Below are 66,296 nucleotides of genomic sequence, written 5' to 3' on the forward strand. Positions count from 1 at the left end.
ACTTAGCCATTGGGAAGGGATAAGAGAATACTAACGAAGATGAGGATACTCACTCTGTCCCAGTGGGTGGAAGGGAGCAGTCTCCAGAGCAGCATCGGCCAACATGGAATCCTAGGGGGTAAGGGAGAAAAAAGGGGGGGGAGGGAACAAGAGGGAAAACACATAGACACATAGACACAACAAAAAACAGAAACGAGAAACCAAGAAAAGGAAGGGCGCATGGCCCAAAAAACAAGCCTAAGCGGCCTGCAACGAGGCAGGAAAAAATGCCAAAACAGCACCATGGCTGTCAACTGGCAGCCCCACGGGGGAAGAGGGCGCCACCTGAGGGGAACAAAGAACGCGAGAATACTCCGAAGAGGAGGGCCAAATGTGACCACACAGCTACATATAACACATGAGTAACGGAAAAAAGGGACCCAGAATATCAGCAATAATGTAAATCACTATAACAGATCATGGAGGGGAGGGAGGGAGGGGGGGGGGGGTCTCCCTCAACCAGTAGGACCAGGTGGGGAGCGGGAGCTCTCAGATCTGGGACGTCGCCTCTTCTGGCTAGCCGAGTGCCAGATGGATGGTGGGGGAGGGGGTGGGGGAGCCACCGTCCAGTCAGAGATTTTGGGGACTGGAAGGTCCAAGGTGTCGCAAAACACAGGCAAATCAGCCAGACTTCGGAGAACAGCAGAGCGTCCATCCCGTCTTGCCGTAAGGCCAAACGGAAAGTTCCATCTGTAGGAAGCGTCATGGTCCTTGAGGGTAGTCAGCAGAGGCCGCAGAAGTCGTCGCTTTTGGAGGGTAATCCAGGAGAGATCCGGAAAGAGCTGTATTTGGGCACCATAGAAATCCAGCTCACGGAGGGAACGGGCCTTGGCCATGATGCTTTCCTTCAAGGTATAATCATGCAAGCAGCAGATGACATCTCTAGGTGGACCGGAAGAGTTCCTGGGTCGTAGGGCCCGGTGAGCTCTATCGAACTTAATTTTGTGGGTAGATGGCTCGCCCAGAAGCATATTGAAGAGGCCTTCCAGGGTAGATTCGAGGTCATTGTCCTGTGTCGCCTCTGGGAGACCCCTGACCCTGATGTTATTGCGTCTGCCTCTGTTGTCGAGATCCTCAATGTGGCGCTGCATATCATCCAAAGCAGAGGCTTGTGAGGAGGCAGTGGAGTGTAGGCTAGAAATGTATGCCCGAGTAGAGTCGTGGTCATCCTCCAAGGTTTCAACCCTTAGTGCAATGTGTTGAATGTCCTTCCGGACAGCAGCGATCTCAACCCTGAACGCATCTTTCACTTCAGTGATTAGGGTGAGCAGGTCACTCTTCGTAGGCAATTGTGAAAGCATATCCCGAACATCCTGGGGGGACGCAGGCCCCAGTAGGGAAGCTTCAGAGTCCGAGTCAGAGTGCCGTCCCCCCGGGTTACAAGGGACCCCAGATCGGGCAACAGATTGAGAGGTTCTGGGCAGGGTGGCCTCTTGGTCATTATTGCTAGCCTTAGTTTTGTCTTTTTTTGGCGGTTTTGAGGTCGCCATCATGTAAGCAGAAATGCGCTGCTGGCCCTTTAAGAGCCCGTGAGATTTGGCTGTAAGGTTACTGGGAGGAGATGGAGGATGATGGGGGTCTAAGGCACTGGGATGGAGAGTGCCAGGGATGGGATGAGGCAGGGATAACCTCTGGCTGCTGGCAGGCTCCAGGGAAGGGGTTAACTCACCCACGAGGCCGGAGGCGCGCTCCGGAAAACAAGATGGCGCTGCGGCCTCTTCAGGCTGCACAGAGGACTCTGCAGGGCAGCTCGGCTCCAGGATCCGGGCAGACAACGCCTGCGGCTGCAGCTCAGCGGAGAGGCCGGCGGATGGGAGCGGATCTCCAGGCCCCCGGTTCCCAGGTGATTCTCGGGCCTCCGGAGCGGCGGGAAAAGATGGCCGCGGTCGCGGCGTGTTAGCAGCGGCGCCCCGTGTAAGGTACGGGGACGCCGACGGAGCCCCGGAATCCGGTCCCGCTGGAGGCGGACGATGTCTGGGGGTCCCCCTCTTGCCCCTCCACATATGCTGGGGGTGCTGGGTCGGGTATAGCGGGTCTGGGTCCCTGTATTGCAGCTGTGTGGCTGAGGAGCTCCCTCACTGCACGTCCATTCTCCTCAGCGGCTCGCCACGCCCCCCCAGACCCTGGAGTATTTTTCATACAGCCTAATAGTATTCTCGGTGCCTCGTATTAATCCCGTCTAGTGGCGTCCCTGAGTGTTACTATATCATAGACAGGAGGGCTACCACCATCCGATCAGGCTGCTGTACGTCAGAACATGAAACCTATATATATAAAGTAGGGAATAACTATAAAGAACAGGAGCGTAGGCCCAAACAGCTGGAACGTGTTTCAGGTTTAATAGACGACACTGGATTACATGTTCTGGTTTGGACAGAAGCAGCAAAGCCGGAATATCAATCTATAGAATCTATATAGCAAAACGGTGTCATATATCAGAGCGCTGGGCATGTGACCTAAAGTACAGATCATGAATGATATTGATCAGATGACAGTCGGCCAAACCCATTGAGTTAATAATAATTCCTTCCCTTATATAGTTATTATAGATTTATATTATTATATTATTCTATAGCCTCATGCAAATCTCTTCCCATTGGGACTCACAATGTAAATTCACTGATCCGTAGGTTTTTTTGAGTATGAAAGGACATTGGAACCAGGGAACAGATGTGCTGTGGGCGTCGGGACTTTCCCCGATTGTTGGGGGGACTGTTACCCTATAGATCTCAGGGTAATCGCGTCACCATTCCACTGTCTCCATTGATAATCCATCCACCGACCTTTGACAACTGGCAAAACAGGAGATTTAGAGACACACATTTTGGGCCCTGGAATGATATAGAAATAAAACTTTTTTTTTTTTGCCCCTTTTTACTGTTTTCCTATTGGACTTTGCTGACAGCTCCACTGCAACCATGCGCCCCGTTGCTGGAATCCAGCTTTGCGCAGCGCACCCTGACTTGCTTTATTGTCAGGAGCGGTATGGATGTACAGGGGGAACCCCTTCTTGGCAATGATGGCGGAGAACCTGAGTAGACTTGTTGAGCTAAGTCCCATATTCCTGTAATCCGGTGAGGTGTAGCCCATGCGTATGTCCCTGCCCTGGTCGCTGAGTGTCCAGGATATCGGCCGCTCCACCCCTTCTTTTCGGACACTGATGGAAGGAAAGGCCTGGATGCAGCGCGCGACAAAACGCAGACTGTGCTGATTCCTGCCGTAGTCCCACTGGTCATTAACGTAAGGAGCTTCATGGACCTGGAGAGGGGTGTACTGGAACTCATCTGAACTGGGTAAAAAAGGAGAGTCATCGACCCTCGTCCTCCACAGAAGGCTTCACCATTCACACTGCATTCAGGATACTGGTAATATTTTCCGCCTATTGTTCTTTGTTGGCCTAATGTTAGGCCTTGTTGTTACGCCTATGTTAGGCTACTTATGTGTGTACTTATACAAAAATATTAATAAAACTCTTTGAAAACCACACTGCATTCATTCCTTTCACTCTCTCTGATCAACACCTAAAGCGTCACCCTGCAGGGATATATTGACTGGCACATGGGCCACCTGCTGTAGCCATCAGACCAGAGCCATCAGAGGACGCGGACCTTCCATCACTGAGTGTGTACCGGACAGTAACCATCAGAGGACGCGGACCTTCCATTACGGAGTGTGTACTGGACAGTAACCATCAGAGGACGCGGACCTTCCATCACTGAGTGTGTACAGGACAGTAACCATCAGAGGACGCGGACCTTCCATCACTGAGTGTGTACAGGGTTGCAGCCATCAGAGGACGCGGACCTTCCATCACTGAGTGTGTACAGGACGGTAACCATCAGAGGACACGGACCTTCCATCACTGAGTGTATACAGGGCTGCAGCCATCAGAGGACGCGGACCTTCCATTACTCAGTGTGTACCGGACAGTAACCATCAGAGGACGTGGACCTTCCATTACTCAGTGTGTACCGGACAGTAACCATCAGAGGACGCGGACCTTCCATTACTGAGTGTGTACAGGACAGTAACCATCAGAGGATGCGGACCTTCCATCACTGAGTGTGTACAGGGCTGCAGCCATCAGAGGACGCGGACCTTCCATCACTGAGTGTGTACAGGGTTGCAGCCATCAGAGGACGCGGACCTTCCATCACTGAGTGTATACAGGACAGTAACAATCAGAGGACACGGACCTTCCATCACTGAGTGTGTACAGGACAGTAACCATCAGAGGATGCGGACCTTCCATTACTGAGTGTGTACAGGACAGTAACCATCAGAGGACGCGGACCTTTCATCGCCGAGTGTGTACAGGGCTGCAGCCATCAGAGGACACGGACCTTCCATCACTGAGTGTGTACAGGACAGTAACCATCAGAGGACGCGGACCTTCCATCACTGAGTGTGTACAGGACAGTAACCATCAGAGGACGCGGACCTTTCATCGCCGACTGTGTACAGGGCTGCAGCCATCAGAGGACGCGGACCTTCCATCACTGAGTGTGTACAGGACAGTAACCATCAGAGGACGCGGACCTTCCATCGCTGAGTGTATACAGGGCTGCAGCCATCAGAGGACGCGGACCTTCCATCACTGAGTGTGTACAGGATAGTAACCATCAGAGGACACGGACCTTCCATCACCGAGTGTGTACAGGACAGTAACCATCAGAGGACGCGGACCTTCCATCACTGAGTGTGTACAGGACAGTAACCATCAGAGGACACGGACCTTCCATCACCGAGTGTGTAGAGGACAGTAACCATCAGAAGACGCGGACCTTCCATCCAGGGGCGTAACTAGAAATGGCTGGGCCCCATAGCAAACTTTTGATTGCCCCCCCCCCCCCTGACTGACCACTAAACGGTCAAGTGAAGTCATAACTACATAACTGCTAGCTCTGGTCAGGAGTGCTTGCAGTTAAAGGGACATCTGCAAAACCCAGGAGACCAGCAGGGCCACCCGTTGCTGCAAATGATGACGGCTCAGGGGGCCCAGTGTATTGCAGGGGCAGGCCATGGGGCCCCCTGATGCGGCGGGCCCCATAGCAGCCGCTATGGCTGCTATAGTGGTAGTTACGCCCCTGCTTCCATCACTGAGTGTGTACAGGGCTGCAGCCATCAGAAGACTCAGACCTTCCATCACTGAGTGTGTACAGGACACTAACCATCAGAGGACGCGGACCTTCCATCACTGAGTGTGTACAGGACAGTAACCATCAGAGGACGCGGACCTTCCATCACTGAGTGTGTAGAGAACAGTAACCATCAGAGGACGCGGACCTTCCATCACTGAGTGTGTACAGGACAGTAACCATCAGAGGACGCGGACCTTCCATCACTGAGTGTGTACAGGACAGTAACCATCAGAGGACACGGACCTTCCATCACTGAGTGTGTACAGGACAGTAACCATCAGAGGATGCGGACCTTCCATTACTGAGTGTGTACAGGACAGTAACCATCAGAGGACGCGGACCTTTCATCGCCGAGTGTGTACAGGGCTGCAGCCATCAGAGGACACGGACCTTCCATCACTGAGTGTGTACAGGACAGTAACCATCAGAGGACGCGGACCTTCCATCACTGAGTGTGTACAGGACAGTAACCATCAGAGGACGCGGACCTTTCATCGCCGAATGTGTACAGGGCTGCAGCCATCAGAGGACGCGGACCTTCCATCACTGAGTGTGTACAGGACAGTAACCATCAGAGGACGCGGACCTTCCATCGCTGAGTGTATACAGGGCTGCAGCCATCAGAGGACGCGGACCTTCCATCACTGAGTGTGTACAGGATAGTAACCATCAGAGGACACGGACCTTCCATCACCGAGTGTGTACAGGACAGTAACCATCAGAGGACGCGGACCTTCCATCACTGAGTGTGTACAGGACAGTAACCATCAGAGGACACGGACCTTCCATCACCGAGTGTGTAGAGGACAGTAACCATCAGAAGACGCGGACCTTCCATCCAGGGGCGTAACTAGAAATGGCTGGGCCCCATAGCAAACTTTTGATTGCCCCCCCCCCCCCCTGACTGACCACTAAACGGTCAAGTGAAGTCATAACTACATAACTGCTAGCTCTGGTCAGGAGTGCTTGCAGTTAAAGGGACATCTGCAAAACCCAGGAGACCAGCAGGGCCACCCGTTGCTGCAAATGATGACGGCTCAGGGGGCCCAGTGTATTGCAGGGGCAGGCCATGGGGCCCCCTGATGCGGCGGGCCCCATAGCAGCCGCTATGGCTGCTATAGTGGTAGTTACGCCCCTGCTTCCATCACTGAGTGTGTACAGGGCTGCAGCCATCAGAAGACTCAGACCTTCCATCACTGAGTGTGTACAGGACACTAACCATCAGAGGACGCGGACCTTCCATCACTGAGTGTGTACAGGACAGTAACCATCAGAGGACGCGGACCTTCCATCACTGAGTGTGTAGAGAACAGTAACCATCAGAGGACGCGGACCTTCCATCACTGAGTGTGTACAGGACAGTAACCATCAGAGGACGCGGACCTTCCATCACTGAGTGTGTACAGGACAGTAACCATCAGAGGACACGGACCTTCCATCACTGAGTGTGTACAGGACAGTAACCATCAGAGGATGCGGACCTTCCATTACTGAGTGTGTACAGGACAGTAACCATCAGAGGACGCGGACCTTTCATCGCCGAGTGTGTACAGGGCTGCAGCCATCAGAGGACACGGACCTTCCATCACTGAGTGTGTACAGGACAGTAACCATCAGAGGACGCGGACCTTCCATCACTGAGTGTGTACAGGACAGTAACCATCAGAGGACGCGGACCTTTCATCGCCGAATGTGTACAGGGCTGCAGCCATCAGAGGACGCGGACCTTCCATCACTGAGTGTGTACAGGACAGTAACCATCAGAGGACGCGGACCTTCCATCGCTGAGTGTATACAGGGCTGCAGCCATCAGAGGACGCGGACCTTCCATCACTGAGTGTGTACAGGATAGTAACCATCAGAGGACACGGACCTTCCATCACCGAGTGTGTACAGGACAGTAACCATCAGAGGACGCGGACCTTCCATCACTGAGTGTGTACAGGACAGTAACCATCAGAGGACACGGACCTTCCATCACCGAGTGTGTAGAGGACAGTAACCATCAGAAGACGCGGACCTTCCATCCAGGGGCGTAACTAGAAATGGCTGGGCCCCATAGCAAACTTTTGATTGCCCCCCCCCCCCTGACTGACCACTAAACGGTCAAGTGAAGTCATAACTACATAACTGCTAGCTCTGGTCAGGAGTGCTTGCAGTTAAAGGGACATCTGCAAAACCCAGGAGACCAGCAGGGCCACCCGTTGCTGCAAATGATGACGGCTCAGGGGGCCCAGTGTATTGCAGGGGCAGGCCATGGGGCCCCCTGATGCGGCGGGCCCCATAGCAGCCGCTATGGCTGCTATAGTGGTAGTTACGCCCCTGCTTCCATCACTGAGTGTGTACAGGGCTGCAGCCATCAGAAGACTCAGACCTTCCATCACTGAGTGTGTACAGGACACTAACCATCAGAGGACGCGGACCTTCCATCACTGAGTGTGTACAGGGCTGCAGCCATCAGACGACGCGGACCTTCCATCACTGAGTGTGTACAGGACACTAACCATCAGAGGACACGGACCTTCCATCACTGAGTGTGTACAGGACAGTAACCATCAGAGGACGCGGACCTTCCATCACTGAGTGTGTAGAGAACAGTAACCATCAGAGGACGCGGACCTTCCATCACTGAGTGTGTACAGGACAGTAACCATCAGAGGACGCGGACCTTCCATCACTGAGTGTGTACAGGACAGTAACCATCAGAGGACACGGACCTTCCATCACTGAGTGTGTACAGGGCTGCAGCCATCAGAGGACACGGACCTTCCATCACTGAGTGTATACAGGACAGTAACCATCAGAGGACTCGGACCTTCCATCACTGAGTGTGTACAGGGCTGCAGCCATCAGAGGACGCGGACCTTCCATCACTGAGTGTGTATTAGATCCTAACATCCATGCTTGACCAGGTATTAGAATATGACAGCCCATGTACCCAACCACCCCACAGGTCTCCCCACAGCTCTTGCCCGGTCATTATTTCCTACCATCTTAGACACATCCATTGTTCCAACTCTCTACTGGCCTGATCCAGAGCGGTGGATCAGGTAATGTTTACAGCTCAGGCCTGGATCGTTTTGGACAGGGCTCCAGTTTGTAATAGTTCCTTGGTTTGTGCACTTCTGTGCGGATTATAGCTCCATCTGTCTGAGTGTTTCTTGTATCTTTCTAGTTATGTGTTCTTGTCCTGGCTCCTTGAGTATTTCTTCATCCCTCTTTGTTATCCTGACTTTTGGTTTGGAACGTGGCTGCTGTTTTGCTCAGTTCATCATCTTTCAGTGTTTGTTTTTTCCTCTGGTTTGTGTCTCTGGGTCCTAGAGCCTACATCTTGATTCTGTTGGGGATAGTTTATAGTCCAGGGCTATCGCAGGGATATAGCAGGGGCAGTGAGGTCTTGATATCTATTATTTTATCGTTTAGGAAAGGTTTAAGGAAAGATTAGGGAGAGTTAGTTTCAGTCCCTGTAATTTTTCCATCTCTGTTATCCCGCTGCCATCCTTACCATTTGTTTGCATCAGCATCCTAGAGCTGACAACTGGTTCTTGTTACCTAATAATGGAATAATCTATATAGAAATGTTTTGCCATTAGTCGCCATTGCTAGCGGTGTTCTTATGTTTCCTCCCTCTCAGAGCGCGATCCTTTAGATGTCTCGGTCGGGTTGGAGGGTAACAAACCATTATGTTTAATGCATTTCCATCAGCCAAGATGTCACCTTGAAGTCTCCTTACTCAGTCATGGATGGCAGAAGTACAGAGAAGGCGTAAACCTCCGATAAGATACCCCCCCCCCCACCATCAGTAACTCGCTGAGGCCCAGGACACATGCGGTATATTGTATGGTTATATAGGGGCTTTACCTTATTTTGCGCGTCTTCTCGAGGTAGTCGCTCTTTATTCCATCTCTCATATACAGCAGATTACTTGTGGTGTGGATTTGGCTGCCATGTTTGGCGCTGACCTCCTGAAGCACGCCTGTCAATGCTGGTTGGCACCCTGCAAAAAGTATTGATAAGCCATATAGTAACAACTATTAAGATTAAACTACAAAGGCTAATAAAGAACATATCATTGGCACAGCGGCTGCAGTGCCCCGGTAACCGAATCTCAGTCTGAAGTTGTGTCTAAGGAATAAAGTCTGAACGTTTGTTTGGGTACCATTGTTAAGTATTGGTCACGTGAGGAAGTAAAGATTTGGTCACATGACTCTCCTACAGGCAGCTTCTCTGTGAAGTGACCTCTGAGGGAGAAGTCCTCCAGGTCCATCTCCCTTTCTCCAGAGGGATGGAACATGCCAGGTTAGTCCTGACTAGACCAGGGATGTGATAACGCCTCAGCTTTTTCTTCTCTAGTTGTAGTGCTAGGCCTCGCACCCAGCCTTAGGCCTAGACAGTTCACAGTTTTCACTAACTTGCTACCAAGTCTACAGTTCCTGTGTGAGAGCAGGAAAAGCCACTGAAAGAGACATCTTTTCATCTTTTTATTACTCTAACCCCAATCTACTCAAGCCATGAGGTCAATCCCACAATACAGAGGAGAATTTGCCTCTTGGGGCCCCTGAACCTGATTCAGTACAAGCCACCCTGCTGCTTGCAAATTTCCCTACAACCAATCACAGTTACTGATTTGCAAAAGGACAGATCTGAGCCAAGTGTATATGGTAGGATCACAGCATTGTGTGAATCAGGAGGTCTTGCCCAAGACTGTCAACAGTCCATGCTGAGAGGAAAGTTTTACTCAAGTGTCTGTTCCTATTCTAGACAGGGAACATTTGCAAGTCAAGAGAGGTGACATATCCTCAAGGTCTCTCTTGCTTTACATAACTTTTTGTTGGCATACATTGGACCCATTGCTAAACCTCATGGCTAGTGCCTACACGTTACATCCATCTGTGTAGGCCCCTCAGGTGGGATCGTGCCCCAATCTCAATCATGAGAAAAGAGGATTTTGGAGGTGATAGAGGGTCGGGAGGATGCTGCCCCATCTCCTGCTCTGTGCCGGGGCTCCTCCTCCTCCGGCTCCCTGTCAGCTCAATGGCCGCGTCCCTGTCTCCTAGGGAGCGTGCGCGCCAGCTCTGCTTTAATTAAAAGGGTCAGTGTGCCTTTAATTGGCTGCTGCTCTGCAGCTCTCCTATAAATTGCAGCCCTTCCCTACCACGTGTTGGAGCCTCTACATGTTTCCCATTAGTGTGCGGCTCAGCTCTCGTGTATCCTGTCCGTATATTCCTGCTTGTGTATCCTGCCCTGTGGGTCCAGCCATTCCTGGTTCCTGCCATCTGACTGCTGTCTCAGTTCCAGCTGAGCCTCCTGTGGAGTTCCAGTCTATCTGCCTGCTTGTCTCCAGCTGCACCTCGTCACCACCAGTAGCAAGCCAAGCCAGGGGTAGCGACCTGGGGGTCGCCTGCCGCAGCAAGCCCATCCCGCATTACAGCGGGCACTGGTGCGGCCCCTTAGACTCCGCTCCCTGGTGCGGCTTATGTAATCGCTAGTGGTGGCACAACTCCAGCATTACAGTAGGCTCCAACCATGGATCCCGGCAAGGTGCCTGATGTTCGAGAGATCGTGAGAGTACTCACTCAGCAGTCACAGCAGATTCAACAGCAGTCACAGCAGATTCAACAGCAGATTCAGCAGTTGTCAGCCGCCTTACAGCAGCATCAACAGGCACAACAGCCTCCACCAGTGTCTCCACCTCCAGTGCAAGTGACTTCTTCTCTTGGTCCGATCTTACGCCTTGCGCTGCCATCCAAGTATGCTGGAGATCCAAAGATGTGAAGGGGTTTCGTCATCCAGTGCGCTATGCACATTGAGTTTTTGGCTAACCGATTTACCACTGAGTGCTCTAAGGTGGCTTTTGTCATCAGCTTTTTGAAGCCTTGGCCTGGGCAACACCTGTCAGGTAGGGGGGTCTGGGATGACAACAGGCAGGTGCAGCCCTAGAACTGACACCCACCCCAGCTGTCCCTGCCTACTTGCCTCGACAGCCCTAAATGGCAGCGGACAACTTGGCAGCGTTCCCTAACCTGATCCAAGTGGAAACACAACAAGAGACAAGATTTACACACAAAAAGGGAATAGTCAGAGGTCCTAGTTGGTAACAGCTGGTCAAAATAAGTACAAAGTCAAGATCCAAAGAATAGTCAAGGTACAAGCCAAAAGTCAGGTAATCAAAAGTGCAAGTCAGAATAAATCACTAGGTCCAGAAACACTAGATAACTAGGCTCTTTCACAGGCAAGGATCATTTGATGGTACTTATGGAACCTGTAGTCCCAGCCACAGGAGTGATTGGGGCTGAGGTTCCAGGTCCATCCCAGACACCAACAGTTGACTGGTGTGCCAGCTGTCAATCAACAATCAGCAAACACCTATGCTGATCGGCCAGGGAGTGAAACCCTTACCACTGCTACATGAAGTAGCAGAGCAGAGTTAGAAAAAAACATAAGAAGTTGTCTGGCTGCTATGGACGCCTAACAACACTATTGAGTATGGAGTCCTAACAACACCATTGTGCGACCGAGATCACCCTGTTACTGCTAACCTTCAGGCCCTCCTGTCAGAGTTCCGGTGTGTCTTCAAGGAGCCAGATCGAGCCTCATCTGCCAGGGGAACTCCTCTGTCGGGGACGATGTGGTACAATTCTGCACATTTGTAGCTGAAGTTGGACTGGAACAATGCCTCCCTGGTTTCCACTTTAAAAAAGGGTCTATCTTCCCGGGTGAAGGATGTGCTATCCTGCCGTGACCTCCCAACCTCTCTGAATGACCTCATTCATCTGGCCACCCGGATAGATGTCCGGTTCTCCAAGCAAGAGGAGGAGGTTCAACAAGAACACGAGTCACATCGTCCTCACCACACGTATCGTCTGGCACCAACTTTCCAGAGGCCATCCACTTCTGAATCCCTGCCACAGCCTGAGGAACCTATGCAGGTGGAAAAAGTCCATTTGCCTTCAGAGGAAAAAACTCGCTGTCAGGAGCAAAATCTGTGCCTTTACTGTGCCAGCCCTGACCACTTCCGTCTAAACTGCCCTAAGTGTCCTCAACAGCCGGGAAACTCCTGCTCCTAGGTCCGGTAGGAGAGGCCTCCCTTGATGTGTGTACTTTCTCTCCACGAATATGCTTCCCAGTAATGGTCTTCTCTACAGCTGGTCAGCCATTTCGGTCCACTGCTTTTCTGGACAGTTTCATTGCTGCGTCGCTGGTAAAAGAGTGACAGCTGTCTGTGGTTCTTTTGGACACACCACTGACTATATCCTCCGTCACTGGTGAGACCCTCAGCGATGTCGTCCGATACTAGACCTATCCCGAGACCTTGCAGGTGGGGGCGCTACAGTCAGAGAAGATGGCATTCTATGTCTTGCCCCATTCTTCCTCCTCCATCTTGGGTCTACCCTTGCTTCAGCTTCACGCCCCCAACCTTGACTGGAAGACTGGGAAAATCTTGTCTTGGGGCCCGGATTGCCACAACCGCTGCCTAAAGACCATTCAGATCCAGCCTCCGTCTTCTTCGCCACATCCATCCATGCTTCTGCCTGGCCTGCCGGACAAATACCAAGACCTGGCAGATGTATTTTCCGAGAAGGAGGCTGGCACTCTACCGCCTCATCAGCCATATGACTGTCCTGTTGACCTTCTTCCGGGCACCACACCTTCTCGTGGTAGAGTGTATCCCCTTTCAGTTCCAAAGAGGCCATGGCTGCTTATATCAAGGAGAACCTGCAGAAGGGCTTCATTTGTAAGTCCATCTCTCCTGCCGGTGCCAGGTTCTTCTTTGTTCAGAGGGAGGATGGATCACTCTGTCTTCGTATTGATTACAGGGGACTCAACAAAGTGACAGTGAAGAATCGCTATCCCTTGCCTCTGATTTCGGAGTCATTCGATCATCTCCGGGGAGCTTGAGTCTTTACTAAGCTGGACATCAGGGGGTCCTACAATGTGATCAGGATTCAAAAGGGCAATGAATGGAAGACAGCCTTCAACACTACGAGTATCTGGTCATGCCTTTTGGTCTCTGCAATGCCCCAGCGGTCTTTCCGGATTTTGTCAATGACATGTTCTGGGATCTCCTCTACGTTTGTATCATTGTGTACTTGGATGACATCCTGATCTACTCCCCTGATCTGCAGACCCATGTGACTCAAGTACGCCAAGTACTGCGACGGCTAAGGGCCAACCGTCTGTATGCGAAATTGGAGAAGTGCATGTTCCATCAGTCCAGCCTTCCCCTTCTTGGGTACATAATCTCAGACCATGGTCTACAGATGGATCCAGCGAAACTCTTGGCAGTCCTTCAGTGGCCATGCCCCATTGGGCTCAGAGCCATACAACTCTTCCTGGGGTTCGCAAATTATTATAGACAGTTCATTCCACATTTCTCCACCTTGGTTGTGCCAATTGTGGCTCTTTCCAAGAAGAAAGCTGACCCCAAGCGGTAGCCACCCGAGGCTGAACAAGCATTTGCCAAATTGAAGTCAGCCTTCGCTTCTGCTCCAGTCCTCTCTCGTCCAGATCCCACCAGGCCATTTTCGTTGGAGGTGGATGCCTCTTCTGTGGGTGCCAAAGCTGTTCTCACTCAAAAGGACTCTTCAGGCAAGACTAGGACCTGCAGCTTCTTCTCTAAGACCTTTTCCCCAGCTGAAAGGAACTATACCATAGGAGGCTGTGAGTTACTAGCGATTAAGTTGGCCCTGGAAGAGTGGCGTCATCTCCTAGAGGGGGCAAGACACCCAATAAACATCTTCACGGACCACAAGAACCTCCTTTACCTCCAGTCGGAACAACGACTTAACCCCAGGCAAGCCAGGTGGTCCCTTTTCTCCTCCCATTTTAACTTTCTTATACATTTTCGTCCAGCGGAGAAGAACGTGAAAGCTGATGCTTTCTCACGGTCTTCCAATGTCCTTGGACAAGAGGACACTCCCTGCCACATCATACCACCAGGACGTCTGATGTTGGTCGCCACCTGCGTTTTTCAGAATGTTCCTGCCTGGAAAACCTATGTTCGCCCAGCGCTTCGAAGGAGAATTCTGAAATGGGGCACTCTTCGTTGATCGATGGGCATCCTGGAGCAACTGATCTCCCACTACTGGTGGCCAAGTCTGTCCAAGGATGTCAAGGACTTTGTGGCTTCCTGCACCACCTGTGCCCAAAACAAGTCCCCTCATCAGAGACCAGCCGGTCTGCTTCAGCCTTTGCCCATTCCAGACTGTCCGTGGGCGCATATTGCTATGGACTTCATTACCGATCTCCCTCCTTCTGAAGGAAGCTCAATGATCTGGGTGGTTACTGATCGCTTCTCCAAAATGTCGCATTTTGTGCCTCTTCCTGGTCTGCCTTCTTCCCCTTGCCTGGCCAACCTGTTTTTCGGTTGCATGGTCTACCACAACATATAGTTTCCGACAGAGGACCGCAATTTGTCTCCCCGTTTTGGCGTGCTCTTTGTTCCCAGCTCCAGGTCAAGTTGGACTTCTCTTTGGCCTATCACCCAGAGTCAGTAGTGGATTATAATAGGGGCGTTTCGGGCGGCAGCCCGGGGCCCTGAGCTCCTGGGGGGCCCATGACCACCCAAAAAGACTTATACTTTCAGTGGTGTACTGTCTCCTGGTTACACTTCCGCCATGATTTGCAAAAAAATCACTGTTTTTTTTTATGACAATTTTGCACAAATCAGGATATCATGACATTATCTGTCCTGTACTATGAACGCCAGGCTAGTGCTGCCATAGTTACAGTGGGGGGGGGGTCCAGGCTTGGTGAACAGCCCGGGGCCTATGGTAAAGTTAATCCGCTCCTGCCCAGAGTGCAACGGGCAAGTTGGGAGGATCAATCAATTTCTAGGGAACTATCTCCAGCATTTTGTTTCTGCTCGCCAGGACAACTGGGCTAACCTACTTCCCTGGGCAGAGGTCTCCTATAACCACCTAGACCCAAGTTCCACCGGTAAGTCACTGTTCTTTATTGCCTACGGTCGTCACCCTCTTTCCCCGCTACCTCTGTCTACATCTACCAGCCGTGGAGGAACAAGTAGGGTACCAGCCGTGGAGGAACTAGTAAGAGACTTTAAGTCCATTTGGGAACAGACACGCCAATGACTGATACATGCAACCGGTCGAATGAAGGTGCAGGCAGACAAGAAGAGGAAACCTGCCATAACTTTCAATCCCGGTGATAAAGTCTGGTTTTCGGCCAAGCACGTTCGATTGAAGATCCCAAGTTAAAAGTTGGGTCCACGGTTCCTTGGTCCATTCACGGTCCTAAGGCGCATCGATCCAGTCGCCTATAAACTACACCTGCCTCCTACCATGCGAATCCCAAACTCCTTCCATGTCTCGCTCTTAAAACCAGTGGTCCTCAACTATTTTTCCAATAAACTCTCCTCTTCTCCTCCACAAGCAGTCTCTGATGACATTTATGCTGTTAAGGATATCCTGGCGATGAAGACTGTCAGAGGAAGACGCTTCTTGTTGGAGAGGTTTTGGCCCAGAGGAGAGATCCTGGGAACCTGAAGCCAACATCTTATATCGGGATCTCATGAAGAACTTCTTGCAGGCAACAAAGCGTGGGGTACTGTTGCAGTGTCCCAGAACAAAGTATTTATTTGTCACTTTATCTCTGCACCTTTATTATGGCCAGTTCTGTTCTGGAAAGCTATGGTCCACTGCAAACTGTGTGTATTGTGTCACCTCTCTCAGTGTTCAGGTCTGCTATTCCATTCATTTATTGTATGCATATTCAGTTATCAGTGCCTAAGGGTATTATGTCGCCTCCCAGTGTTCAAGTATGGTACTTCTCATGTATATTTGGTCCTATATGTCCTAATGGTGTGATGATGCAATGGCTGGATGTCACGTGACTGCCCCTGCTTCCATGGTAACCCCAATGGCCATCGAGCTTTGGCGAGGATACCATGTGACTTCCTGTCTGCCTCAGTCCTGTCTTCCACCTTCAGGGGGACAGGTTGTGTGTGTTTCCTCTCTCTCCTGTCAGGAGAGAGATATGTGTGCCCTGCTGCTCCAGCATCACCCGAAGTGTTCATGTCTGTGTTCTATTCTCAAGTTCTCAAGATTCTCAGTGCCGTTCTGTGTGCCGTTCTTTAGTCTGGGTGCCGTTCTTTAGATCTGGGTGCCGTTCTTTAGTCATTCCTCTCATCATCTTCTCTAATCATCAACAGCAAGTATTCATCTCAGTTTCATTCTGCCCAGCATCTTATCCTCAGTATCACTACTACTCCCATCATTCAGTACACTATCATCACAGCCTATTGCAGCATCACCCATTACTCTGCCTTATACAAGTCTGCCTTATACCCGGTTGCATCCGGAGAGACTGTTGCTACTAGTTACCACCGTTATAATAAATACACAACTACCGTTGTTTCTGAACCTTGGCATTGGTGTGATCATTGGTGCCCTGACTAAGGACAACGAAGAATTGCTCGGCCTCCGCTTGGTCAGGTTCCCGGTCTACAGCTGCTAACCCTCGCGCCCATACCGTGATATATGATCCAACAAGTGGCTACCCATACCCTACCCAGTACTACCACCTACTACTACCCTCAGCGGAGTGGCCCAGCGCACTGTCACATACGCGGCCGCGGCACATACCATGGTCGCGCTGTCACTCCTGGTAGCGGCCACAGTCTCGTCCCCAGCCGCACAGGTTCTGCCGCTGCTGCCCCATTTCCTGCTCTGTGCCGGGGCTCTTCCGGCTCCCTGTCAGCTCGATGGATGCATCCCTGTCTCCTAGGGAGCACGCGCGCTGGCTCTGCTTTGATTTAAAGGGTCAGTGTGCCTTTAATTGGCTGCTGCTCTGCAGCTCTCCTATAAATTGCAGCCCTTCCCTACCACGTGTTGGAGCGTCTACATGCTTCCCATTAGTGTGCGGCCCAGCTCTCGTGTATCCTGTCCGTATATTCCTGCTTGTGTATCCTGCCCTGTGGGTCCAGCCATTCCTGGTTCCGGCCATCTGACTGCTGTCTCAGTTCCAGCCGAGCCTCCTGCTGAGTTCCAGTCTATCTGCCTGCTTGTCTCCAGCTGCACCTCGTCACCGCCACTAGCAAGCCAAGCCGGGGGTAGCGACCTGGGGGTCGCCTGCCGCAGCAAGCCCATCCCACATTACAGCGGGCACTGGTGCGGCCCCTTAGACTCCGCTCCACGGTGCGGCTTATGTCATCACTAGTGGTGGCCCAGCGGATCCACAACTCCCAGCGTTACAGCAATACTCGCCAGAGAGTTAGACTTTGGCGCAAAAGAGGCCACCCTGGTATTTCCCTATTTATGGTCCAATACTCACAACCGAGTGGGACCTGAGGGGCTACGTATCAGGGTGGTTTGGTGATCTCCCCCTTGGAGGGATATCTGGCTATTCCCAGGTTTTGAGACATGTAGTGCCTTTTTTTGCATATTTATTTTATAGGGGACAACGTATCAATGGAGACTCGTGTGAGTAGTGCATTGAGTGAGTACTGCATTGGATTTTTTTCCCCGGTCTCCCTGAGCTCAGTGATTGCTGTGTTTTATAGGATTCTGGAGGGAGATAGAAGAGTCTGAGAAGGATGGAGGAGTCTGGAGAGGGAAAGAGGAGTCTGGAATAGGCAGGGTCCGGAGAGGGGAAAGTCTGGAGCAGACACAGATGTCTGAAGGAGACATATTATTCTGGAGAGGAATAGAGACAACTGGAGGGGACAAAGGAGTCAGGGGAGGTCAGAGGTCAGAGGAGAGGTGTTTGGAGGTGACTTATTACTTGCTCAGCTGCCTCTCCTTGTAATGGACTGACAGAGGTATACGGCCATCCGTGCAGCATACGGCCATCCGTGCAGCACACGGCCATCCGTGCAGCACACGGCCATCCGTGCAGCACACCGCCATCCGTGGAGCACACCGCCATCCGTGCAGCACACCGCCATCCGTGCAGCACACCGCCATCCGTGCAGCACACCGCCATCCGTGCAGCACACAACCATCCGTGCAGCACACAACCATCCGTGCAGCACACGGCCATCCGTGCAGCACACAACCATCCGTGCAGCATACGGCCATCCGTGCAGCATACGGCCATCCGTGCAGCATACGGTTATCCGTGCAGCATACGGCCATCAGTGCAGCATACGGCCATAGTCACCTTGTATCTGTAGATTCTGCTTCCAGTTCACAGTTTGGGGATCCTGCAGGAAGTGACGCAACCCGTGAGGGTCTTTACTGTATAGAAAATAGGTGTTGGTGTAGGGATCAGAGGGATCAGTCATCTCCTAGGGAAGAGAAACCGTGTATGAGCCTTCAGGTGGTGGAGACAACGGATGAAACTAATAGAAGAGCCTAGATGGGAAAAGAAGTGACGTGTCCGCCGGAGCGACTGAGCGATAATTGCGGAGTCACTTATTACTCATATGGCCGCTACTCTCATTATTGAGCAATGCCTGATACCCCCTGATGTCTATGGGGCCCCCAATGTCTACAGTGCCCCCTGATGTGTACAGCGCCCAGTGATGTGTACAGCGCCCCCTGATGTGTACAGCGCCCCCTGATGTGTACAGCGCCCAGTGATGTGTACAGCGCCCAGTGATGTGTACAGCGCCCAGTGATGTGTACAGCGCCCCCTGATGTGTACAGCGCCCAGTGATGTGTACAGCGCCCAGTGATGTGTACAGTGCCCCCTGATGTGTACAGCGCCCCCTGATGTGTACAGTGCCCCCTGATGTGTACAGTGCCCCCTGATGTGTACAGCGCCCAGTGATGTGTACAGCGCCCCCTGATGTGTACAGTGCCCCCAATGTCTACAGTGCCCCCTGATGTGTACAGTGCCCCCAATGTCTACAGTGCCCCCTGATGTGTACAGCGCCCCCTGATGTGTACAGCGCCCAGTGATGTGTACAGTGCCCAGTGATGTGTACAGCGCCCAGTGATGTGTACAGCGCCCAGTGATGTGTACAGCGCCCCCTGATGTGTACAGCGCCCAGTGATGTGTACAGCGCCCCCTGATGTGTACAGCGCCCCCTGATGTGTACAGTGCTCCCTGATGTGTACAGCGCCTAGTGATGTGTATAGTGCCCCCTGATGTGTACAGTGCCCCCTGATGTGTACAGCGCCCCCTGATGTGTACAGTGCTCCCTGATGTGTACAGCGCCCAGTGATGTGTACAGCGCCCAGTGATGTGTACAGTGCCCCCTGATGTGTACAGCGCCCAGTGATGTGTACAGTGCCCCCTGATGTGTACAGTGCTCCCTGATGTGTACAGAGCCCAGTGATGTGTATAGTGCCCCCTGATGTGTACAGCGCCCCCAATGGCTACAGTGCCCCCTGATGTGTACAGTGCCCCCAATGTCTACAGTGCCCCCTGATGTATACAGCGCCCAGTGATGTGTACAGCGCCCAGTGATGTGTACAGCGCCCAGTGATGTGTACAGCGCCCCCTGATGTGTACAGTGCCCCCTGATGTGTACAGCGCCCCCTGATGTGTACAGTGCCCAGTGATGTGTACAGCGCCCCCTGATGTGTACAGCGCCCCCTGATGTGTACAGCGCCCAGTGATGTGTACAGTGCCCCCTGATGTGTACAGTGCCGCCTGATGTGTACAGCGCCCAGTGATGTGTACAGCGCCCAGTGATGTGTACAGTGCCCAGTGATGTGTACAGCGCCCCCTGATGTGTACAGCGCCCCCTGATGTGTACAGTGCCCAGTGATGTGTACAGCGCCCCCTGATGTGTACAGCGCCCCCTGATGTGTACAGCGCCCAGTGATGTGTACAGTGCCCCCTGATGTGTTCAGTGCCGCCTGATGTGTACAGCGCCCAGTGATGTGTACAGCGCCCCCTGATGTGTACAGTGCCCCCTGATGTGTACAGCGCCCAGTGATGTGTACAGTGCTCAGTGATGTGTACAGCGCCCAGTGATGTGTACAGCGCCCCCTGATGTGTACAGCGCCCCCTGATGTGTACAGCGCCCAGTGATGTGTATAGTGCCCCCTGATGTGTACAGCGCCCCCTGATGTGTACAGCGCCCAGTGATGTGTATAGTGCCCCCTGATGTGTACAGCGCCCCCTGATGTGTACAGTGCCCCCTGATGTGTACAGCGCCCAGTGATGTGTACAGCGCCCCCTGATGTGTACAGTGCCCCCTGATGTGTACAGTGCCCCCTGATGTGTACAGCGCCCCCTGATGTGTACAGCGCCCAGTGATGTGTACAGTGCCCAGTGATGTGTACAGCGCCCCCTGATGTGTACAGCGCCCAGTGATGTGTACAGTGCCCCCTGATGTGTACAGTGCTCCCTGATGTGTACAGCGCCCCCTGATGTGTACAGTGCCCAGTGATGTGTACAGTGCCCCCTGATGTGTACAGCGCCCAGTGATGTGTACAGCGCCCCCTGATGTGTACAGCGCCCCCTGATGTGTACAGTGCCCCCTGATGTGTACAGCGCCCAGTGATGTGTACAGCGCCCCCTGATGTGTACAGCGCCCAGTGATGTGTACAGCGCCCAGTGATGTGTACAGTGCCCAGTGATGTGTACAGCGCCCCCTGATGTGTACAGCGCCCAGTGATGTGTACAGCGCCCAGTGATGTGTACAGCGCCCAGTGATGTGTACAGTGCCCCCTGATGTGTACAGTGCCCCCTGATGTGTACAGTGCCCCCTGATGTGTACAGCGCCCCCTGATGTGTACAGTGCCCAGTGATGTGTACAGCGCCCCCTGATGTGTACAGCGCCCCCTGATGTGTACAGCGCCCCCTGATGTGTACAGCGCCCAGTGATGTGTACAGTGCCCCCTGATGTGTACAGCGCCCCCTGAGGTGTACAGTGCCCCCTGATGTGTACAGTGCCCCCTGATGTGTACAGCGCCCCCTGATGTGTACAGCGCCCAGTGATGTGTACAGCGCCCAGTGATGTGTACAGTGCCCCCTGATGTGTACAGCGCCCCCTGATGTGTACAGCGCCCAGTGATGTGTACAGCGCCCCCTGATGTGTACAGCGCCCAGTGATGTGTACAGCGCCCACTGATGTGTACAGCGCCCCCTGATGTGTACAGCGCTCAGTGATGTGTACAGCGCCCAGTGATGTGTACAGCGCTCCCTGATGTGTACAGTGCCCCCTGATGTGTACAGTGCCCAGTGATGTGTACAGTGCCCAGTGATGTGTACAGTGCCCAGTGATGTGTACAGCGCCCCCTGATGTGTACAGTGCCCCCTGATGTGTACAGCGCCCCCTGATGTGTACAGTGCCCCCTGATGTGTACAGTGCCCCCTGATGTGTACAGCGCCCCCTGATGTGTACAGTGCCCCCTGATGTGTACAGTGCCCCCTGATGTGTACAGTGCCCCCTGATGTGTACAGTGCCCCCTGATGTGTACAGTGCCCCCTGATGTGTACAGCGCCCCCTGATGTGTACAGCGCCCAGTGATGTGTACAGCGCCCCCTGATGTGTACAGTGCCCCCTGATGTGTACAGTGCCCCCTGATGTGTACAGCGCCCCCTGCTGTGTACAGCGCCCCCTGATGTGTACAGCGCCCCCTGATGTGTACAGCGCCCAGTGATGTGTACAGCGCCCAGTGATGTGTACAGCGCCCCCTGATGTGTACAGTGCCCCCTGATGTGTACAGCGCCCAGTGATGTGTACAGTGCCCAGTGATGTGTACAGCGCCCAGTGATGTGTACAGTGCCCCCTGATGTGTACAGCGCCCCCTGATGTGTACAGCGCCCAGTGATGTGTACAGCGCCCCCTGATGTGTACAGTGCTCCCTGATGTGTACAGCGCCCAGTGATGTGTACAGCGCCCCCTGATGTGTACAGCGCCCCCTGATGTGTACAGCGCCCCCTGATGTGTACAGCGCCCCCTGATGTGTACAGCGCCCAGTGATGTGTACAGCGCCCAGTGATGTGTACAGCGCCCCCTGATGTGTACAGTGCTCCCTGATGTGTACAGCGCCCAGTGATGTGTACAGCGCCCCCTGATGTGTACAGTGCTCCCTGATGTGTACAGCGCCCAGTGATGTGTACAGCGCCCCCTGATGTGTACAGTGCTCCCTGATGTGTACAGCGCCCAGTGATGTGTACAGGGCCCCCGTGATGTGTACAGCGCCCCCTGATGTGTACAGTTCCCTGATGTGTACAGCGCCACCCTGATGTGTTACAGCGCCCCCTGATGTGTACAGCGCCCCTGATGTGTACAGCGCCCAGTGATGTGTACAGTGCCCACGTGATTGTGTACAGCGCCCCCTGATGTGTACAGGCCCAGTGATGTGTACAGTGCCCAGTGATGTGTACAGCGCCCCCTGATGTGTACAGCGCCCAGTGATGTGTACAGCGCCCCGTGATGTGTACAGTGCCCCCTGATGTGTACAGCGCCCAGTGATGTGTACAGTGCCCAGTGATGTGTACAGCGCCCCCTGATGTGTACAGCGCCCCGTGATGTGTACAGCGCCCAGTGATGTGTACGGCGCCCCCTGATGTGTACAGCGCGCCCTGATGTGTACAGTGCCCCCTGATGTGTACAGTGCCCCCTGATGTGTACAGTGCCCAGTGATGTGTACAGCACCCAGTGATGTGTACAGTGCCCAGTGATGTGTACAGTGCCCCCTGATGTGTACAGTGCCCAGTGATGTGTACATCGCCCAGTGATGTGTACAGCGCCCAGTGATGTGTACAGCGGCCCCAGTAAATTTGTCCAGTGCACCCTTGATGTGTACAGTGCCCCCCTGATGTGTACAGTGTCCCCCTCGTATGTGTACAGCGCCCAGTGATGTCCTACAGCGCCCCCATGATGTGTACAGCGCCCCTTGATGGTGGACAGCGCCCAGTGATGTGTTACAGCGCCCCCTGATGTGTACAGCGCCCAGTGATATGTAGCAGTGCCCCCTGATGCTGTACAGCGCGCCCTGAGTGTACAGTCGCCCCCTGATGTGTACAGCACCCCCTGATGTGTACAGCGCCCAGTGATGTGTACAGTGCCCAGTGATGTGTACAGCGCCCCCTGATGTGTACAGTGCCCAGTGATGTGTACAGTGCCCCCTGATGTGTACAGCGCCCCCTGATGTGTACAGTGCCCCCTGATGTGTACAGCGCCCCCTGATGTGTACAGCGCCCAGTGATGTGTACAGTGCCCAGTGATGTGTACAGCGCCCCCTGATGTGTACAGCGCCCAGTGATGTGTACAGCGCCCAGTGATGTGTACAGCGCCCAGTGATGTGTACAGTGCCCAGTGATGTGTACAGTGCCCCCTGATGTGTACAGCGCCCCCTGATGTGTACAGTGCCCCCTGATGTGTACAGCGCCCAGTGATGTGTACAGTGCCCCCTGATGTGTACAGCGCCCCCTGATGTGTACAGTGCCCAGTGATTTGTACAGCGCCCCCTGATGTGTACAGTGCCCCCTGATGTGTACAGCGCCCAGTGATGTGTACAGCGCCCAGTGATGTGTACAGCGCCCCCTGATGTGTACAGTGCCCCCTAATGTGTACAGCGCCCAGTGATGTGTACAGCGCCCCCTGATGTGTACAGTGCCCAGTGATGTGTACAGTGCCCCCTGATGTGTACAGCGCCCCCTGATGTGTACAGCGCCCCCTGATGTGTACAGTGCCCAGTGATGTGTACAGCGCCCCCTGATGTGTACAGCGCCCAGTGATGTGTACAGTGCCACCTGATGTGTACAGCGCCCCCTGATGTGTACAGTGCCCCGTGATGTGTACAGCGCCCCCTGATGTGTACTGTGCCCCCTGATGTGTACAGCGCCCCCTGATGTGTACAGCGCCCAGTGATGTGTACAGCGCCCAGTGATGTGTACAGCGCCCCCTGATGTGTACTGTGCCCCCTGATGTGTACAGCGCCCCCTGATATGTACAGCGCCCAGTAATGTGTACAGCGCCCCCTGATGTGTACAGCGCCCCCTGATGTGTACAGCGCCCCCTGATGTGTACAGTGCCCCCTGATGTGTACAGCGCCCCCTGATGTGTACAGCGCCCCCTGATGTGTACAGCGCCCCCTGATGTGTACAGCGCCCCCTGATGTGTACAGTGCCCAGTGATGTGTACAGCGCCCCCTGATGTGTACAGGGCCCAGTGATGTGTACAGTGCCCAGTGATGTGTACAGCGCCCCCTGATGTGTACAGTGCCCAGTGATGTGTACAGCTGCCCCCTGATGTGTACAGCGCCCCCGTGATGTGTACAGCGCCCCATGATGTGTACAGTCGCCCCAGTGATGTGTACAGCGCCCAGTGATGTGTACAGCGCCCCCTGATGTGTACAGCTGCCCCCTGATGTGTACAGTGCCCCCTGATGTGTACAGCGCCCAGTGATGTGTACAGCGCCCCCTGATGTGTACAGCGCCCCAGTGATGTGTACAGCGCCCCCTGATGTGTACAGCGCCCCCTGATGTGTACAGCGCCCCCGTGATGTGTACAGTGCCCCAGTGATGTGTACAGCTGCCCCTGATGTGTACAGCGCCCCAGTGATGTGTACAGCGCCCCTGATGTGTACAGCGCCCCCTGATGTGTACAGCGCCCCCTGATGTGTACAGCGCCCCCTGATGTGTACAGTGCCCCCTGATGTGTACAGCGCCCCCTGATGTGTACAGCGCCCCCTGATGTGTACAGTGCCCCTTGATGTGTACAGTGCCCCCTGATGTGTACAGCGCCCCCTGATGTGTACAGCGCCCAGTGATGTGTACAGCGCCCAGTGATGTGTACAGCGCCCCCTGATGTGTACAGCGCCCCCTGATGTGTACAGTGCCCCCTGATGTGTACAGCGCCCCCTGATGTGTACAGTGCCCCCTGATGTGTACAGTGCCCCCTGATGTGTACAGTGCCCAGTGATGTGTACAGCGCCCCCTGATGTGTACAGCGCCCAGTGATGTGTACAGCGCCCCCTGATGTGTACAGTGCCCAGTGATGTGTACGGTGCCCCCTGATGTGTACAGCGCCCCCTGATGTGTACAGCGCCCCCTGATGTGTACAGCGCCCAGTGATGTGTACAGCGCCCCCTGATGTGTACAGTGCCCCCTGATGTGTACAGCGCCCCCTGATGTGTACAGCGCCCAGTGATGTGTATAGTGCCCCCTGATGTGTACAGCGCCCCCTGATGTGTACAGTGCCCCCTGATGTGTACAGTGCCCCCTGATGTGTACAGCGCCCAGTGATGTGTACAGTGCCCAGTGATGTGTACAGTGCCCCCTGATGTGTACAGCGCCCCCTGATGTGTACAGCGCCCAGTGATGTGTACAGTGCCCAGTGATGTGTACAGCGCCCCCTGATGTGTACAGCGCCCCCTGATGTGTACAGCGCCCCCTGATGTGTACAGCGCCCCCTGATGTGTACAGTGCCCCCTGATGTGTACAGCGCCCCCTGATGTGTACAGCGCCCAGTGATGTGTACAGCGCCCCCTGATGTGTACAGCGCCCAGTGATGTGTACAGCGCCCAGTGATGTGTACAGTGCCCCCTGATGTGTACAGCGCCCCCTGATGTGTACAGCGCCCCCTGATGTGTACAGCGCCCCCTGATGTGTACAGTGCCCCCTGATGTGTACAGCGCCCAGTGATGTGTACAGTGCCCAGTGATGTGTACAGCGCCCAGTGATGTGTACAGCGCCCAGTGATGTGTACAGTGCCCAGTGATGTGTACAGCGCCCAGTGATGTGTACAGCGCCCAGTGATGTGTACAGCGCCCCCTGATGTGTACAGCGCCCCCTGATGTGTACAGCGCCCAGTGATGTGTACAGTGCCCCCTGATGTGTACAGCGCCCCCTGATGTGTACAGCGCCCAGTGATGTGTACAGCGCCCAGTGATGTGTACAGTGCCCCCTGATGTGTACAGTGCCCCCTGATGTGTACAGCGCCCCCTGATGTGTACAGCGCCCCCTGATGTGTACAGCGCCCAGTGATGTGTACAGTGCCCCCTGATGTGTACAGCGCCCCCTGATGTGTACAGCGCCCCCTGATGTGTACAGCGCCCAGTGATGTGTACAGTGCCCAGTGATGTGTACAGCGCCCCCTGATGTGTACAGCGCCCAGTGATGTGTACAGTGCCCCCTGATGTGTACAGCGCCCCCTGATGTGTACAGCGCCCAGTGATGTGTACAGCGCCCAGTGATGTGTACAGTGCCCCCTGATGTGTACAGCGCCCAGTGATGTGTACAGCGCCCCCTGATGTGTACAGCGCCCAGTGATGTGTACAGCGCCCCCTGATGTGTACAGCGCCCCCTGATGTGTACAGCGCCCCCTGATGTGTACAGCGCCCAGTGATGTGTACAGTGCCCCCTGATGTGTACAGCGCCCCCTGATGTGTACAGCGCCCAGTGATGTGTACAGTGCCCCCTGATGTGTACAGCGCCCCCTGATGTGTACAGCGCCCCCTGATGTGTACAGCGCCCAGTGATGTGTACAGTGCCCAGTGATGTGTACAGCGCCCCCTGATGTGTACAGCGCCCCCTGATGTGTACAGTGCCCCCTGATGTATACAGTGCCCCCTGATGTGTACAGTGCCCCCTGATGTGTACAGTGCCCAGTGATGTGTACAGTGCCCAGTGATGTGTACAGTGCCCCCTGATGTGTACAGCGCCCCCTGATGTGTACAGTGCCCAGTGATGTGTACAGTGCCCCCTGATGTGTACAGTGCCCCCTGATGTGTACAGCGCCCCCTGATGTGTACAGCGCCCAGTGATGTGTACAGCGCCCCCTGATGTGTACAGCGCCCCCTGATGTGTACAGCGCCCAGTGATGTGTACAGTGCCCCCTGATGTGTACAGCGCCCCCTGATGTGTACAGCGCCCCCTGATGTGTACAGCGCCCAGTGATGTGTACAGTGCCCAGTGATGTGTACAGCGCCCCCTGATGTGTACAGCGCCCCCTGATGTGTACAGTGCCCCCTGATGTATACAGTGCCCCCTGATGTGTACAGTGCCCCCTGATGTGTACAGCGCCCAGTGATGTGTACAGTGCCCAGTGATGTGTACAGCGCCCCCTTATGTGTACAGTGCCCCCTGATGGGTAACATGTTGGTAGTATATAGGGCGGTATGCATGATGGGTAACATGTTGGTAGTATATAGGGCGGTATGCATGATGGGTAACATGTTGGTAGTATATGGGGCGGTATGTATGATGGGTAACATGTTGGTAGTATATGGGGCGGTATGTATGATGGGTAACATGTTGGTAGTATATGGGGCGGTATGTATGATGGGTAACATGTTGGTAGTATATGGGGCGGTATGCATGATGGGTAACATGTTGGTAGTATATGGGGCGGTATGTATGATGGGTAACATGTTGGTAGTATATGGGGCGGTATGTATGATGGGTAACATGTTTGTAGTATATAGGGCGGTATGTATGATGGGTAACATGTTGGTAATATATGGGCGGTATGTATGATGGGTAACATGTTGGTAGTATATGGGGCGGTATGTATGATGGGTAACATGTTGGTAGTATATGGGCGGTATGAGCCGCTCCTGTCCCTGCCGGGTAACTGTGGGGCGAGGACTGAAGAACATGGCTACTTCTAGAAACCGCACCGAACACGGAGAACCACATCCTCATCATCACAGGGGGGGCACCGGGGGCATCATCAACCTGAACTCACTGCCAGTGGGGGGCGACAGATGACAGAAGTGAAGTCCGGCCATTGGTCCACCAGCACCTGGAGTCCAAAGGGATTCTTATCAGTAATATAATGCAGAGCCCCGCAAACCTGCAAGAAGAGAGACCTAATAAATACATAGAACTACATACACATACATACATACATACACATTCATACTACATACACATACATACAGCTACATACACATCCATACTACATACACATACTACATACACATACATACATACATACACACAGCTACATACAAATCCATACTACATACACATACATACAGCTACATACACATCCATACTACATACACATACTACATACACATACATACATACATACACATTCATACTACATACACATACATACAGCTACATACACATCCATACTATATACACATACTACATACACATACATACACATACTACATACACATACATACATACATATACATACAGCTACATACACACCCATACTACATACACATACATACATACACATACATACATACATACATACACATACTACATACACATACATACAGCTACATACACATACATACATACACATTCATACTACATACACATACATACAGCTACATACACATCCATACTACATACACATACTACATACACACACATACATACATACATACATACATACACATTCATACTACATACACATACATACAGCTACATACACATCCATACTACATACACATACTACATACACATACATACATACACATACATACATACATACTACATACACATACATACAGCTACATACACATCCATACTACATACACATACATACATACATACTACATACACATACATACAGCTACATACACATTCATACTACATACACATACATACAGCTACATACACATCCATACTACATACACATACATACAGCTACATACACATCCATACTACATACACATACATACAGCTACATACACATCCATACTACATACACATACTACATACACATACGTTCATACTACATACACATACATACAGCTACATACACATACATACACATCCATACTACATACACATACATACAGCTACATACACATACATACTACCAGTAGCGGTCTTGGGCACCATGCATCCCACGCAATTGCGTGGGGCCCCCGACATCCAGGGGGGCCCCGCTCTGGTGCCCAAGATCGCTGCGGCTAACTATGTGCGCTCGTAACGAGCGCACATAGTTACAGGCAGCAGCGGCACTCAGTGGCGGATTATAATGTGGGCGGTATGGGCGGCCGCCCGGGGCCCGAGGCTCTGGGGGGGCCCATGCCACCCACATTATTACTGTGCATGAGGTTACACAGCAGCACATCACTTTTGGGGCCCAGTGGGTCCCTGAGTGATGTGCTGCTGTGGTGCGCTGTCCCTGGAGTCCGCGCTCCCCGCCCCCCACCGCCGCCAGCGCCGGATTGGCAGCAGCCGCAACCTCTGACCCCTGGCCTGGCCCACAACATACATTGGCCGCCTTTAGTGAGTGGTACCTGAGGGCGCAGCGCCAGTGACGTCAACCGTGCGCCAAGCTCCTGCCCAGCCCAGCCTCGCTCCTGGAAGCAGAGGCGGGCTGGGCAGGGTGGCATATGCCCCCCGGGCCGGTCCCCCCAGTACACTTAATGGCCGCAGCGGCCGGATGTTACTGAGGCTGCACTCACTCTCTAGCAGTCAGCAGCGGTGACAGAAAGCCGCGCTGACTCTGCCTACTGCAGTCACACTATCAGCACTTCACTGAAATGGAGTCACACTATCAGCACTAGGAATTACAGTGCTCCTATATACCATGTGTTACGGTAATAGCCAGGACTAGTTAGTTCCAGGCTCCAGAATGTGCCAGGAAGATCATAGGGTGACACCTACATGGGAGACTAACTAAGGAATGTCAACTCTTAACCCCTTCAGGTCCATTCACCCACTGTTAACCCCTTCACATCCACTACAATCTAATTCATCCACTGTTAACCCCTTTAGATCCACAACACTTCAATTCATCCACTTTTAACCCCTACACATCCACCACAGTTTAATTCATATACTGTTAACCCCTTTAGCTCCAGGAATATTTTATTTTTTTCTAACTATATGTAATTTTTAACACCTGAAAACCCGGCTCATTTTAATTTATTTCTCTTATTTGTCTTAGACATAGAGGAACCATTTTTACTGTACGGATTCGGAGTAATGTGATGGTAAAGTGTCTATTTGGGGCTATATGTCGCACATTTTGAAGTCCAATAAAATCACGAAATCAAATTGTTATCCAATCACGTTACCATATTCTAGAAGAGCGCTTACTTTCGTACAGTTTTTGTGATTTTCTGAAATACTTACTGTACGGATTCGGAGTAATGTGATGGTAAAGTGTCTATTTGGGGCTATATGTCCCACTATTTGAAGTCTAATAAAATCACGAAATCAAATTGTTATCCAATCACGTTACCATATTCTAGAAGAGCGCTTACTCTTGTACAGATTCTGTGATTTTCAGACATTTTTACTGTACGGATTCGGAGTAATGTGATGGTAAAGTGTCTATTTGGGGCTATATGTCCCACTATTTGAAGTCCAATAAAATCACGAAATAAAAATTGTTATCCAATCACTTTGCCATATCCTAGAAGAGCGCTTACTCTCATAATGATTCTGTGATTTTCAGACATTTTTACTTTACGGATTCGGAGTAATGTGATGGTAAAATGTCTATTTGGGGCTATATGTCTCACTATTTGAAGTCCAATAAAATCACGAAATCAAATTGTTATCCAATCTCACTACCATATCCTAGAAGAGCGCTTACTCTCATACAGGTTCTGTGATTTTCAGACATTTTTACTGTACGGATTCGGAGTAATGTGATGGGAAATTGTGTATTTGGGGCTATATGTCTCACTATTTGAAGTCCAATAAAATCACGAAATCAAGTTGTTATCCAATCACACTACCATGTCCTAGAAGAGCGCTTACTCTTGTACAGATTCTGTGATTTTCTGACATTTTTACTGTACGGATTCGGAGTAATGTGATGGTAAAGTGTCTATTTGGGGCTATATGCCCCACTATTTGAAGTCCAATAAAATCACGAAATCAAATTGTTATCCAATCTCACTACCATATCCTAGAAGAGCGCTTACTCTCATACAGGTTCTGTGATTTTCAGACATTTTTACTGTACGGATTCGGAGTAATGTGATGGTAAACTGTCTATTTGGGGCTATATGTCCCACTATTTGAAGTCTAATAAAATCACGAAATCAAATTGTTATTCAATCACACTACCATATCCTAGAAGAGCGCTTACTCTCATACAGGTTCTGTGATTTTCAGACATTTTTACTGTACGGATTCGGAGTAATGTGATGGGAAATTGTGTATTTGGGGCTATATGTCTCACTATTTGAAGTCCAATAAAATCACGAAATCAAATTGTTATTCAATCACACTACCATATCCTAGAAGAGCGCTTACTCTCATACAGGTTCTGTGATTTTCAGACATTTTTACTGTACGGATTCGGAGTAATGTGATGGTAAAGTGTCTATTTGGGGCTATATGTCTCACTATTTGAAGTCCAATAAAATCACGAAATCAAGTTGTTATCCAATCACACTACCATGTCCTAGAAGAGCGCTTACTCTTGTACAGATTCTGTGATTTTCTGACATTTTTACTGTACGGATTCGGAGTAATGTGATGGTAAAGTGTGTATTTGGGGCTATATGCCCCACTATTTGAAGTCCAATAAAATCACGAAATCAAATTGTTATCCAATCTCACTACCATATCCTAGAAGAGTGCTTACTCTTGTACAGGTTCTGTGATTTTCAGACATTGTTACTGTAGGGATTTGGAGTAATGTGATGGTAAAGTGTCTATTTGGGGCTATACACCTGATAATTTGAAGTCCAATAAAATTACGAAATCAAATAGTTCTCCATATTGTTCTTGTTGTTGGACGCTCTTGGTAGACGACTTCCAATCCCAGGAGGGACCAGCTTCATGGCAGATGGAAGATAACCATTAAGAGACTTTTTTCAGGACTGTTCTTCTATTCTAGTTTAATAAGTCTATGTTCCTTTTAAGTTTAGGTTAGGGACTGGCAGGAGAATGAGGACCCTTGATGTGGCTTGCGAGCTTACGATATTTCTTGCCTATTTTTTTCTTCTAGTTTTCAACGGTAAAAGATATCTACTAACACCTCATTGAAGATTGGACATCGAGCCATCAAGGAGCCCCACTAGACTAAAGCTGCTTTCACATGCAGCAGATTTTAGGCAGATTTTCTACAGCAGATTGTCTGTTACCAAACCAAAGTCAACCTGAAGTTTCAAATCTTCTGTAGAAAATCTGCATCAAATCCGCAGTGTGTGAAAGCACCCTTACTATTCTGCAAGTCTTCCCCAGTGCATTATAGGGCCATGCAGCTGCCACTGACTGACAACTACTTACCGCCCTAGCGGTCTTGTTTCTGCTACCTAATAAAGAGTGCTGAGGGGCCTGTGTGAGCTGCTGGCGCCTGCTGATGCCCGTCCCCTGTGCCAACTTCTATGCTTTTATAGAAGAAGTCTGGCTAAAACATTTTGTATTGTTATTGTATTGTCACCCAAAAGTTATACAAATCCCCAATATACACCTATTACGGGAAATGCTTAGGAAGCGCTTTTTTCCCTGCACTTACTACTGCATCAAGGCTTCACTTCCTGGATAACATGATGATGTCACTTCCGTGATAACATGGTGATGTCACTTCCTGGATAACATGGTGATGTCACTTCCTGGATAACATGGTTATGTCACGACCCGATTCCCAGAGCTGTGTGGGCTGTGGCTGCCGGAGAGGATGATGGCAGGGGGACACTGAGGGATACAGGGCACTGGAGGAACACTGAGCATCCCCCTGCCATCATCCTCTCCGGCAGCCACAGCCCACACAGCTCTGGGAGTCGGGTCGTGACATCGCCATGTTATCCAGGAAGTGACATAACCATGTTATCCAGGAAGTGACATCACCGTGTTATCCAGGAAGTGACATCACCTTGTTATCCAGGAAGTGACATCACCATGTTATCCAGGAAGGGACATCACCATGTTATCCAGGAAGTGACATCACCATGTTACCCAGGAAGTGACCTCACCATGTTATCCAGGAAGTGAAGCCTTGATGCAGTAGTAAGTGCAGAGAAAAAAGCGCTTTCTAAGCATTTCCCGTAATAGGTGTATATTGGGGATTTGTATAACTTTTGGGTGACAATACAATAACAATACAAAATGTTTTAGCCAGACTTCTTCTATAAAAGCATAGAAGTTGGCACAGGGGACGGGCATCAGCAGGCACCATCAGCTCACACAGGCCCCTCAGCACTCTTTATTAGGTGGCAGAGACAAGACCGCTAGGGCGGTAAGTAGCTGTCAGTCAGTGGCAGCTGCATGGCCCTATAATGCACTGGGGAAGACTTGCAGAATAGTAAGGGTGCTTTCACACACTGCGGATTTGATGCAGATTTTCTACAGCAGATTTGAAACTTCAGGTTGACTTTGGTTTGGCAACAGACAATCTGCTGTAGAAAATCTGCCTAAAATCTGCTGCATGTGAAAGCAGCTTTAGTCTAGTGGGGCTCCTTGATGGCTCGATGTCCAATCTTCAATGAGGTATTAGTAGATATCTTTTACCGTTGAAAACTAGAAGAAAAAAATAGGCAAGAAATATGGTAAGCTCGCAAGCCACATCAAGGGTCCTCATTCTCCTGCCAGTCCCTAACCTAAACTTAAAAGGAACATAGACTTATTAAACTAGAAGAACAGTCCTGAAAAAAGTCTCTTAATGGTTATCCTCCATCAGCCATGAAGCTGGTCCCTTCTGGGATTGGAAGTCGTCTACCAAGAGCGTCCAACAACAAGAACAAGATGGAGAACTATTTGATTTCGTAATTTTATTGGACTTCAAATTATCAGGTGTATAGCCCCAAATAGACACTTTACCATCACATTACTCCAAATCCCTACAGTAAATAGGTCTGAAAATCACAGAATCTGTACGAGAGTAAGCGCTCTTCTAGGATATGGTAAAGTGATTGGATAACAATTTGATTTCGTGATTTTATTGGACTTCAAAGTGTGCAACATATAGTCCCAAATAGACACTTTACCATCTTATTACTCCGAATCCCTACTGTAAAAATCTCTGAAAATCACAGAAACTGTACGAGAGTAAGCGCTCTTCTAGGATATGGTAACAAGATTGGACAACAATTTGATTTCGTGATTTTTTTTTACTTTAAAATGTGCGACATATAGCCCCAAATAGACACTTTACCATTACATTACTCCGAATCCGTACAGTAAAAATGTCTGAAAATCACAGAACCTGTATGAGAGTAAGCGCTCTTCTAGGATATGGTAACAAGATTGGATAATAATTTGATTTCGTGATTTTATTAGACCTCAAATAGTGGGACATATAGCCCCAAATACACACTTTACCATCACATTACTCCGAATCCGTACAGTAATAATGGTTCCTCTATGTCTAAGACAAATAAGAGAAATAAATTACAATGAGCCGGGTTTTCAGGTGTTAAAAATTACATATAGTTAGAAAAAAATAAAATATTCCTGTGTAGGGGTTAAAAGTGGATGAATTGAAGTGTTGTGGATCTAAAGGGGTTAGCAGTGGATGAATTAGATTGTAGTGGATGTAAAGGGGTTAACAGTGGGGGAATTGAACAGTTGTGGATCTGAGGGGTTAACAGTGGGTGAATGGACCTGAAGGGGTTAACAGTTGGCATTCCTTAGTTAGTCTCACATGTAGGTGTCACCCTGTGATCTTCCTGGCACATTCTGGAGCCTGGAACTAACTAGTCCTGGCTATTACCGTAACACATGGTATATAGGAGCACTGCAATTCCTAGTGCTGATAGTGTGACTCCATTTCAGTGAAGTGCTGATAGCGTGACTGCAGTCTCTGCCTCACACTTCCCTTTGCTCATTGGTGGAGCAGGCAGCCTGTTCCATCAGTGAGCAAAGAGCAGTGCACGCACATGGAGGATGGAGAAGAGGACGCCTGCCGGGAGAGGAGCCGCCCACCGCCCTGACTTGTATCTGGTATCTGGGGAGGGGGTCTGGGGGGGTTACTGTATAGTACTGGGGTCTGTAAGACACCAATACAGTAGTCTAGGACTGGCTGCAGCAGGGGCCACTCACCTCCCTGTCCGGCCAGCCAGCTTCCCCTCCGTGATTCAGGCAGTGCTAATTGCTCCTCTCTGCTCTGGTCAGACCTGACAAGAAGAGAGCAGAGCAGCACGGACCTGCTAGTGAGTATATTGGGGGGGAGGGGGGTATTGTAATTTGTTCTGTAACATGTGAATCTCCAGTTCTTGCATAACTACAACTCCCATTATACCCAGGTGGCAGGACATGATAGGAGTTGCAGTTTGGCAACAGCTGAGGAGTCACTGGTTAGGAACCAATCATTTAGGTAGAGTTTTTTTGTAGTGTTCTCCAACCTGTGACTGCTCAGTAAGTGAAACACTACAACTCCCATCATGCCCTTCTGGCAGGAGATAATGGGGATGGTAGTTTAGTAACAACAGGAGGGTCACACCACACCAAATAAACTGTACCCCTAAATTACTAACAGTGGCTCCTCAGCTCTTACCAAACTACAACTCCTATCATGCCCTGCTGGCTTGATATAATGGGGGTTGTAGTTTAATAACAGCAGGAGGGTCACATGTTGGAGAAATCACACTAAATAAACTGTACCCATAAATCCTTGCTTCCTAACCAGTGGCTCCTCAGCTGTTACCAAACTACAACTCTCATTATGTCCTGCCAGCAGGGTAAAATGGGAGGTGTAGTTTTGCCATTGGTAGGGAACAATAACTAAGGGCGGTGGCATAATGTCCTACTGGCATAATGGAAGTTGTAGTTTATAAACAGCTGAGGAGTCTCTGGTTGGGAAACAATGATTTAGGGGGGGGGGGGGGTCAGTGGTACAGTACATTAGAGGACAGTGGTACAGTACATTAGAGAGGACAGTGGTACAGTACATTAGAGAGGGCAGTGGTACAGTACATTAGAGAGGACAGTGGTACAGTACATTAGAGAGGACAGTGGTACAGTACATTAGAGAGGACAGTGGTACAGTACATTAGAGCAGACAGTGGTACAGTACCCTATAGAGGACAGTGGTACAGTACATTAGAGAGGGCAGTGGTACAGTACATTAGAGGGGTCAGTGGTACAGTACATTAGAGGGGACAGTGGTACAGTACATTAGAGGACAGTGGTACAGTACATTAGAGGACAGTGGTACAGTACATTAGAGAGGACAGTGGTACAGTACATTAGAGGGGACAGTGGTACAGTACATTAGAGAGGACAGTGGTACAGTACATTAGAGAGGACAGTGGTACAGTACATTAGAGAGGATAGTGGTACAGTACATTAGAGAGGATAGTGGTACAGTACATTAGAGAGGATAGTGGTACAGGACATTAGAGGGGACAGTGGTACAGTACATTAGAGGGGGCAGTGGTACAGTACATTAGAGGGGGCAGTGGTACAGTACATTAGAGGGGACAGTGGTACAGTACATTAGAGGACAGTGGTACAGTACATTAGAGGGGACAGTGGTACAGTACATTAGAGAGGACAGTGGTACAGTACATTAGAGAGGACAGTGGTACAGTACATTAGAGAGGACAGTGGTACAGTACATTAGAGGGGAGAGTGGTACAGTACATTAGAGGACAGTAGTACAGTACATTAGAGGACAGTGGTACAGTACATTAGAGGGGACAGGGGTACAGTACATTAGAGGACAGTGGTACAGTACATTAGAGAGGATAGTGGTACAGTACATTAGAGGACAGTGGTACAGTATATTAGAGGGGACAGTGGTACAGTACATTAGAGGGGACAGTGGTACAGTACATTAGAGGACAGTGGTACAGTACATTAGATGGGACAGTGGTACAGTACATTAGAGAGGACAGTGGTACAGTACATTAGAGAGGACAGTGGTACAGTACATTAGAGAGGACAGTGGTACAGTACATTAGAGGGGACAGTGGTACAGTACATTAGAGAGGACAGTGGTACAGTACATTAGAGAGGGAACAGTGGTACAGTACATTAGAGAGGATAGTGGTACAGTACATTAGAGGACAGTGGTACAGTACATTAGAGGACAGTGGTACAGTACATTAGAGGACAGTGGTACAGTACATTAGAGAGGACAGTGGTACAGTACATTAGAGGGGATAGTGGTACAGGACATTAGAGGGGACAGTGGTACAGTACATTAGAGGGGACAGTGGTACAGTACATTAGAGAGGACAGTGGTACAGTACATTAGAGGGGACAGTGGTAAAGTACATTAGAGAGGACAGTGGTACAGTACATTAGAGGGGACAGTGGTACAGTACATTAGAGAGGGCAGTGGTACAGTACATTAGAGAGGACAGTGGTACAGTACATTAGAGGACAGTGGTACAGTACATTAGAGGACAGTGGTACAGTACATTAGAGAGGACAGTGGTACAGTACATTAGAGGGGATAGTGGTGCAGTACATTAGAGAGGACAGTGGTACAGTACATTAGAGAGGATAGTGGTACAGTACATTAGAGGACAGTGGTACAGTACATTAGAGGGGACAGTGGTACAATACATTAGAGGGGACAGTGGTACAGTACATTAGAGGGCAGTGGTGCAGTACATTAGAGAGGACAGTGGTACAGTACATTAGAGGGGACAGTGGTACAGTACATTAGAGAGGACTGTGGTACAGTACATTAGAGGACAGTGGTACAGTACATTAGAGGACAGTGGTACAGTACATTAGAGGGGACAGTGGTACAGTACATTAGAGAGGACAGTGGTACAGTACATTAGAGAGGATAGTGGTACAGTACATTAGAGAGGACAGTGGTACAGTACATTAGAGGACAGTGGTACAGTACATTAGAGAGGGCAGTGGTACAGTACATTAGAGAGGACAGTGGTACAGTACATTAGAGGGGACAGTGGTACAGTACATTAGAGAGGACAGTGGTACAGTACATTAGAGAGGATAGTGGTACAGTACATTAGAGAGGACAGTGGTACAGTACATTAGAGGACAGTGGTACAGTACATTAGAGGACAGTGGTACAGTACATTAGAGAGGACAGTGGTACAGTACATTAGAGGGGACAGTGGTGCAGTACAGTAGAGGAGAGTGGTACAGTACATTAGAGAGGACAGAGGTACAGAACATTAGAGAGGACAGTGGTACAGTACATTAGAGAGGGCAGTGGTACAGTACATTAGAGAGGACAGTGGTACAGTACATTAGAGGACAGTGGTACAGTACATTAGAGGATAGTGGTACAGTACATTAAAGAGGACAGTGGTACAGTGCATTAGAGGACAGTGGTACAGTACATTAGAGAGGACAGTGGTACGGTACATTAGAGGGGGAGCAGTGGTACAGTACATTAGAGAGGACAGTGGTACAGTACATTAGAGAGGACAGTGGTACAGTACATTAGAGGACAGTGGTACAGTACATTAGAGAGGACAGTGGTACAGTACATTAGAGGACAGTGGTACAGTACATTAGAGGGGACAGTGGTACAGTACATTAGAGGGGACAGTGGTACAGTACATTAGAGAGGACAGTGGTACAGTACATTAGAGAGGACAGTGGTACAGTACATTAGAGGACAGTGGTACAGTACATTAGAGGGGACAGTGGTACAGTACATTAGAGAGGACAGTGGTACAGTACATTAGAGGACAGTGGTACAGTACATTAGAGGACAGTGGTACAGTACATTAGAGGGGACAGTGGTACAGTACATTAGAGGACAGTGGTACAGTACATTAGAGGACAGTGGTACAGTACATTAGAGGACAGTGGTACAGTACATTAGAGAGGACAGTGATACAGTACATTAGAGAGGACAGTGGTACAGTACATTACAGGACAGTGGTACAGTACATTAGAGGGGACAGTGGTACAGTACATTAGAGGGGGCAGGGGTACAGTACATTAGAGGACAGTGGTACAGTACATTAGAGGACAGTGGTACAGTACATTAGAGGACAGTGGTACAGTACATTAGAGGGGACAGTGGTACAGTACATTAGAGAGGACAGTGGTACAGTACATTAGAGGGGACAGTGGTACAGTACATTAGAGCAGTGATTTTCAGCCTTTTTTGAGCCGCGGCACATTTTTTATACTTAAAAAATCCCGGGGCACACCACCAACCAAAATGGCACAGAATGACACTAAAACAGTACATATTATACATATAGTTAATAATATAGATTCTAAATGTATTTATACTCACTCAGTGTGAAACCTGGACCTGTTTTCTTCTCCCCCCTGTGCTTCTCTCCTGTGCTTCTCTCTACCATACTTCTCCCCCCTACTTCTCTCCTGTGCTTCTCTCCACCATACTTCTCCCCCCTGCTTCTCTCAACCTTACTTCTCCCCCCTGCTTCTCTCCACCATGCTTCTCTCCTGTGCTTCTCTCCCCCGTGCTTCTCTCTTGTGCTTCTCTCCTGTGCTTCTCTCCACCATACTTCTCCCCCCCCCCTGCTTCTCTACACCAAACTTCTCTCCCCCCTGCTTCTCTCCGCTGTTTCTCCCCCATCCCCATGTTTCTCTCCCCCCTGCTTCTCTCCCCTGTTTCTCCCCCATCCCCAGGTTTCTCTCCCCCATTGTTTTCTCCTGTTTCACAGGGGCACCATAGTTTGGGGAACTTTCCCCGCGGCACACCCGACCATGTGGTACGGCACACTAGTGTGCCACGGCACACTGGTTGAAAATCACTGCATTAGAGGACAGTGGTACAGTACATTAGAGGGGACAGTGGTACAGTATATTAGAGAGGACAGTGGTACAGTACATTAGAGAGGACAGTGGTACAGTACATTAGAGGGCAGTGGTACAGTACATTAGAGGACAGTAGTACAGTACATTAGAGGACAGTGGTACAGTACATTAGAGGGGACAGTGGTACAGTATATTAGAGAGGACAGTGGTACAGTACATTAGAGGGAGCAGTGGTACAGCACATTACAGAGGACAGTGGTACGGTACATTAGAGAGGACAGTGGTACAGTACATTAGGGGACAGTGGTACAGTACATTAGAGAGGACAATGGTACAGTACATTAGAGAGGACAGTGGTACAGTACATTAGAGGGGACAGTGGTACAGTACATTAGAGGGCAGTGGTACAGTACATTAGAGGACAGTAGTACAGTACATTAGAGGACAGTGGTACAGTACATTAGAGGGGACAGTGGTACAGTATATTAGAGAGGACAGTGGTACAGTACATTAGAGGGGGCAGTGGTACAGCACATTACAGAGGACAGTGGTACGGTACATTAGAGAGGACAGTGGTACAGTACATTAGGGGACAGTGGTACAGTACATTAGAGAGGACAATGGTACAGTACATTAGAGAGGACAGTGGTACAGTACATTAGAGGGGACAGTTGTACAGTACATTAGAGGGGACAGTGGTACAGTACATTAGAGAGGACAGTGGTACAGTACATTAGAGAGGACAGTGGTACAGTACATTAGAGGACAGTGGTACAGTACATTAGAGAGGACAGTGGTACAGTACATTAGAGGGGACAGTGGTACAGTACATTAGAGAGGACAGTGGTACAGTACATTAGAGGGGACAGTGGTACAGTACATTAGAGGGGACAGTGGTACAGTACATTAGAGGACAGTGGTACAGTACATTAGAGGGGACAGTGGTACAGTACATTAGAGAGGACAGTGGTACAGTACATTAGAGAGGACAGTGGTACAGTACATTACAGAGGACAGTGGTACAGTACATTAGAGAGGACAGTGGTACAGTACATTAGAGAGGACAGTGGTACAGTACATTAGAGGACAGTGGTACAGTACATTACAGAAGACAGTGGTACAGTACATTAGAGAGGACAGTGGTACAGTACATTAGAGGACAGTGGTACAGTACATTAGAGAGGACAGTGGTACAGTACATTAGAGAGGGCAGAGGCACAGTACATTAGAGGGGACAGTGGTACGGTACATTAGAGAGGACAGTGGTACAGTACATTAGAGAGGACAATGGTACAGTACATTAGAGAGGACAGTGGTACAGTACATTAGAGAGGACAGTGGTACAGTACATTAGAGAGGACAGTGGTACAGTACATTAGAGGACAGTGGTACAGTACATTAGAGGACAGTGGTACAGTATATTACAGAAGACAGTGGTACAGTACATTAGAGAGGACAGTGGTACAGTACATTAGAGGACAGTGGTACAGTACATTAGAGAGGACAGTGGTACAGTACATTAGAGGACAGTGGTACAGTACATTACAGAAGACAGTGGTACAGTACATTAGGGGGGCAGTAGCATAATTCATTAGGTAGGCAGTGGTAAAGTACATTGTGGCACAGTATAGTACGGGGGGGGGGGGGGGAGAGAAGTGGTACTATTTATTATTGACACAGTTCATAAGAGGCATAGTTTATCCAGGGGGACAGTAGTACAGTTCATTAGGACAAAGGGGTGCCATTCAATTAGCACAAGGAGAGGGTGGGCCTAACTACAGGTGAGGGCAAGGACAGGAGGCACAACTACAGATGGGGAACAAAGAGGGGGTCTCATTACAGATGAGGGCACAAAGAAGGGGTCTTACTACAGATACAGGCACAGAAAAGGGAAGTGACTACAGATTGATCTTTAAAGAAGGTCCTGTTACTGTTTAGGGGCACTATGATGGGGAGCTTTATAAAGGTGGGTAAAGGTGCTGTAAAAGTAAGGTGCTGAAGATGTTTGTCTGGCAGATACTGCTGAGATGATTTGTGGTTGGAAGAAGTCTTCAGGATCAAAAAGAAAAGGAAACCTGACCGACTCTGATCAGAGAAGACGTCACCTGTGAGTCACTGGATGTGTTTGCACTGAACTTATATGGTATACAGAGCCTGTGTACAGCTGGTATCTACCACTATGTGGTCACCGTATGGGGGAATATTGGCCCCTGTGTGGTGGAGTGTAGTACCTGTATAATAGTAATGCTCATATTGTAACAGTATTATTAAGTAACCATTTATAATGTGGTTACTATGTAATTGAAGTATGTGATCATGGTGTGGCGGTATTATTGGTCCCTTGTATACTAGTATTATTGGTTATATTAGTATACAGGGTTTGGGCTGGATTCACACGCTGTAACTGTGCGGCTGTATTTTTTATGCGGCTGTAAATGTGCGGGTGAAACTCCGGCCGTGGGAAAAAATAGACATGCGGCTCAAAACATACGGTCATTTACTTGGAAATCTGGTTCAACTAAAAATAACAAATAAAATGTTAAGAAAGTGATGGAAACACCTCTGGATGCATCTGGGAAAGCAGGGAACACAGTTTACATGAATCGCTATTACCGGGGTTTGCGATCCTCTGCACTATAGCCGATGTCTCTCATGGTTAATATATTGAATTAATAAAACACATTTTCTTTGTAATAAAGTCCCTTTTATTGTTCAATAATTAAATGTAAACGATTCCATCATTTTGCAATTAAATATACTGTTAAAATAAATATATATATAAATAAATGTATATTTATATATATATTTATTTTTTGACAGTATATTTAATTGCACAATGATGGATTCGTTAGAATTAAATTATTGAACAAAGAAACTGTATTTATTTAAACGAAAATGTGTTTTATTTATTAAATATTAATTAGTACAGGAAGCTCCATAAGCCGTTAATTCATATTGCCGGTAATAGAGCTTTCTGTACTAATCATCACTTTACTTTAATGAAAACATCAAATGTTTCTTCTAATTATGTTATGACAATAGCATTATTAGAAGAAACATTTAGAATTATATGTGCGCTCAGCTGATTGGCTGATCGGCTCAGCGCACATATAATGAGCCGGTCCGCAGCACAGTGACTTCATTGTGCTGCGGACCAGCGAAGAGACAACATCGGGGTGAGTATAGAGCTCTCCCCACCCCCTCCACGGCACTGCACCCCTCCCAGCAAGGAAGGGGGGGTCAGTTAACCCCTTCCTTGCTGGGATGGGTGCAGTCTGACATCAGTCTGGCCCCCAGGGGGTTAAGGGGGATGCAATACATCCTCCCTTAACCCCTTGGGGGCCAGACTGTAAGCAGCGATCTGTAAAGATGCTGCATACTGTAAGGTGCACAACACCGCTCACAATGATGGGTGTTGTGCTCCTGTTTGTGTGTTTTTTGTGTGTTTCTCCCTTTTTGTTTTTCAGATATCGGTATCCTGGGGATTACGTCGGATTCCATGGACTACGTCGATGACCAGCGGTTGTTCTTTGAATTTTTTAAATAAAATGGTCAATGAGGGGTGTGGGGGTGTTTTTATTTGAATAAAAAAATTTGTAAACTTGTGTCTTGTCTTTATTTCTTTACTTTTTAGACTTAGTAGTGGAAGCCGTCTAATAGACGGAATCCATTACTAAGTCGGGGCCTAGTGTTAGCCGGTATAAAATGGCTAACACTAACCCCCTATTATTACCCCAGTACCCAATGCCACCAGGGGTACTGGGAAGAGCCGGGTGCCAGTGGTCCCGGAGCGTCAATATTGGCGCTCCTGGACCGGGCGGCAGCAGGCTGGTAAGATTTAGGCTGGGGAGGGCCTAAACCAATGGCTCTTCCCACCCTGGTGTTACCAGGCTGCTGTCGTTTGGTTTTTAACCCGGCTGGTTATAAAAATAGGGGGGACCCTATGCGAATTTTTTTTTAAATAAATAAATAATTAAAAAAAAACGCATAGGGTCCCCCCTATTTTTATAACCAGCCGGGTTAAAAACCAAACGACAGCAGCCTGGTAACACCAGGGTGGGAAGAGCCATTGGTTTAGGCCCTCCCCAGCCTAAATCTTACCAGCCTGCTGCCGCCCGGTCCAGGAGTGCCAATTTTGACGCTCCTGGACCACTGGCACCCGGCTCTTCCCAGTTCCCCTGGTGGCATTGGGTACTGGGGTAATAATAGGGGGTTAGTGTTAGCCATTTTATACCGGCTAACACTAGGCCCCAACTTAGTAATGGATTCCGTCTATTAGACGGCTTCCACTACTAAGTCTAAAAAGTAAAGAAATAAAGACAAGACACAAGTTTACAAATTTTTTTATTCAAATAAAAACACCCCCACACCCCTCATTGACCATTTTATTTAAAAAATTCAAAGAACAACCGCTGGTCATCGACGTAGTCCACGGAATCCGACGTAATCCACAGGATACCGATATCTGAAAAACAAAAAGGGAGAAACACACAAAAAACACACAAACAGGAGCACAACACCCATCATTGTGAGCGGTGTTGTGCACCTTACAGTATGCAGCATCTTTACAGATCGCTGCTTACAGTCTGGCCCCCAAGGGGTTAAGGGAGGATGTATTGCATCCCCCTTAACCCCTTGGGGGCCAGACTGATGTCAGACTGCACCCATCCCAGCAAGGAAGGGGTTAACTGACCCCCCCTTCCTTGCTGGGAGGGGTGCAGTGCCGGGGAGGGGGTGGGGGAGAGCTCTATACTCACCCCGATGTGTCCTCTTCGCTGGTCCGCAGCACAATGAAGTGACTGTGCTGCGGACCGGCTCATTATATGTGCGCTCAGCCGAACAGCCAATCAGCTGAGCGCACATATAATTCTAAATGTTTCTTCTAATAATGTTATTGTGATAACATAATTAGAAGAAACATTTGATGTTTTCATTAAAGTAAAGTGATGATTAGTACAGAATGCTCTATTGCCGGCAATATGAATTAACGGCTTATGGAGCTTCCTGTACTAATTAATATTTAATGAATAAAACACATTTTCGATGAAATAAATACAGTTTCGTTTGTCAATAATTTAATTCTAACGAATCCATCATTGTGCAATTAAATATACTGTCAAAAAATAAATATATAGATAAATATACATTTATTTATATATCTATTTTTTTTAACAGTATATTTAATTGCAAAATGATGGATTCGTTAGAAATAAATTATTGATCAACGAAAGTGTCTTGATTACAAATAAAATGTCTTTGATTAATTTAATATATTAACTATTAGAGGCATCGGCATTCGGCATCATTGCCGGCTATTTTTGAAGTACTCCGTACGGACCGCCTGTCAATCCTCGGCCGCATGTCCAGCCGCAAATAATGGTCTTGTTCATTTTTTACGGGTCCGTTTACGATAGGGCCGTAGATTCATACATAGTGTGCACTGTGCAGCCGCATATCCTATACTTCCCAGCATACACACGAACCACCAAAAATACCGCCGCACAATTACAGCCGCAAATACAGCCGCACTCTTACAACGTGTGAATCGAGGGTTGGTCAGTAATAGTATGATGTCCATGTCCATACAAGGTATAATCCAATCCAGAGCAGATTAAACTCTGGCCTTACATAAAAATTCTAGGGCGGCAGAGGTTGGAGGAACATAAAAAAGAATCTATACTTACCCGTCCCTGTGCCCCTGCAGTACAGGTTCACCACCTCTCTCACAGCTGCCGTTATTCTGTTCCTCCCTTTCCTGCATTGTCGTGTCCTGGCAGGAAGTACCCACATGCCCCAGTACGTGATGTTGCAGGACCAGGAGCTGCAGGAACCGATCTGTGAGCAGTGACGCAGCACTGCGGGGGCATAGGGACAGGTAAGTATGGATTCTTTATTATGTTCCCCTCACCTCCTGCCGACTTGGGATGTTTAGGTTCGGGAAGAATTCTCCTTTAAGTATATGTGCCCTGGCAAATATCCGCTACTCATGGGCCACTGCTGTGTGCTTGCCCCCCAGGCTAAAGTTTGCCAGCCAGCCCCTGCCTGGAAGTCTCCCTGCAAGGTCCTGCCCCGCCGCGCTTCTTCACCTCAGGGCAATCATGCTCAAGTGAGGTAATGTGTGTGTGTGTGTGTGTGTGTGTATGTGTGTGTGTGTGTGTGTGTGTATGTATGTGTGTGTGTGTGTGTGTATGTATGTATGTGTGTGTGTGTGTGTATATGTGTGTGTGTGTGTGTGTGTGTATGTATGTATGTGTGTGTGTGTGTGTGTGTGTTTGGGGGGGGGGGGTCAGGTGGTGTTGTATGCTTGTATGGAGGGGTCTGGTGAGGTTGTGTGTTTGTGGGGGGATGAGGGTCAGGTAGGGAGGTGTGTGTGTGGAGGGGGGGTCAGGTAATTGCAGGCAGGAGTACAGCATTGGAGTACAACTCCTATCATGGAAGTTGCTGTCAGCAAATGATGGAGAAGTAGTGCAGAATCAGCTAATGGATCAGGATGGACTGTGCACAGTAGTATCAGCGCACAGAATTACAACAGTCCGATGTGCTGTTTGTTTGGTGAAGTTTATAACAAACAAAAAGCACATAGGACTGTTAATTCTGGACTACTTCCCCATCATTGCTGACAGCAACTTCCATGATAGGAGTTGTACTCCAATGCTGCTAAAGGCTGATCTTTGCTCTCTTGCTAATTCATTCTGTACTTTCATATATATTGTTTTTAATTTCTGTATTTTTTTTATTTTAATACATTAAGGGTATGATCATATCTCGTTTTTAGCCGCACGTCGGGCTACACGGCAGAAATCAGTGAAAAAAGGATACTGCTGTGCAGCTCGACGTGCGGCCGATGGCCACATGACGGCCACAAATGAGCAGAACACAGTCACATAATGACTCCGTTCTGCTCATTAAAGTCAATGTGGCCGTCATGTGGCCGTCGGCCGCACATCGAGCTGCACAGCAGTATCCTTTTTTCACTGATTTCTGCCGTGGAGCCCGACGTGCGGCTAAAAACGAGATATGAACATACCCTAATACGTGTTCAGTAATTACAACGGTGTTTTGGTGTGAAGTATTAATTCTTAGTTACAGTGGGGTGGGGGTGGGGGGCCCAAGCTTGGTGAACAGCCCGGGGCCTATGGTAAAGTTAATCCGCCCCTGCCGGCACTGACAGGGCAGGAGCCATTGGCTCCCTCCCTGTCAGTCACTCTTGTGGTCTGCTCTGTGTCTCTGGTGCCGGCGTTTGAGGCGTCACTGGAGCGCCGGTGCCATGACAACGGGAGAGCGGCCTTATGTGACACTTCCCGCGGCCACAAGAGGGAAGAGAAGAGAAGAGGAGATGCCGGTCCCAGGTGAGTAAAAATTTTTTTTTTTGTGTTTTTTTTTTTTGTGTTATATACTATATAGGAGGTAGACCACACAGTGGGGGCCTATATAAAACGGGGGGAGCGCACAGGGGGGCTATATAAACGGGGGGAGCGCACAGGGGGCTATATAAACGGGGGGAGCGCACAGGGGGCTATATAAACGGGGGGAGCGCACAGGGGGGCTATATAAACGGGGGGGAGCGCACAGGGGGCTATATAAACGGGGGAGCACACAGGGGGCTATAAACGGGGGGAGCACACAGGGGGGCTATATAAACTGGGGGAGCGCACAGGGGGCTATATAAACGGGGGGAGCACACAGGGGGGCTATATAAACGGGGGGAGCGCACAGGGGGGCTATATAAACGGGGGGGAGCGCACAGGGGGCTATATAAACGGGGGAGCACACAGGGGGCTATAAACGGGGGGAGCACACAGGGGGGCTATATAAACTGGGGGAGCGCACAGGGGGCTATATAAACGGGGGGAGCACACAGGGGGGCTATATAAACGGGGGGAGCGCACAGGGGGCTATATAAACGGGGGGAGCGCACAGGGGGGCTATATAAACGGGGGGAGCGCACAGAGGGCTATATAAACGGGGGGAGCGCACAGAGGGCTATATAAACGGGGGGGAGCGCACAGGGGGCTATATAAACGGGGGGAGCACACAGGGGGGCTATATAAACGGGGGGAGCACACAGGGGGGCTATATAAACGGGGGGGAGCACACGGGGCTATATAAACGGGGGAGCACACAGGGGGCTATATAAACGGGGGGAGCGCACAGGGGGGCTATATAAACGGGGGGAGCTCACAGGGGGCTATATAAACGGGGGGAGCACACAGGGGGCTATATAAACGGGGGAGCGCACAGGGGGGCTTCATAAACGGGGGAGCGCACAGTGGAGGTCTATATAAACGGGGGAGCGCACAGGGGGGCTATATAAACAGGGGAGCACACAGGGGGGCTCTATATTAGTGGGGGAGTGCACTGGGGCTATATAAACGGGGGGAGCGCACAGGGGGGCTATATAAACGGGAGCACACAGGGGGCTATATACAAGTGGGGGAGCTCACAGGGGGCTATATACAAGTGGGGGAGCTCACAGGGGGCTATATACAAGTGGGGGAGCTCACAGGGGGCTATATACAAGTGGGGGAGCTCACAGGGGGGCTATATAAGGGGGGAGCACACAGGGGGGCTATATACAAGTGGGGGAGCTCACAGGGAGGCTATATACAAGTGAGGGAGCACACAGGGGGCTATATACAAGTGGGGGAGCTCACAGGGGGCTATATACAAGTGGGGGAGCTCACAGGGGGCTATATACAAGTGGGGGAGCTCACAGGGGGGCTATATAAGGGGGAGCACACAGGGGGGCTATATACAAGTGGGGGAGCTCACAGGGGGCTATATACAAGTGGGGGAGCTCACAGGGGGGCTATATAAGGGGGGAGCACACAGGGGGGCTATATACAAGTGGGGGGAGCACACGGGGTATATACGACTGGGAGCAGCATACAGGGGGTCTATATAGTATACTGGGGGAGCACACAGGGGGGCTATGTATAACTGGGTGATCACACAGGTCTATATATAACTGCGGGAGCACACAGGGGGTCTATATACCACTGGGGACAGCACACAAGAGGTATATACCACTGGGGACAGCACACAAGTGGTATTTACTACTGTCGGCAGCACACAAGGGGTCTATATAACTGGGGGCAGTACACAGCGGTCTTAATTACATTGGGACTGCACAGAAGTGCCTATATGCCTCACTACTATACTGGGGCACAGAACATACCTAATTATTAAGTGGGAGCACAGGGACACCTTTAATCTGTGGGGGCACAGAGGGGCGTAACTACTATATAGGGGTACAGGGGACCTAACTACTGGATGTGTTGGAGCCTAAAATATTTCTCTGACAGATTCTGGAGTGAAGATTACCAGCCGGGAGAAGACTTCAAGGTGGCTCAGGCTGGATGGAGAGAGAAAGAAAAGGTGACAGACTCTGATCAGAGAAGACGCCTCCTGTAAGTCACTGGATGTAACTGCACTCTGTTATAGGGTCTGTAGTGATAGGGGTCATGGTGTCGCAGTATTATCTTATGGCATCATTGGTAATATCTTCCTGTTTTGTTCAGAGCAGTTTTGAGGTGATATGTAATCTCTGTATGGTGGTAGGAGGGTTATAAGAGGACTACTGGGGGGGGGGGGCAGCGCATGTCGAGGAGGGGGGGCATGGGGGGGCCCCAGACATGACTTTGCTTGGGGCCCCAGAAATGCCAAGACCGCCCCTGTATACTACATACCGCTACATACATAATACATACGTACACATCAATACCATACACAGCTACATACATACTACATGCAACTACATATTACATACACATATATACTACATACATACTACATACAAACTACATACAGCTACATACATACTACATACAGCTACATATTACATACATACTACATACAGCTACATACTACATACAGCTACATACATACTACATACAGCTACATACTATATACATAGATCTACATACTTCATACATGCTAGATACAGCTACATACATACTACATACAGCTACATACTATATACATAGATCTACATACTTCATACATGCTAGATACCACATACACAGGCCCGGACTGGCCCACAGGGGAGCAGGGGAATCCCCCGGTGGGCCCTACCCCTTGGTGGGCTCCTGATCAGGAACTGGGCCTCCCTGTTTAGCAGCTCCAGGATGACATATAATCCCCCAGCACTGCTGCACACGCCTGTCACCTGGTCATTCATTGCCTCTATATAGTAACCTGGGGTTTCATCTTATTATATATTCATCTTATTATATATTATATCAAGAAACGTAAGTGACACCCTATGCTGTTTGCATAGAGTGAATGACAAGTTACTAGCAGTGAGCTAGCATCGCCGTTCACATATACAGCTCCATGCAAAGTCCCTTTAGTAATGTGAAAGGTTTATTGCTGCTTATATTTAGTATATGTAGGGTGGGCCCGTAGAATAAAATTCCCTGGTGGGCCCAAGGTACCCCAGTCCGACACTGCACATACATACTACATACATATACACACAGCTACATATTACATACATACAGCTACATACTACTTACAGTTACATACTACATACAGCTACATACATACTACATACAGCTACATACATACAGCTACATACAGCTACTTACTACATACAGCTACATACTACATACAGGTACATACATACTACATACAGCTACTTACTACATACAGCTGCATATATACTACATACTATATACATAGATGCTACATACCACATACATACTACATACATATACACACAGCTACATATTACATACATACAGCTACATACTACTTACAGTTACATACTACATACAGCTACATACATACTACATACAGCTACATACATACAGCTACATACAGCTACTTACTACATACAGCTACATACTACATACAGGTACATACATACTACATACAGCTACTTACTACATACAGCTGCATATATACTACATACTATATACATAGATGCTACATACCACATACATACTACATACATATACACACAGCTACATACCGCTACATACAGCTACATACCACTACATACATACTACATACAGCTACATACCACATACATACTACATACCGCTACATACATACTACATACAGCTACATACCACATACATACTACATACATATATACACACAGCTACATACCGCTACATACATACTACATACAGCTACATACCACATACATACTACATACATATACACACAGCTATATACCGCTACATACATACTACATACAGCTACACACATACTACATACCACATACATACTACATACATATACACACAGCTACATACTGTACTACATACATGCTAGATACACCTATAGGCTATGTTCACACAATGTTAGTTCCATAGTAATAATGGCCGTTGTTGCAACGGCTGTGATTAGTACGGATCTGAGGATCTGAAGTCTGAGGGAATCCCGGCCGGAGTGTATCCATATAGGGGACATATATGAAAAGGCGTAAATGCCTTTTAAGGCACAGATGGGGCAGATTGTCGTAAAAATATTCCTAAATGGTATTTTTGGGAATATTTTTTTCGCATCTGCCCAATGTGCGCCACCTTTGCCAGTGGGGTGGGGAGAGGGCGTTACGGGGGGCGCGGCCTCTGCGTGCGCCGCATTTATCATGTTTCCGGTGGAAAAATTATACTGACTGGCATAGGTTTCAAAATGTTCGCACGGGCGGGCTCCGTGTGATGGGAATTTATGTAGAGGCAGTGCGCCTGATAAATCAGGGACATATTTAATGTTTCAATAATTTTTTTGAGGGGTTTTCAAGAAGATTTTTAACAGTGTAGGAAAAAGCAGGAAAATAGACAAGTATAGCGAAAAACAAGAATATGTAGATCATATTGACAGCTATAGACGCATATTAGAAACTCAGAGAAGTGATATACATATATGCATAAATTACGCTATCCACAATGAGAAACTAAGGTAAATGCTTCAAACATGCACAGAATCATAAATAGCAGGTAAAAGCCACACATCGATGTGATATATAGCCGCCAAGGCATACACAGCAAAGATAGAAAAGAATGGTAGGGCACTGAGTCCGGCCTAGTCAGAGACCAGTCAGTACATGCTGGAGTCCAATCTTCTCAAGGGAGCGTCCAGGAACACAGCATCCGCTGACCCTCCGATGGGTTGGTAATAAGGTGATTAACATTGTCATAAGAAACCAACAACTGGGCAGAGTTGATCCATTTGTACGAGATATTCCGTTCCCTGAGGATTTTGGTGATAGACGAGAATGACTGGCGGCATCGTAAAGTTTCTGGTGCTAAGTCAGAGTGGACCTCAATATGTCGATAAGCGCCTGAAAGATGTTTCCCACTCCTTGTCGCAGTCATAAAGGCCGATTTTGTGTGCAATGAGTGAACACGAACCACAACATCCCGAGGTGAAGAAGAGGGAAGATGAGTGGGGCGGGGAATCCTTCTCACCCAATCAATGCTCAAATCTTGCGGTGGACACTCCGGTAAAGCAGTTTGTAATAGCTGTTTAACATATTGCGGCAGTTCGGCAAGTTGAATAGATTCTGGTACATTGCGTAATTTTAGATTGTTGCGCCTCACAGTGTCCTCTAGCGTCATAATTCTGCAGCGCAAAGCAGCAGACTCATCCTCCAGCCTCTTACAAATGTCCAGCAAAGAGTTATGCATACCGATAACTTCATTTACTTTTGACTCTGCCAATAACGTCCGATCCTCCACCGCTCTCACTGATGAAGAAAAGGAAGATAATATTGTATCAATCCCAATGAGGAGCGAATCTCTCAATGCCATCATTGCTTCTTTGATGAAAGCCGCAGACAAATGGGTTACACGTGAGGACAAAGTCTAAACTCTGGTCAGTGTCTCTTTTCAACTCTACTAGAGGATGAGAAGATGAGAAAGCAGTAGATTGAAATAAAGGCAAGAAGTGCCCCGAGCTGATCGGAGATGTAATCGGTGCAAAACTGCCCAAGGGAGGATGAGGCAATTGAGAGTAATTAAGTTCCGAAGTCTGAGTGTTGCTGCTACAAGTAAAAACCGGAGCGTCACAAGAAAGGTTCCCACCAAGCTGATTCATCTGTTGGACAGGAGAGCCTCGGGGGGATGCCACTATATCTCTGTCACAGTTCGAGTCCAATATAGGAGGCTGTGTTTCCATGAATATAGCGGGGAGGCACAGATCCGATAGAGATCGTGCAGAAGTCAGCATACCGTCATTACCCGCTGCCTGCAGTTTAAGTGCATGGACTTCCTCCACTCTAAGTCTACGTCTTCGCCGTTTGGCTGCTTTAGAAGCCGATTTAGTATGAAAGCAGTCCTCCCGCCGCTGTACCACTGGATCCGACACCGGAGAAGCCTCCCACGCAACTCCAGGATCTGCGATAAAGGCCCTGGCAAGATAGTCCGGCAGGGTATCGGCACCATGTTGAATAGTCGTTGCCGACGGGACAGAAGTCTGAGCCCGTATCCGCGCGGTCGCCGCTGCTTTCCTTGACGCTTTCCGCATCTCTGCTAGTTCCACAATAGTTACCGGAGTCCCCAGGGAAGGAATCAATCATAAAAGGCTGGTAAAAAGCTATAAAAGATGCCGTGTAGACGGAGCTCCAAGAGATGCGTCCAGTCTCCTCAGCTGCAGGCCACGCCCCCACAGCGACATATTTAAGCCCGGCGTAAAAAACGCAGACTTCATAAATATAGTATACACTCTGGCCAGGATCCCTAGCGGTGCTGCCAGAAACTGACATGTCCGTTTTCTGTGTATTCCATCACCCCGATATGTATTCCATCCTAGCCGACCATCCCCCCGATATGTATTCCATCCTAGCCGACCATCACCCCGATATGTATTCCATCCTAGCCAACCATCACCCCGATATGTATTCCATCCTAGCCGACCATCACCCCGATATGTATTCCATCCTAGCCGCTCATCACCCCGATATGTATTCCATCCTAGCCGACCATCACCCCGATATGTATTCCATCCTAGCCGACCATCACCCCGATATGTATTCCATCCTAGCCGACCATCACCCCGATATGTATTCCATCCTAGCCAACCATCACCCCGATATGTATTCCATCCTAGCCGACCATCACCCCGATATGTATTCCATCCTAGCCGACCATCACCCCGATATGTATTCCATCCTAGCCGACCATCACCCCGATATGTATTCCATCCTAGCCGCTCATCACCCCGATATGTATTTCATCCTAGCCGACCATCACCCCGATATGTATTCCATCCTAGCCGCTCATCACCCCGATATGTATTTCATCCTAGCCGACCATCACCCCGATATGTATTCCATCCTAGCCGACCATCACCCCGGTATGTATTCCATCCTAGCCGACCATCACCCCGATATGTATTCCATCCTAGCTGCTCATCACCCCGATATGTATTCCATCCTAGCCGACCATCACCCCGATATGTATTCCATCCTAGCCGACCATCACCCCGATATGTATTCCATCCTAGCCGACCATCACCCCGATATGTATTCCATGTTAGCCGACCATCACCCCGATATGTATTCCATCCTAGCCGCTCATCACCCCGATATGTATTCCATCCTAGACGCTCATCACCCCGATATGTATTCCATCCTAGCCGACCATCACCCCGATATGTATTCCATCCTAGCCGCTCATCACCCCGATATGTATTCCATCCTAGCCAACCATCACCCCGATATGTATTCCATCCTAGCCGCTCATCACCCCGATATGTATTCCATCCTAGCCGACCATCACCCGATATGTATTCCATCCTAGCCGCTCATCACCCCGATATGTATTCCATGTTAGCCGACCATCACCCCGATATGTATTCCATCCTAGCCGCTCATCACCCCGATATGTATTCCATCCTAGCCGCTCATCACCCCGATATGTATTCCATCCTAGCCGCTCATCACCCCGATATGTATTCCATCCTAGCCAACCATCACCCCGATATGTATTCCATCCTAGCCGCTCATCACCCCGATATGTATTCCATCCTAGACGCTCATCACCCCGATATGTATTCCATCCTAGCCGACCATCACCCCGATATGTATTCCATCCTAGCCGCTCATCACCCCGATATGTATTCCATCCTAGCCGACCATCACCCCGATATGTATTCCATCCTAGCCGACCATCACCCCGATATGTATTCCATCCTAGCCGACCATCACCCCGATATGTATTCCATCCTAGCCGCTCATCACCCCGATATGTATTCCATCCTAGCCGACCATCCCCCCAATATGTATTCCATCCTAGCCAACCATCACCCCGATATGTATTCCATCCTAGCCGCTCATCACCCCGATATGTATTCCATCCTAGCCGCTCATCACCCCGATATGTATTCCATCCTAGCCGCTCATCACCCCGATATGTATTCCATCCTAGCCGACCATCCCCACAATATGTATTCCATCCTAGCCGCTCATCACCCCGATATGTATTCCATCCTAGCCGACCATCACCCCGATATGTATTCCATCCTAGCCGACCATCACCCCGATATGTATTCCATCCTAGCCGACCATCACCCCGGTATGTATTCCATCCTAGCCGACCATCACCCCGATATGTATTCCATCCTAGCCGCTCATCACCCCGATATGTATTCCATCCTAGCCGACCATCACCCCGATATGTATTCCATCCTAGCCGACCATCACCCCGATATGTATTCCATGTTAGCCGACCATCACCCCGATATGTATTCCATCCTAGCCGCTCATCACCCCGATATGTATTCCATTCTAGACGCTCATCACCCCGATATGTATTCCATCCTAGCTGACCATCACCCCGATATGTATTCCATCCTAGCCGCTCATCACCCCGATATGTATTCCATCCTAGCCAACCATCACCCCGATATGTATTCCATCCTAGCCGCTCATCACCCCGATATGTATTCCATCCTAGCCGCTCATCACCCCGATATGTATTCCATCCTAGCCGCTCATCACCCCGATATGTATTCCATCCTAGCCGCTCATCACCCCGATATGTATTCCATCCTAGCCGCTCATCACCCCGATATGTATTCCATCCTAGCCGCTCATCACCCCGATATGTATTCCATCCTAGACGCTCATCACCCCGATATGTATTCCATCCTAGCCGACCATCACCCCGATATGTATTCCATCCTAGCCGCTCATCACCCCGATATGTATTCCATCCTAGCCGACCATCACCCCGATATGTATTCCATCCTAGCCGACCATCACCCCGATATGTATTCCATCCTAGCCGACCATCACCCCGATATGTATTCCATCCTAGCCGCTCATCACCCCGATATGTATTCCATCCTAGCCGACCATCACCCCGATATGTATTCCATCCTAGCCGACCATCCCCCCGATATGTATTCCATCCTAGCCAACCATCACCCCGATATGTATTCCATCCTAGCCGCTCATCACCCCGATATGTATTCCATCCTAGCCGCTCATCACCCCGATATGTATTCCATCCTAGCCGACCATCCCCACAATATGTATTCCATCCTAGCCGCTCATCACCCCGATATGTATTCCATCCTAGCCGACCATCACCCCGATATGTATTCCATCCTAGCCGACCATCACCCCGATATGTATTCCATCCTAGCCGACCATCACCCCGATATGTATTCCATCCTAGCCGACCATCACCCCGATATGTATTCCATCCTAGCCGCTCATCACCCCGATATGTATTCCATCCTAGCCGACCATCACCCCGATATGTATTCCATCCTAGCCGCTCATCACCCCGATATGTATTCCATCCTAGCCGACCATCACCCCGATATGTATTCCATCCTAGCCGCTCATCACCCCGATATGTATTCCATCCTAGACGCTCATCACCCCGATATGTATTCCATCCTAGCCGCTCATCACCCCGATATGTATTCCATCCTAGCCGACCATCACCCCGATATGTATTCCATGTTAGCCGCTCATCAACCCGATATGTATTCCATCCTAGCCAATCACCCCGATATGTATTCCATCCTAGCCAATCACCCCGATGTGTATTCCATCCTAGCCGACCATCACCCCGATATGTATTCCATGTTAGCCGCTCATCACCCCGATATGTATTCCATCCTAGCCGACCATCACCCCGATATGTATTCCATGTTAGCCGCTCATCATGGCCCGTTATGGTGGAAATTCCAGAGTTCGGCACTACCTGCCCGTTATGGTGGAAATTCCAGAGTTCGGCACTACCTGCCCGTTATGGTGGAAATTCCAGAGTTCGGCACTACCTGCCGGTTATGGTGGAAATTCCAGAGTTCGGCACTACCTGCCCGTTATGGTGGAAATTCCAGAGTACGGAACTACCTGCTCGTTATGATGGATTGTGATGTAATTTCTGTTTTTACAGTTCGGCACTACCTGCCCGTTATGGTGGAAATTCCAGAGTTCGGCACTACCTGCCCGTTATGGTGGAAATTCCAGAGTACGGAACTACCTGCCCGTTATGGTGGAAATTCCAGAGTTCGGCACTACCTGCCCGTTATGGTGGAAATTCCAGAGTTCGGCACTACCTGTCCGTTATGGTGGAAATTCCAGAGTTCGGCACTACCGGCCCGTTATGGTGGAAATTCCAGAGTTCGGCACTACCTGCCCGTTATGGTGGAAATTCCAGAGACCGGAACTACCTGCTCGTTATGGTGGAAATTCCAGAGTACAGAACTACCTGCCCGTTGTGGTGGAAATTCCAGAGTTCGGCACTACCTGCCCGTTATGGTGGAAATTCCAGAGTATGGAAATACCTGCCCGTTATGGTGGAAATTCCAGAGTTCGGCACTACCTGCCCGTTATGGTGGAAATTCCAGAGTACGGAACTACCTGCCCGTTATGGTGTAAATTCCAGAGTACGGAACTACCTGCCCGTTATGGTGGAAATTCCAGAGTACGGAACTACCTGCCCGTTATGGTGGAAATTCCAGAGTCCGGAACTACCTGCCTGTTATGATGGATTGTGATGTATTTTCTGTTTTTACAGTTCGGAACTACCTGCCCGTTATGGTGGAAATTGCAGAGTACGGAACTACCTGCCCGTTATGGTGGAAATTCCAGAGTTCGGCACTACCTGCCCGTTGTGGTGGAAATTCCAGAGTTCGGCACTACCTGCCCGTTATGGTGGAAATTCCAGAGTACGGAACTACCTGCCCATTATGGTGGAAATTCCAGAGTTCGGCACTACCTGCCCGTTATGGTGGAAATTCCAGAGTTCGGCACTACCTGCCCGTTATGGTGGAAATTCCAGAGTACGGAACTACCTGCCCGTTATGGTGGAAATTCCAGAGTACGGAACTCCTGCCCGTTATGGTGGAAATTCCAGAGTTCGGCACTACCTGCCCGTTATGGTGGAAATTCCAGAGTCCGGAACTACCTGCCCGTTACGGTGGAAATTCCAGAGTCCGGAACTACCTGCCCGTTATGATGGATTGTGATGTATTTTCTGTTTTTACAGTTCGGAACTACCTGCCCGTTATGGTGGAAATTTCAGAGTTCGGAACTACCTGCCCGTTATGGTGGAAATTCCAGAGTCCGGAACTACCTGCCCGTTATGGTGGAAATTCCAGAGTCTCGGACTACCTGCCCGTTATGATGGAAATTCCAGAGTCTAGAACTAACTGCCTGTTATGGTGGAATTTCCAGAGTCCGGAACTACCTGCTCGTTATGGTGGAATTTCCAGAGTCCGGAACTACCTGCCCGTTATGGTGGTAACTCCAGAGTCCATCACTACCCGCCCGTTATGGTGGTAACTCCAGAGTTTGACACTACCCGCCCGTTATGTTGGTAACTCCAGAGTTTGACACTACCCGCCCGTTATGTTGGTAACTCCAGAGTTCGGCACTACCTGCCCGTTATGTTAGTAACTCCAGAGTTCAGCACTACCTGTGTAGCTGTGTGTGGTGGGTGTGGGCACTCCACCTGACCTCAGTATCATACCCGCCCTCAGTATCACACCCGCCCTCAGTATCACACCCGCCCTCAGTATCATACCCGCCCTAAGTATCACACCCGCCCTCAGTATTACACCAGCCCTCAGTATACCACCTGCCCTCAGTACACCACTGCCCTGGGTATACCACCCGACCTCAGTATACCACCTGCCTTCAGTATACCACCCGCCCTCAGTATACCACCCGCCCTCAGTATACCACACGCCCTCGGTATACCACCTGCCCTCAGTATACCACCTGCCCTCAGTATACCACCCCCCATCAGTATACCACCTGCCCTCAGTATCACACCCGCCCTCAGTATACCACTTGCCCTCGGTATACCACCTGCCCTCAGTATACCACCCCCCATCAGTATACCACCTGCCCTCAGTATCACACCCGCCCTCAGTATACCACTTGCCCTCGGTATACCACCTGCCCTCAGTATACCACCCTCCATCGGTATACCACCCCCCTCAGTATACCAACTGCCCTCAGTATACCACGCGCCCTCGGTATACCACCTGCCCTCAGTATACCACCCGCCCTCAGTATACCACCCCCCATCAGTATACCACCTGCCCTCAGTATCACACCCACCCTCAGTATAACACCCGCCCTCAGTATACCACTTGCCCTCGGTATACCACCTGCCCTCAGTATACCACCCGCCATCGGTATACCACCCCCCTCAGTATACCACCTGCCCTCAGTATACCACCTGCCCTCAGTATACCACCCACCATCGGTATACCACCCGACCTCAGTATACCACCCCCTTCAGTATACCACCTGCTCTCAGTATACCACCTGCTCTCAGTATACCACCTGCCCTCGGTATACCACCCGCCTTTGGTATACCACCCGCCCTCGGTATACCACCCGCCCTCGGTATACCACCCGCCCTCGGTATACCACCTGCCCTCAGTATACAACCTGCCCTCAGTATACCACCCGCCCTCAGTATCCCACCTGCTCCACCTGTTCTCACCTTCAGAGACTCGGGGAAGCTGTGGGTCAGGAGGCGTCGGAGAGCCGTCAGCTTCGTAGAAATGGTGGAAATTCCAGAGTACGGAACTACCTGCTCGTTATGGTGGAAATTCCAAAGTCCGGAACTACCTGCTCGTTATGGTGGAAACTCCAGAGTCCGGAACTACCTGCCCGTTATGATGGATTGTGATGTATTTTCTGTTTTTACAGTTCGGAACTACCTGCCCGTTATGGTGGAAATTCCAGAGTTCGGCACTACCTGCACGTTATGGTGGAAATTCCAGAGTTTGGCACTACCTGCCCGTTATGGTGGAAATTCCAGGGACCGGAACTACCTGCCCGTTATGGTGGAAATTCCAGAGTACGGAACTACCTGCCCGTTATGGTGGAAATTCCAGAGTACGGAACTACCTGCCCGTTATGGTGTAAATTCCAGAGTTCGGCACTACCTGCCCGTTGTGGTGGAAATTCCAGAGTCCGGAACTACCTGCCCGTTACGGTGGAAATTCCAGAGTCCGGAACTACCTGCCCGTTATGGTGGAAATTCCAGAGTACGGAACTACCTGCTCGTTATGGTGGAAATTCCAGAGACCAGAACTACCTGCCCGTTATGATGGATTGTGATGTATTTTCTGTTTTTACAGTTCGGCACTACCTGCCCGTTATGGTGGAAATTCCAGAGTTTGGCACTACCTGCCCGTTATGGTGGAAATTCCAGAGTTCGGCACTACCTGCCCGTTATGGTGGAAATTCCAGAGTTCGGCACTACCTGCCCATTATGGTGGAAATTCCAGAGTTCGGCACTACCTGCTCGTTATGGTGGAAATTCCAGAGTACGGAACTACCTGCCCGTTGTGGTGGAAATTCCAGAGTACGGAACTACCTGCTCGTTATGGTGGAAATTCCAGAGTCCGGAACTACCTGCTCGTTATGGTGGAAATTCCAGAGTACGGCACTACCTGCCCGTTATGGTGGAAATTCCGGAGTTCGGCACTACCTGCCCGTTATGGTGGAAATTCCAGAGTTCGGCACTACCTGCCCGTTATGGTGGAAATTCCAGAGACCGTAACTACCTGCCCGTTACGGTGGAAATTCCAGAGTCCGGAACTACCTGCCCGTTATGGTGGAAATTCCAGAGTACGGAACTACCTGCTCGTTATGGTGGAAATTCCAGAGACCGGAACTACCTGCCCGTTATGGTGGAAATTCCAGAGTACGGAACTACCTGCCCGTTATGGTGTAAATTCCAGAGTTCGGCACTACCTGCCCGTTGTGGTGGAAATTCCAGAGTCCGGAACTACCTGCCCGTTACGGTGGAAATTCCAGAGTCCGGAACTACCTGCCCGTTATGGTGGAAATTCCAGAGTCCGGAACTACCTGCTCGTTATGGTGGAAATTCCAGAGACCGGAACTACCTGCCCGTTATGATGGATTGTGATGTATTTTCTGTTTTTACAGTTCGGCACTACCTGCCCGTTATGGTGGAAATTCCAGAGTTCGGCACTACCTGCCCGTTATGGTGGAAATTCCAGAGTTCGGCACTACCTGCCCGTTATGGTGGAAATTCCAGAGTTCGGCACTACCTGCCCATTATGGTGGAAATTCCAGAGTTCGGCACTACCTGCTCGTTATGGTGGAAATTCCAGAGTACGGAACTACCTGCCCGTTGTGGTGGAAATTCCAGAGTACGGAACTACCTGCTCGTTATGGTGGAAATTCCAGAGTCCGGAACTACCTGCCCGTTATGAAGGATTGTGATGTATTTTCTGTTTTTACAGTTCGGAACTACCTGCCCGTTATGGTGGAAATTCCAGAGTACGGCACTACCTGCCCGTTATGGTGGAAATTCCAGAGTTCGGCACTACCTGCCCGTTATGGTGGAAATTCCAGAGTTGGGCACTACCTGCCCGTTATGGTGGAAATTCCAGAGTTGGGCACTACCTGCTCGTTATGGTGGAAATTCCAGAGTACGGAACTACCTGCCCAATATGGTGGAAATTCCAGAGTTCGGCACTACCTGCCCGTTATGGTGGAAATTCCAGAGTACGGAACTACCTGCCCGTTGTGGTGGAAATTCCAGAGTCCAGAACTACCTGCTCGTTATGGTGGAAATTCCAGAGACCGTAACTACCTGCCCGTTATGATGGATTGTAATGTGTTTTCAGTTTTTACAGTTCGGAACTACCTGCCCGTTATGGTGGAAATTCCAGAGTTCGGCACTACCTGCCCGTTATGGTGGAAAATCCAGAGTTCGGCACTAACTGCCCGTTATGGTGGAAATTCCAGAGTTCGGCACTACCTGCCCGTTATGGTGGAAATTCCAGAGTTGGGCACTACCTGCCCGTTATGGTGGAAATTCCAGAGTTGGGCACTACCTGCTCGTTATGGTGGAAATTCCAGAGTACGGAACTACCTGCCCAATATGGTGGAAATTCCAGAGTTCGGCACTACCTGCCCGTTGTGGTGGAAATTCCAGAGTCCGGAACTTCCTGCACGTTACGGTGGAAATTCCAAAGTCCGGAACTACCTGCTCGTTATGGTGGAAATTCCAGAGTCCGGAACTACCTGCCCGTTATGATGGATTGTGATGTATTTTCTGTTTTTACAGTTCGGAACTACCTGCCCGTTATGGTGGAAATTCCAGAGTTCGGCACTACCTGCCCGTTATGGTGGAAATTCCAGAGTTCGGCACTACCTGCCCATTATGGTGGAAATTCCAGAGTTCGGCACTACCTGCCCGTTATGGTGGAAATTCCAGAGACCGTAACTACCTGCCCGTTATGGTGGAAATTCCAGAGTTCGGCACTACCTGCCCGTTATGGTGGAAATTCCAGAGTACGGAACTACCTGCCCGTTATGGTGGAAATTCCAGAGTACGGAACTACCTGCCCGTTATGGTGGAAATTCCAGAGTTCGGCACTACCTGCCCGTTATGGTGGAAATTCCAGAGACCGTAACTACCTGCCCGTTACGGTGGAAATTCCAGAGTCCGGAACTACCTGCCCGTTATGGTGGAAATTCCAGAGTACGGAACTACCTGCTCGTTATGGTGGAAATTCCAGAGACCGGAACTACCTGCCCGTTATGGTGGAAATTCCAGAGTACGGAACTACCTGCCCGTTATGGTGTAAATTCCAGAGTTCGGCACTACCTGCCCGTTGTGGTGGAAATTCCAGAGTCCGGAACTACCTGCCCGTTACGGTGGAAATTCCAGAGTCCGGAACTACCTGCCCGTTATGGTGGAAATTCCAGAGTCCGGAACTACCTGCTCGTTATGGTGGAAATTCCAGAGACCGGAACTACCTGCCCGTTATGATGGATTGTGATGTATTTTCTGTTTTTACAGTTCGGCACTACCTGCCCGTTATGGTGGAAATTCCAGAGTTTGGCACTACCTGCCCGTTATGGTGGAAATTCCAGAGTTCGGCACTACCTGCCCGTTATGGTGGAAATTCCAGAGTTCGGCACTACCTGCCCATTATGGTGGAAATTCCAGAGTTCGGCACTACCTGCTCGTTATGGTGGAAATTCCAGAGTACGGAACTACCTGCCCGTTGTGGTGGAAATTCCAGAGTACGGAACTACCTGCTCGTTATGGTGGAAATTCCAGAGTCCGGAACTACCTGCCCGTTATGAAGGATTGTGATGTATTTTCTGTTTTTACAGTTCGGAACTACCTGCCCGTTATGGTGGAAATTCCAGAGTACGGCACTACCTGCCCGTTATGGTGGAAATTCCAGAGTTCGGCACTACCTGCCCGTTATGGTGGAAATTCCAGAGTTGGGCACTACCTGCCCGTTATGGTGGAAATTCCAGAGTTGGGCACTACCTGCTCGTTATGGTGGAAATTCCAGAGTACGGAACTACCTGCCCAATATGGTGGAAATTCCAGAGTTCGGCACTACCTGCCCGTTATGGTGGAAATTCCAGAGTACGGCACTACCTGCCCGTTATGGTGGAAATTCCAGAGTACGGAACTACCTGCCCGTTGTGGTGGAAATTCCAGAGTCCAGAACTACCTGCTCGTTATGGTGGAAATTCCAGAGACCGTAACTACCTGCCCGTTATGATGGATTGTAATGTGTTTTCAGTTTTTACAGTTCGGAACTACCTGCCCGTTATGGTGGAAATTCCAGAGTTCGGCACTACCTGCCCGTTATGGTGGAAAATCCAGAGTTCGGCACTACCTGCCCGTTATGGTGGAAATTCCAGAGTTCGGCACTACCTGCCCGTTATGGTGGAAATTCCAGAGTTGGGCACTACCTGCCCGTTATGGTGGAAATTCCAGAGTTGGGCACTACCTGCTCGTTATGGTGGAAATTCCAGAGTACGGAACTACCTGCCCAATATGGTGGAAATTCCAGAGTTCGGCACTACCTGCCCGTTGTGGTGGAAATTCCAGAGTCCGGAACTTCCTGCACGTTACGGTGGAAATTCCAAAGTCCGGAACTACCTGCTCGTTATGGTGGAAATTCCAGAGTCCGGAACTACCTGCCCGTTATGATGGATTGTGATGTATTTTCTGTTTTTACAGTTCGGAACTACCTGCCCGTTATGGTGGAAATTCCAGAGTTCGGCACTACCTGCCCGTTATGGTGGAAATTCCAGAGTTCGGCACTACCTGCCCATTATGGTGGAAATTCCAGAGTTCGGCACTACCTGCCCGTTATGGTGGAAATTCCAGAGACCGTAACTACCTGCCCGTTATGGTGGAAATTCCAGAGTTCGGCACTACCTGCCCGTTATGGTGGAAATTCCAGAGTACGGAACTACCTGCCCGTTATGGTGGAAATTCCAGAGTACGGAACTACCTGCCCGTTATGGTGGAAATTCCAGAGTTCGGCACTACCTGCCCGTTGTGGTGGAAATTCCAGAGTTCGGCACTACCTGCCCGTTGTGGTGGAAATTCCAGAGTTCGGCACTACCTGCCCGTTGTGGTGGAAATTCCAGAGTTCGGCACTACCTGCCCGTTGTGGTGGAAATTCCAGAGTCTGGAACTACCTGCACGTTACGGTGGAAATTCCAGAGTCCGGAACTACCTGCCCGTTATGGTGGAAATTCCAGAGTCCGGAACTACCTGCCCGTTATGGTGGAAATTCCAGAGTTCGGCACTAACTGTCCGTTATGGTGGAAATTCCAGAGTTCGGCACTACCTGCCCGTTATGGTGGAAATTCCAGAGTTGGGCACTACCTGCCCGTTATGGTGGAAATTCCAGAGTTGGGCACTACCTGCTCGTTATGGTGGAAATTCCAGAGTACGAAACTACCTGCCCAATATGGTGGAAATTCCAGAGTTCGGCACTACCTGCCCGTTGTGGTGGAAATTCCAGAGTCCGGAACTACCTGCCCGTTACGGTGGAAATTCCAAAGTCCGGAACTACCTGCTCGTTATGGTGGAAATTCCAGAGTCCGGAACTACCTGCCCGTTATGATGGATTGTGATGTATTTTCTGTTTTTACAGTTCGGAACTACCTGCCCGTTATGGTGGAAATTCCAGAGTCCGGAACTACCTGCCCGTTATGGTGGATATTCCAGAGTCCGGAACTACCGGCCCGTTATGGTGCAAATTCCAGAGTCTCGGACTACCTGCCCGTTAAGATGGAAATTCCAGAGTCTAGAACTAACTGCCTGTTATGGTGGAAATTCCAGAGTCCGGAACTACCTGCTCGTTATGGTGGAATTTCCAGAGTCCGGAACTACCTGCCCGTTATGGTGGAAATTCCAGAGTTCGGCACTAACTGTCCGTTATGGTGGAAATTCCAGAGTTCGGCACTACCTGCCCGTTATGGTGGAAATTCCAGAGTTGGGCACTACCTGCCCGTTATGGTGGAAATTCCAGAGTTGGGCACTACCTGCTCGTTATGGTGGAAATTCCAGAGTACGAAACTACCTGCCCAATATGGTGGAAATTCCAGAGTTCGGCACTACCTGCCCGTTGTGGTGGAAATTCCAGAGTCCAGAACTACCTGCCCGTTACGGTGGAAATTCCAAAGTCCGGAACTACCTGCTCGTTATGGTGGAAATTCCAGAGTCCGGAACTACCTGTCCGTTATGATGGATTGTGATGTATTTTCTGTTTTTACAGTTCGGAACTACCTGCCCGTTATGGTGGAAATTCCAGAGTCCGGAACTACCTGCCCGTTATGGTGGAAATTCCAGAGTCCGGAACTACCGGCCCGTTATGGTGCAAATTCCAGAGTCTCGGACTACCTGCCCGTTAAGATGGAAATTCCAGAGTCTAGAACTAACTGCCTGTTATGGTGGAAATTCCAGAGTCCGGAACTACCTGCTCGTTATGGTGGAATTTCCAGAGTCCGGAACTACCTGCCCGTTATGGTGGTAACTCCAGAGTTCGGCACTACCTGCCCATTATGGTGGTAACTCCAGAGTTTGACACTACCCGCCTGTTATGTTGGTAACTCCAGAGTTCGGCACTACCTGCCCGTTATGTTAGTAACTCCAGAGTTCGGCACTACCTGTTTAGCTGTGTGTGGTGGGTGTGGCCACTCCACCTGACCTCCGTATCATACCCGCCCTCAGTATCACACCCGCCCTCAGTATCACACCCGCCCTCAGTATACCACCCGCCCTCAGTATACCACTGCCCTGGGTATACCACCCGACCTCAGTATACCACCCGCCCTCAGTATACCACCTGCCCTCTGTATACCACCTGCCCTCAGTACCACACCTGCCCTCAGTATACCACCCGCCCTAAGTATACCACTTGCCCTCGGTATACCACCTGCCCTCAGTATACCACCTG

At 49.8% G+C, this 66,296-nt stretch overlaps 1 protein-coding gene across 1 annotated transcript; it reads right to left on the bottom strand.

Moving 5' to 3' along the window:
- Window positions 1–2,364: 2,364 nt before the first annotated feature.
- Window positions 2,365–59,617, bottom strand: LOC138799010 (glycine N-acyltransferase-like; the record flags this gene model as incomplete). Its single annotated transcript, XM_069979698.1, has 5 exons — window positions 2,365–3,328; window positions 9,042–9,177; window positions 18,300–18,426; window positions 27,739–27,846; window positions 59,531–59,617. Coding segments are annotated over 5 exons (873 nt in total), but the record flags the coding sequence as incomplete, so codon positions are not given.
- Between the last annotated feature and the right edge of the window lie 6,679 nt (window positions 59,618–66,296).

Source organism: Dendropsophus ebraccatus, chromosome 8, assembly GCF_027789765.1.
Source record: "Dendropsophus ebraccatus isolate aDenEbr1 chromosome 8, aDenEbr1.pat, whole genome shotgun sequence".
In the NCBI taxonomy this organism is placed as follows: Eukaryota; Metazoa; Chordata; class Amphibia; order Anura; family Hylidae; genus Dendropsophus; species Dendropsophus ebraccatus.